General features: G+C 38.6%; 2 protein-coding genes and 3 long non-coding RNA genes across 12 annotated transcripts in view; 2 read left to right on the forward strand and 3 right to left on the reverse strand.

Moving 5' to 3' along the window:
- Nucleotides 1–8,350: 8,350 nt before the first annotated feature.
- LOC146364199 (uncharacterized) lies at nt 8,351–16,038 on the forward strand. Of its 2 annotated transcripts, XR_014799068.1 has the most exons (7): nt 8,351–9,557; nt 10,536–10,740; nt 11,773–11,996; nt 13,071–13,182; nt 13,909–14,066; nt 14,492–14,549; nt 15,498–16,038. It is a non-coding gene; the product is annotated as an uncharacterized LOC146364199 (long non-coding RNA). The 2 variants fall into 2 exon arrangements; XR_014799067.1 differs by having other exon boundaries at nt 13,071–14,066.
- Nucleotides 16,039–17,712: 1,674 nt separating this feature from the next.
- LOC146364200 (uncharacterized) lies at nt 17,713–22,784 on the reverse strand. 3 transcript variants are annotated; one of them, XR_014799082.1, is made up of 5 exons: nt 20,350–22,784; nt 19,703–19,859; nt 19,342–19,450; nt 19,115–19,236; nt 17,713–18,972 (listed from the first exon to the last, which is right to left on the reverse strand). It is a non-coding gene; the product is annotated as an uncharacterized LOC146364200 (long non-coding RNA). The 3 variants fall into 3 exon arrangements; XR_014799081.1 differs by having other exon boundaries at nt 19,115–19,450; nt 19,703–19,854; XR_014799080.1 differs by having other exon boundaries at nt 19,115–19,450.
- A 1,393-nt stretch (nt 22,785–24,177) lies between these two features.
- LOC146364201 (uncharacterized) lies at nt 24,178–28,337 on the reverse strand. Its single transcript, XR_014799094.1, has 4 exons — nt 27,035–28,337; nt 26,151–26,308; nt 25,668–25,725; nt 24,178–24,719 (listed from the first exon to the last, which is right to left on the reverse strand). It is a non-coding gene; the product is annotated as an uncharacterized LOC146364201 (long non-coding RNA).
- Nucleotides 28,338–51,465: 23,128 nt separating this feature from the next.
- On the forward strand, nt 51,466–57,152 carry LOC146364202 (uncharacterized). Its single transcript, XM_084917252.1, has 2 exons — nt 51,466–52,460; nt 52,581–57,152. Exon 2 carries the CDS (start codon nt 55,029–55,031, stop codon nt 57,150–57,152), a length of 2,124 nt encoding a protein of 707 aa, XP_084773378.1. The 5' UTR covers nt 51,466–52,460; nt 52,581–55,028.
- A 2,380-nt stretch (nt 57,153–59,532) lies between these two features.
- LOC146364203 (kinesin-like protein KIF1B) overlaps nt 59,533–72,089 on the reverse strand; it is a 15,101-nt gene continuing 2,544 nt past the window's right edge. The window contains exons 3-14 of one of the 5 annotated variants that reach the window (XM_084917254.1): nt 69,996–70,077; nt 68,771–68,990; nt 68,171–68,267; nt 67,988–68,065; nt 66,760–66,805; nt 66,604–66,670; nt 66,372–66,456; nt 63,794–63,908; nt 63,563–63,695; nt 63,401–63,462; nt 62,837–63,306; nt 59,533–62,657 (exon numbers count right to left, since the gene is read on the reverse strand). In XM_084917254.1, coding sequence (XP_084773380.1) covers nt 63,814–63,908; nt 66,372–66,456; nt 66,604–66,670; nt 66,760–66,805; nt 67,988–68,012 — 318 coding nt within the window. In that variant the 5' untranslated portion in view covers nt 68,013–68,065; nt 68,171–68,267; nt 68,771–68,990; nt 69,996–70,077 and the 3' untranslated portion in view covers nt 59,533–62,657; nt 62,837–63,306; nt 63,401–63,462; nt 63,563–63,695; nt 63,794–63,813. Of the gene's footprint in view, nt 62,658–62,836; nt 63,307–63,400; nt 63,463–63,562; nt 63,696–63,793; nt 63,909–66,371; nt 66,457–66,603; nt 66,671–66,759; nt 66,806–66,863; nt 68,066–68,170; nt 68,268–68,770; nt 68,991–69,995; nt 70,078–72,089 lie in introns of those variants that run through there. The other 4 variants (XR_014798912.1, XM_084917253.1, XR_014798910.1 and 1 more) reach the window with 4 other exon arrangements.

Consider the following 72,089-nt stretch of genomic DNA (forward strand, 5'->3'; position numbering starts at 1 on the left):
ATAATATCACAATGTTGATCTTTTTTTCCAATATTCCTTCTCTTTTACAACATAAACTGTGATCAAAGCTACTTATGTTCACAGCATGTAATAATACTGACAGTCCAGGGCATTGTGGTCTGTTGAGCTAGGGTTAGGGTTAGCAATTCAGACATATGTAATCAATATTAAATGTCTCTGACGTGGGCCACTGTCCGCAGTGTTGGGAAATCCATACCAGGCTGGAACGAGTCAAGGTAGGTGAGCATCCACGAGAAGACACAGCAGATGCATCCTACTAATACTGACAGGACCAGGAGACTCCAGAAACCGAGCATCTTCTCTTCAGTGCCATCCTCTCCTGTCACCCTCTCTGCCCGCAGCTCTTTGAGTATGGGGTAGATAAGGGCGCAGAGAAAGCCTTATTACTAATTTGTATTATAATTCAATTTTCATGAAATATTCATATTCAGTATTGGTCCTTTTATATTATAACCACGTATCCACCCAGGCTCATGGTGGGGCAGGGCTCTGTCCTGGGATGCTTGAGTACAAGGTAATGTACACCCTGACCAGGTATCCAGTCTGTCAGAATTGTTTTCAATATTTGGTTCAAAAACATGAGTGACAACAAAAATCCAACTAGGATTCTTGCATATGATGAATGAAGTCTGTCTTTGACTGTATTGTCCAGCTGATCCATCAAACCCCCAGCAGGTGAACCTTATTCATGACATAACACGGCAACAATGTAAAAAATTAAACAGCAACAGTCTAAATGTAAAGTGCATTCTAAACTCCTCTTCAATAAATTATATGCAAAGAGTCATTCAGGACTGTAAAACGTGAACTACAGAACCCAGAGTATTCATCATTAAATCTCTGGTTGCTTCATTTTTCTATCTATCCTATATCAGATACTTTAAAGGTTAGGTTAGGTAAAGTTGCATTCTCATGGTGAGGCAAAGTGCTTTATGTGTGTGTGTGTGCGTGCGTGTCATGAACGGCTATAAAAGGCCTATTGTGAAGAGAAAATTGTTAGAAGGCAAAGATACTCAAACTCAGATATCTATTTACATGTACATATACATGGGCGATCCCCCATCACGGTCCGATCTGCTCTGCACCAACTGTGTGCAGAACAGATGTGACCCAGAGGAAAACCGCCCAGGGCTCTTAGCACATCCTTTATTTATACTTCAAGCAAGTTTCCAAGGAAGTAGGAGTGGCATGTTCAGAATACAAAAACATTTCCATAAAAGGAGAGACCTTTAGCTTGTCTGTTGAAACAGGAGATAGCTTGGTATGTATAGAAATTTAAACATTCCCATATAAGGAGAGAGAGAGAGAGAGAGAGAGACCATTAACTCAGGAGGTAGTATCGTATGTCACCGCATTCCTCTACACATCTGGTTCCACTTTCCTTTCCTGTGGTGGTTCCAACTCACAAGCTCTCCTATCTTAAATGAAGCTACAACTAAACAATAATCACAAAATTAAAAATCTTTCATCATTCCCTCCTGTTTGTAGCTGAAATTAAACAGATACATCAATGTGTTTCAGACACAGACCCTACATTGTGAGTGCTTTCGGTCTGGTCGTCATAAAATGTGTATCATTCAAATATAATCATTCATCACATTAGTTTCATACTCATCGTCTTCTCCTTCCTCCTCGTCTGGCACAGTGACATATGCAACAAGAGATTGGGATATCATTCTTGATACCATTCCTCTTACACAGGGGATAATGCATGTAGTAAAGATACAAAACATGATAAGTATTAGGCCAATAAACATCAAAACCTTAAACATCAATGTTCTCCATGAGCCGCTCATAAACCAATCCCACCAATTACTTTGTAAATTTGCCCAATCGGTTACCTGTGCCTGTTGAACGTTTCTAAGTAATTGTAGAGCATTTGTCATATTATCAGAATGCACATTGTCTGGAATATATGTACAACAAGTTATATTAAACAAAACACACAGTCCGCCCTTTTCTGCCAAGATCATGTCCAGGGCAACTCGGTGTTGCATAACAGTTATTCTCATGGCATCAATTTCCTGATTTTGTTCTTTGTTGATGCTGGTCAATGCATTTAAAAACAGCCCAAAACGATAGTCCAATAGTCAGGAAGTCGCTGTGGTTTAGGACAATTCCTAAATATTGATAACCTAGACTGGCAAAGCTTGCTGCGCATGTCACTTGAGTCATGTTCATAAGTCTGCCATATAATGTAGCATGCTGTGTTGTAGCAGGCATGTGTGAGCATATATAACAATCTTTGCCTTCTGTGCGATTATATATTTTCTATACCAGGCGTTGTTCATCCAGGGATGGATGTAGTCCTGTGTCACTTCAGTCAGGTGTGAGTTGTCATATATCCATGCCCTTCTATGCAAGTTGGCTTCTTGATCCTTTAAGTGCATCAGGGTCCATGCTGTAAGCAGCAGGGCCAAGGTGGTAAACAGAATAATCTTCATGATGACCAGACACACCGATTTACTCTGGTGAGTAGACTACAGGCGAGAAGTAGAAGGCGGGATATACCCAATCAGCCCTCCCTTCACCTGTAGATCACCAAAGAGTCGGGGTGGTGGTGTCTTTAGGTTGTGCTATCACTCACTTCCACTTTTTGCAATGGCTCTGGTGGATCCAAGAGGGCCTCTCAGCGTAAAGTTGTCTTTCTAACAGATTTATCTATTAGTTCACTTGCATCAATTCATGCATCTTTTCACTGAGGTCTGATTCAAACTATCTTACTTCTGATTCTTTCCAAAAATAATTTCACATGTAACAATTTATATATGTGTGTTTTCTATTTTTGTTTACCTCTTTGTTGTGATCTGGTGGACATCTCTAAACACCATCATGAGTTCAGGCTTCAATTTCAACCCAATTATACTCCTCTGGGCTTCACCTTCCCACTGGCCCCTGTACCCTTCTCAAAGTGTCCTTTGTTGTCTTAAATCTCCAGCAAACACAATCTGTTTCTTCTCTGTTTCTTCCTTTTAGATTAAGTCCCAGCCAGGCAAAATATCACATTCAGTGCCTTTAAACAGTTATGTCACACTGTTCTTACCAGCCTGCTGTTAATTCTTCAAGTCCACGATGTTCCGTTGGTCTTCATCAGGAGATTGACTGTCCTTTGAGCTTCTTCTCAAGATCGGGACAAGTGGGAGGTCAAGCTGTAAAATTTTAAGCCAAACTTTGGCTTGTTTTCTCCCAATTATGTTGATCTATGGTTTTGCTGCTATGCTCGAAATCCTAGGTTGAGAAAAGTCCACCTTTATTTATTTGTGACCTATATTGACACACTAAACCATACCATTAATATCATTTTCATTTCTTTTCTTAAAGCCTCCATTTGCTTCATCTGGCTAGAGTCTGTCTCTTCTGTTTTTCTCTCTGGGTGCTCACTCCCTCTATGGGCATGCAAAGGTCCTGTCACACACACACTTCCTGTTACTCTCTTTTGTGTTTCTACAGGCTAATCAAACTCATTTTGTATTTACAATCTACAAACCCTCTGTAATTCTACTAACTTTTAATCTAAAATGTAGCATCATTCACACAATAATTTCATATTCCTCTCACACACACTGCCTTTTAAATAAACTAAACTCTTTGCATTTTTATCTATTTCAGGCATTTTCTGAGTCTCTGTTTTATGGTGCCGTTAGTTCTCTCTACTAACCCTGCACTCCATAGATGATAAGCACAGTGATTTCTTATGCTGAATCCTAGTGCTTCAGAGACCTTACTGATCACATCATTGACAAAATGTGTCCCATTGTCTGATCTTATCAGAGAAGGGATACCATATGTTGGAATAAAATGATTACATAAACATTTTGCAATGGAGATTGCCTCTGCTTTTTACTGGATATATCTCTGGTCAGTTTGAAAACACATCTATGATCACTAAGGTATATTTTGATCCTTGACATTCATTCAATTCAATAAAATCCATGTGGATGGTGTGGAGAACTGGCCTCTCTTAGGTCTTAAGTTTCCTTGTGAGTTGTGTTTTTGACAGAATAGGCATGTTCTTACAAATTTTTCGCTGAAGTTTCAAAATTTATAGTGTAAAAGTGTGTATTGTTTATCTATACTATATTTCCCTCCTGTTGACACATGTATTACTTCATGTGTCACTACAGCCGCTGTCCTGTGTAACGACTCTGGTAATATTGGTTTTCCATCACAGACCATTAAGTCATCTTTCAGTTGTGCTCCACATTTCAGCCACTTGTTCTGTTCAGTGGTTGTTGCAGCTTTTTGTTCGGTTTTTAGTACGTCAAGTGGTATTTGTGGGCAGTAGTCGGATACTAGTAGCTCTGCCGATTGTTGTGCAGCCTGTTTTGCTGCTTGATCTGCAAAATTATTTCCTTTTGTGACAATAAAATTGTCTTTTTGATTTGCTGCACATTTGCAAAGTGCCAATTGTTTTGGCAAGCTGATCACTTCCAATAAGATTTTTAATAAGCTGCCGTGTTGCACGGGGTTATCCGTAGAGGTGACCATACCTCTATTATGCCAAATTTTTGCAAAGTGGTGCACTGCTGAAAAAACAAACTGGCTGTCAGTGTATATATTTATATCTTGGCCTGCGTGCAATTCATATGCACATATGACTACATACGTGCAGCTGACTCTTTTACTGCCTCTGCTGCGGCTACACAGGCTTGCACATGCAGGCAGGCCTGACGCTACAGAGTCTAATTTACACGAGTCTAAATTTCACCAGGAATGTTAACAGGTGTTATTTTTCTCCAAATGCCTGTGTTATCACAGCTTTCATATAACCTGCTCCTCTATCTACACGTAAGTAGAAAGGCTTATCATAGTCAGGCAGTGCTAAAACTGTATCTGTCTGTAATGCCTATTTTTAAATAACTGAATGCTTCTTCTTTCTTCTCTATAGATGCAACATTATATTTTCACTTAATGCATTTTTAGATCATTTCTAGTTTTTCAAAGAATTCACCCATCTCACACATCTTACATATTTCAAACTTTGAAGTTAGGGTTTTTTATATATATATTTTTTTTAAACTTTGAATTGCCCACAATTCTAAAACTAGGCATTTATAAATCATATGCCTAATCACTATGTGTCACTGTGATCCACAAGTATGGTCACAAATTCGTTTCCAAATCAACAAAATAAAATAATCAAACAAAACAGAAAACATACATGAGTCAGGACACAAAAAGAAAAATGCTGCTACTGAAACAGAGCAGAAGTGTGAGGGAAAAACTGAGCTCACAGACAGCTGCATGTATTGGCTTTTATGCAGCTTCTGCTCTAAAAACAAACAAATAAAAATAAAAGAAAATGTGTAACATGCTCATCAACTTAGCGGTGTCCACATATTTAATTCAGCTTCTCAATCCTGTAGCTTTAGCTGTTGTCTACAGGGTTTGGCTTATTAGTTGTTATTATAGGTGTGCTCTATATCTCAGTAATGTTTTATCCAGGATAAATGACAGGTTTTCAAGCAGGTCAAGTGCCTCTATGCACTTAATTAGTTTAGATAGTTTCTTTATTTTCTTCATCTCATATGTCATTATACTGAGTTTGAGCAAACCTTAAGCTTGATGCAGATTACTTCATAACAATCATCCACCTCACATCATAACTGACTAGGTTGCTTCTTATTATTAATATTATGTCATTATTAATATTATCATCTTTTTCTTTCTATATAATAACAATAGTATATTACAATATTTTATTAGTGTATACCACTATACTACTACTGAGCCAATTTAATAGTTAGGATCATCTTACTCAGCAAACAGATAATTTAGAATTCATCCAATCTGTACAAATTTGCTTTTTCTCTGAACAGGTTTGTGCCTACTTTTTAGACTGGTCTTCTGTTTGTCTCATCTCCGATCCAACCTTCAGTCACATTCATTCTCTCTTTTGCGTGACGAACCAAGCAATTTATTATTATATATTTTATATTTTATTTTGTATCCATCAAGGGCTTCGGGTGATCTGCAGTTTCACCTTTTCCCAAGCTGGAGACATTTACCTTTTCACACACTTTCCTTGGCTGAACAATGACACAGCCCTAATGTACCTTATGCATCTCTCTATTTTATTTAAAAGGTTTTCGTGTGAATTATTTCCTTTTATTCATTTTATACATTCTGGGCATGGTCGTCATGCCAACTATGTTTCATTGTTAATATCAGTTTACAGGTTGTTATCCTTGCTATTATTAGTTTCAATACGTTAAAAATAAGTTCTAATGTAATTTTGTCTTTGTTTATTTTATTTTTGTACTTCTTATATTTATATCTGTTCGGTGGGGTCTGTTTCAGACCTTTTTAAACTACTTTAAACTATTTTGATCTCTGGTTTTCACTTAATAAGGGTTTTATCAGTCACTGCACTGTAGTGTGACCTGATGCTGATTTTACTATTAAAGTATCTTCTGAGAATTGTACTTCCCGTGGTTTTCTGTTCAAAACGGTTTTACATACTCCTGTATCACATAACATCTGCAGTGGTTTGCCATTAACATATACTGTCAGCGTAAGTTTGCCTTTTACTTCAGACACTAATTGATAGACATTAAATACTTCTGCGTCACTTTTGTCATTTTCATTTGGCTTTTTCTCATTTAGTCATTCTTTTGAATATTGCCGTTTGTCTGTTTTATGTCTGCAATCTCTGGCGAAATGCCCTTCCTTGCCACAATTCCAGCACGTATTATCTCTTTCTTCACTTCTTTCGCGTAAGTCTGTCTGCCCTACGTATCTCTGGCCCTTTCCTCTAAATCCTCCTCTTCCTCTGCCTCTATTTCCTCTCCTCTGTCCCTGTCTGTTACCTCTCGCTTCCACACTTGGAAATATTCTAATTCTTATGTGCGTTTTCCTTCTTTCTTTAAATCTTTTCTTTCTCCTACTTCTTTAAGTTGTAATAGTGCAGATGGATTTCTCCATCCTTGCACACTAATTTGTCCGGCGCCTGGACATTTTTTTTCTAACCACTGTTCGTCAACAGTAAACTTAGTGGGCTGATTACCCATTAAACAGAAACTGCAGAGCCTTCTCTGGTATTAGACGAATAAGAGTGGTTATTAACACGCCCTTCTACTCCAGCTATTCTGGAGCGGTGTCAATTTTATGAGATGAAACTCAACCGTTCTCTTTTGTCACCAGTACTTCAGCTACTGACAGGAAATAAAATAACAATAACAATGAGAGTGATTCAGCAGCGTATTGTGCTGTTTAAATCAATTCACTCTCAACCAGTGTTGGTCAAGTTACTTGAAAAAAGTAATCAGTAACTAATTACTGATTACTTCCCCAAAAAAGTAATCCCGTTACTTTACTGATTACTTATTTTCAAAAGTAATTAATTACTTAGTTACTTAGTTACTTAGTTACTTTTTAAAAACACGATTTACAACCTGAATAGGTGATAAAGCGATAGATCTGTCAACCCAATTCTACTTTTTCTGCATAATCCATCATACAAAATGTAATCAAATGGAAAAGTCTCTTTTTTTTAAACTTGTTTTATCAGTTTAATCTTTTAACTTTATGCATCAAGCAAAAATTAAATTATATGCACCATTCTCTGACTTGAAGAAATTAGTTTAACATTTAAACCTATTTTCTGCACATTCCAGCACATAAAATAAAATATTTTTTGTGTTTACACTCAGTCTTTCAAATAGATGCAAGTAAAACACAGCAGAAAGTAAATAAAATCAAAGACTAGCGGTCCTGTTGCTCTATTTTCACCTGTAAAGCAGGAGTTGGGTAGGCGGAGGTTTACCCTGGTGCAGGTGTGGCGCAGCGGTCAGTGGAAGAATCCGCGAGTTTCTCTGTGAATTTCCCATTACGATGTTGCCCACTCGAAGCTTGTTTAGGGGTTTTTTTCGGTGTAAAAAGAAGTTTTCTTCCCACGCACAACGGACACTAATGTTTTTGTCACTTTTTATGGAATCAAATTCAAAGTAAGGTCAGTACTTCCACGCTTTAAACGCTGCACGCTCATACTCTCTCCTGCACTTGATATATGATCCATTGTTGATCTGCAGACAGCTGTTGTCACGAACGTCGCACTTGCTTACGTCACTGTCATGAGACATTCTTGCAAAAAAAATCACGGTTTTAGTAACGCAGTAAGGCAGCGTTCCTACGGGAAAGTAACGGTAATCTAATTACCGTTTTTGCAATAGTAATCCCTTACTTTACTCGTTACTTGAAAAAAGTAATCAGATTACAGTAACGCATTACAAGTAACGCGTTACTGCCCATCTCTGCTCCAGATTACGAGTCATCTGCTTTAGGCTACGTGTTTGAGAATTATACCACCAGTCAGGTACTTCTGAAGATAATCGACCTCTGTTGGAGTAGCGTTCAGATAGCTGCTCTGCTCTGTGTTGGTACAGGGCATTGAAGATGATAACAGTGGGTGGATTATATTCTTAAACTTAGTTACAGCGCTTTCAGAAAGACATCTACTTTGATAAAGTCTACTCTCCACCGCTGTGTAATCAATTATTGTAAATGTAAATGTTATCAGGAAATGATCAGACAGGAGAGGGTTTTCAGGAAACACTGTTAAATGTTCAGTTTCTATGCCATATGTTAAAACAAGATCTAGAGTGTGATAAAAGTGGTGGGTGGGTTCTTTTACATTTTGAGAGAAACCAATTGAGTCTAATAACAGATTAAATGCCATGTTGAGGCTGTCATTTTTAGCATCTACATGGATGTTAAAATCACCCACAATAATTATTTTATCTGAGCTCAGAACTAAATTAGATATAAAGTCTGAGAAATCAGACAGAAACTCTGTATAAGGCCCAGGTGGACGATAGATGATAACAAGTAAGACTGGTTTCTGAGTTTCACAGCTGGGGTGGACAATGTTAAGCATCAGGCTTTCAAATGAATTAAAAGTCTGTCTTGGTCTTTCATTAATTAATAGGCTGGTGTGACAAATTGCTGCCACACCGCCCCCTCGGCCTGTGCTTCGAGATTTCTGGTAGTTAGAATGACTCGGGGGTGTTGATTCATTTAAACTAACATAATCATCCTGCTGCAACCAGGTTTCTGTAAGGCAGAGTAAATCAATTTGTTGATCAATTATTAAGTCATGTACTAACAGAGACTTGGATGAGAGAGACCTAATATTTAATAATCCACATTTCACTGTTTTACTCTTTGGTTCAGATGTGGATACTGTATTGTTCTTTCTTTGTAATTGTTTATGTTTAAGTTGTTTGTTGCTGGTTTTTAGTTTGTTTTTTGTCTTTTTGGAAGCTGACACAGTCTCTATGGTGATGGGTTTTTTGGGGGGGTAGCAGGAGGAGAGAAGCTGCAGAGAGGCGTGTAAGACTGCAACTCTGCTTCCTGGTCCCAACTCTGGATAGTCATATTTTGGGGGGTTTAATAAATTTGTCCATATTTCTAGAAATGAGAGCTGCTCCATCCAAAGTGGGATGGATGCCGTCTCTCCTAACAAGACCAGGTTTCCTCCAGAAGGTTTGCCAATTATCTATGGAGCCCACATCGTTTCTGGGACACCACTTCCTCGTGTAAGTGTACATGTTTCTTATAAATATAGTCTATAACTTAATTATTTTCTGTAGCCCACATAATTAAACATTTCAGTTACATAAAACATGAATTTTGATTTAATGTACTGTATAAGTCTGTATAATAAATTAATATATAGCCCAATAAGTATGAAATCCAGAAAGCTACAAAACATGGGGTGGGTCATTTGCAAACACAAGTCTAACCTAAGTTTCACTCTTTTTGTGTTAGAAAAAATCAAATTGTTACATGCTTAAATTGAAATGTGAGAAATCTGCACTGTCATGAATAAAAATTTAAACCTAATTTTTCATGATTTGTTGGGTTAACCCTCTGAGGTCCAAAATATAACTGGCCATTTTTGACTACTTTTAATTTTGCATTTGTATTTCACCTTCAGGTTTTTTCGCCTTGCTTGGTATCATTGTGTTCAGCTCAACCTCACGTCTGAATGTATAGTTTTTTTTTCTTTGACTGAGTGACAGAGTGAACATCACGAATGTCACTCCCACTGAGGTTCATCGCTGACAGAGGAAAAGAGTCACAAAGGTGACAGAGCTGTCAGCAGCCTTTCCAGAGCCAGCGTTACATCTAACAGTGACAAGGACTGCAGTGTAAAGACAATTGTTTCATTTTGTAAGAAATCAGGTTGTTTGTGAAACTGTTCCTTTAAAATAGCTTACGGCACTTTCTGTGCAGCAAACTCTGTCATACAGTATAGTGTGCAGATAAACAGGCACGATACACGTTGTGTGTTTGAGATGCTCACATTGGTGAGTGTCCGTCTGATAAGTGAGAAGTTTGCAAAACAATGAGACTCATCAGAATCCAAATACTTTATTAACCCCTAAGTAAAAGACAGAGGGGGAAAGTAATAAAGTTAAAACATGGAGAAAGAAGCAGGAGCAACTGAAACGGGCTGCGTGCACACACAAGAATAAGCGTTAACCCTCATCTGTTTTGTCTGTCTGTGTTAGGAATCTCATTTGTAACCCAGGGACATTGGTGAGCACCTTGTTAACATCAAGAAGAACGGCCGTCATGTTCCCAGCAGCCCAATTGCTGTTATGATCAAGCAGTCAGGGATTGGTGATGTGAGCCGTGTGCGTGTGAGTGGACCGGGGCTGACCGAGGCCAGGACTTTTCAGGCTGCAGAGTTCATCATTGACACTCGTGATGCAGGTATATGCTCAGTGAAAGCATAGATACTGTGATATTTTTCTTTTTAAACATTCAAATAGAATATTTGTCAGTCTCATCTTGTTATATTAGGCTTCATCTGCTTGAGCCTTTCCACTGAAGGACCCAGTTAAGTGGGCATTAACACTGAGGACCAGGAGGATGGCTGGTGACACGATGTGTTGCTTTTTGAGGTCTTTTAGCCTGTTTCACTTTGTCAGACAGGTTCTATTTAACTGATTTCTTGATTCACAAGTCTGCAATTAATCAGGCCTGAGTGTGTCTAGTAACACTGAACTGAGGTTTCCAAAATTGGTTAATCACAGTTAACTCGTGATTTAACAAGGGGGGCAATTTGTTTTTACACAGGACCAGGGAGGTTTGGATAATCTTTCTCCCTAATCTATGAAATCATCATTTAAAAACTGCATTTTGTATTAACTTGGGGGGAAACACCTTTTCACATCACTGTAGACGTGATTACAGAATACCTTTTACATCCTGGATTACAATAGGATATCCATCAACGGCAGATACTGGTCTCCATGACACACAGATACTGGAGTGGTCTGACCTGACCACACTCGCACTGCTTACCCACAAAGTGTCTAGAGAAACAGAAAAAAGCCAGAAAACAAACAAAAAACACAAAGCCAAAGAATGTCATCTGCACACTAGCTTGGACAATAACCGTAGACACAGTGCACCCAGTAATTTTTGAACTTCCAACCAAGTATCAAGAGCAGTACTGTCATTGTACCGGCACTGGCTTCTGTCTCATTGTTCAGACAGCCCATCATTATGCAGAGAAAGGAATCTGTGTCTCTGGACCAAAATGACTGTACGTGTAGTGCTGTAGAAACAATACTGCCCAAAAACCTTGATGTTTCTATATGTGGAAACCTTCAAGTATGCATATCCTCCTGTAAGGGTAAAGTAATGGGACATTTGCACTTTTTGCATGTAAGCCTGTCGGTCTTAACTGGAAGTTGCACTTGAGCTGTCTTGGCATCTTTCCCTTGTTTGACTCACCAGTTTTGCCCTGAGCTGAACCGCTGCCTCCTTCTCTGTTGTGGTACTCAGCGGTGACCAAGATGCTGTAACGTGCATCTGGCTGCAGTGACTCCAGCATCACCTGCTTCTCTCCACCAGGGACCAGCAACTGCAGACAACAAACAACACTATCATCCCAACACAGTCAGAACTCATTTAAATTTTTGGAACTTATGGAATACATGTGGATACAGCAGTGTGTACAGGTAAGACCATTTAAACGGACAGCATTTATAGAATGACTATTAAAAGTCAGCGAGTGTCAGTAATGTTAATGTGGTTATGTTAGTAATACACCGAGTGCTAATATAACAGCTTTAAGATGCATTTGTAGATATTATTACGTGTTTTACCGTCTTTATGGTGCTAGCTTAAAGTTACGGTGTAAACGTTAGCTTATATTGTAGTAAAGCTGTTACTGTTTAAACGATGTTAGCACAGAAATATTAGCTTCTGTCATGACTGATGAAGTTACTAGTTAATAAAGTTTTCAGTAAAGTGTTTAATCGCAGCCACAGATTGACAGCAAATATCTCGATTAGCTTCAGTGCATCTATAATAAATATGTGCAAGTTTCAGTGCTTCGTTTAAACTGTATGATACTTATACTGACCCAGGGTCAGTGTAAAATACAATCCTAGCTGTGTGAACAAAGCCTGGCTCCTTTAATCCTGCATGACAAACCTCAGAATGCAGGTTATTATTACTCTTTCCTGCTGGCACACCTGTCACACCTGAGAGTCAGCTAGAAACTTACAGTGACGTGGACATCATGCAAAGACTGCCAGACTCTGTAATACTGCAAATGATCAGTGACTCATGTTAACACTAAACTTTAAACAGTACCTCTGTGTCTCTGTGTGCTGAACATCTAGGATTGAGTCAGGCTGCATTGACTGTGGGACTTTAATGTGTTAAAAGCAGGTTGAAGACGGCTCAGAAACATTTGAAGATTAAAATTTAGCATTATGGCTGCTGGTGGTTTGTAAAGCCTCTACTCAGCTGTATTTTTGTTACTAATTTATGTTTGTTGTTGTTTAACACAGATTTCAGAAGAGCAAATATGCTTAATAGTTTAACTAGATTTCATTTGTCAGTGTGGGTCTGCTGAGTCACCTGAAGAACTCATTTCATTCATTCTCCACATGATGTTCATTTACAGAAATGTTTCACAGGAACTGATTTCTCCCAAAGGGTGAACTAGTGTGTTTCCATAGATTACCTCTGTATGAATGTACTTCTTAAATGAAGGCAAGTGTTTGTTATTTTTTGTTCCTCAGGTACAGTACGTGATATCAAGGGCAGGCGGTCAACACTGGGGGTAGACAAGAAGCAGACGTACTTCCAAGAGGGAGCTGCAGTGAGGACACAGCCAGGTCACTGAGGTCAGAGGTCAGAATCTGAAACAGCTCAGGTTTGGATTTTAGGTGTTATAAAAAATCAAAATGTATTTATAAAGAAACCTTTAAATAATAGTCATAATTATGATTATTATAAGAAATATCAAACATTTAAGTGGATTTTCTGTTACACATATTGTGTTAGCCCTGCAATAAACTGGCAGCCTGTCTTTGTCCTGTATCAGCTGGGATAGGCTTCATCCTCCCGCAACCCTGAATTGGATACATTGTATTCCAATTATGTAATCTGATCATTTACAAACTCAAGGTATCTAATCAAAATGTAAGTAATAATTATAAAATGGGAAAGCAGAAATAAGTGTGACATGAATGTAAATGTGTGAGCTGACATAGAGGACAGCTAAATGTAGTCTGAAAAACCTTTGTTGTCAAGTTTGCAGGTATATCAGCACGAGACATTCTTACATAGAAGAGACTGTTAAAGTCTCTAACTCAGTGAAGCATTATTGGTCCCGTCTGTTTGGATAAATATAGTAAGTTGATGTATGTCCATTTATTGACACATTTTCTTAAGTGCTTATCCAGTTCAGGATCACAGTGGAGCTGCAGCTGGATATGTTCACTAAATAAACCTTACAAAAGTTAACAATAAACCTGCATCCATGTACGTTGTTGTCCACAGGATGAGAAAATCAAACTGGAAGACTGTGGAACATGTTAATAAATGTTTGTGTGTTTATGCCTGTGTCTTTCACAGGAGGCGCTGGAAGGTTTCCCTAATAGTTCCTGGTGAATCAAAGCAGAACCATAAAGGTTGCTGGATTGCATGATGGCCTTACCCCTGAGCAGTCATCCTGTTAAAGGAGGAACCACTTAGAAGCTGTTTTCAAAGTAGCTGAGCAGATTTCATCTCAAGTAAGCAATTAACTGTTTGTTCGTTTGTTCTGCCACTTAAAGAGCATTTAAGGACATCTTTTGAGTGTCCAGTTGAATTAATTCTACTGGCTCTCATGGTCATTTGTTATTATAGACATATTTTTCATGTTCATCCAGCTATTTAGTAAATTCTATCTATTTAGTAATATCCGTCAGCTATAAAATGTAATATAAATATAAAAATATGTAAATATCTCCTGTCCTTTATGTTTTAATGATGGAAGTCTGTTATCGTGTTACATTAGCATTCCTCACATATCAATGAGATGCTGTACAGTACAATCCTACTGACACAGCAGAGGGATAACGACGGCTATTCAACATCGTTACACGACACATTCGAGCTGCATGACGCAGACAAAGTGACTAAATCATCTTTTTGTGGTTTATTGTCTTCAAACCAGCAGACAAAGCCGATTGCAGAAGATGTCAGAGAAGAACTTCAGGCCGTGTACTGAAAAGGTATTTTTTCTTGCTATCAAAAGACATTTGGAGTGGCAGCTTCTACAACTGGTTGTGCTAAAGTAAAGCTTGCAGTCTAAGAAATCACAGTGTTGATATTCAGCACAAAGAGAAAAGCTCACTTGTTTGAATTTATTTACAATCATAGCTTTATAAATTCTGACTGTAAACAGCTTTTACAGCTTTGATATTGTTTGACACTCGATATCAGGTGATAGGGTTTAATTTAAAGGTTTCTGTGTCCCAATGAGCCATTTACACTGATCAGTGTCAGTTTAACTGTAACACATTCATTATTTAGATTCAACAAAGAAATAACTGAATGTAAAAAATGGCAGCCCTCAGGCCAGGTTTAGAGAGATATATGCATGCATTATGAAATTTATGTATCCCAGATAATTGTTATTCATCTAGTCATGGCAGACCTACCTCTTCCTCCCAAGTTAACTGCAACCCAAAAGAACTAGTGGGGCTATTTACACACTCACAACCAGTGTGGGGTAAAAAGAGCCACCAAAAAGCTGTCAGCAACAGATGTGCTAGAAGAGTTAGAAACTCTACTTATGGAGAAACTTTCTAAGTCTAACAGGGGACAGGTACTCCTGCCCAAATAACATGATATAACCCCACGTACAGCCCAGCCATAAAATGAACCAAGTCATTTAGTTAAAGACAGCATGGGACCAAATGCATGTAACCAGCCTGCATCAACCTGACATTTCTTCCTCCTGAATTAAATGAATGAATGGATGAAAGTTAAATGACTACAAACCTAAAGCCACTAGTTCCCACACTGGAGCTCCCTGACACTGTGTGTTAACCGTATTTAGCTTGTATCAACAGTTGTAACAGGCTAAGCCACCTGAGACACTGCATTGAATGATTGTTCCTGTCTTAATGATTTCAGCTGACTGGTTTCAGCTCAGATGTTCTGCTTTTTCCTTTCAGTAGATCAAAGCAGCTCGTGCTCCTTCTGCTTCCATTTTAGAAGAAGAAGAAGAAGGCGAAGGCTTCAGCGAAGTGGCGTTCATGGTCTCAGTGAACAGTCACGGTCACACACTGCATGTGGTTTTAAAAGCAACATGTCTGTTCACCACAACAATGGAGATGTGTAATATTAGTGCAGCTACGGTTTGTTTTTGAACATCAGTTCTGTTTTCTACTTTGATCACTTAGACCAAAAAAGTGTTGTTTTCAGATTCTTTCTTTTACATCTATAAACCACCTGTTCATTTTTTTTATTACAATTAGTTTCACATAAATGTTAGTTTTTCCTTTATGATCTTTTAATGCTTACACTACACTGTACATGTCTACATTAGAGACATTTCTGTTACCTGTTTCTGTTGACTCAGAGTTGTGAAATGTTCTTTTATTTGATACACAATATGAAGTTCATAATTTTCTTACAAATAAAACTCTAATGACAAACATGAACAGCTGTGCTTATTTCTGAGACATAAGTTTTTGAATGTGTTGATATTTAGACAGTGTGCATCTGTATGCTGAAACTGTAATGGTGAACCTGAGGTGATGGTCAACAGAAGGCAAATATATATCAATATAAAACAATATTGAAGTAATGTCTTTACCCCCTGCAGCGTGTGGACGCTGTGCACGCAATCACCTTATTCACTGTAGTAAACATGCACCGCTAGCTCACGTGACTGACTGTCTCCATGGTTACATCGTATATTATTAGCTATGTAAACAGCTTCCAAAGATACCGCCATAGCTCTCTGCAGCTGTAACACTTAAACACTTTGCAAATCATTTCATGTTTTTGATAGTTATGAAGACAGAATATGTTTTTAAGGTCATGCTAGGCGGTTGCTATGGTGGTTGCTGTGGACTTGGGTGGACCGCGTCCGATTCCTGTTATTAGCTGTCCGCCGTAGGAAGGCTGCGTTCCATTTACAAGTAGTGACAGTCTGCCGCAACTCGAACTCAAACCCCGCTTTGTTCTTTAATTATAGGCCTTTTATAGCCGTTCATGACACGCACACACACACATAAAGCACTTTGCCTCACCATGAGAATGCAACTTTACCTAACCTAACCTTTAAAGTATCTGATATAGGATAGATAGAAAAATGAAGCAACCAGAGATTTAATGATGAATACTCTGGGTTCTGTAGTTCACGTTTTACAGTCCTGAATGACTCTTTGCATATAATTTATTGAAGAGGAGTTTAGAATGCACTTTACATTTAGACTGTTGCTGTTTAATTTTTTACATTGTTGCCGTGTTATGTCATGAATAAGGTTCACCTGCTGGGGGTTTGATGGATCAGCTGGACAATACAGTCAAAGACAGACTTCATTCATCATATGCAAGAATCCTAGTTGGATTTTTGTTGTCACTCATGTTTTTGAATCAAATATTGAAAACAATTCTGACAGACTGGATACCTGGTCAGGGTGTACATTACCTTGTACTCAAGCATCCCAGGACAGAGCCCTGCCCTACCATGAGCCTGGGTGGATACGTGGTTATAATATAAAAGGACCAATACTGAATATGAATATTTCATGAAAATTGAATTATAATACAAATTAGTAATAAGGGTTTCTCTGCGCCCTTATCTACCCCATACTCAAAGAGCTGCGGGCAGAGAGGGTGACAGGAGAGGATGGCACTGAAGAGAAGATGCTCGGTTTCTGGAGTCTCCTGGTCCTGTCAGTATTAGTAGGATGCATCTGCTGTGTCTTCTCGTGGATGCTCACCTACCTTGACTCGTTCCAGCCTGGTATGGATTTCCCAACACTGCGGACAGTGGCCCACGTCAGAGACGTTTAATATTGATTACATATGTCTGAATTGCTAACCCTAACCCTAGCTCAACAGACCACAATGCCCTGGACTGTCAGTATTATTACATGCTGTGAACATAAGTAGCTTTGATCACAGTTTATGTTGTAAAAGAGAAGGAATATTGGAAAAAAAGATCAACATTGTGATATTATTTCTTCCAAACTGACCAGAAACATGCTTGTCAGACTCTCACAGCAAAGGATCAGACTCACTGTGCATGACAGCTCAGGCCAATGATGTCTGTTAGATTGTCAGTTGTTTAGTGTGCGTCTGTACAGTTAGGGTCACCATCTCTATTTCAGAATAATTAATATGCGGAAAACACTAAAAGTTGATTGTCTTCCAGTATTCTAGCATAATTAAAAAACTTTGACTTTGTAAGTACATATTATTAGTCCTAATGCCAGTATGATTCTTCATAACTCCTGCTTTGAAATACTGAACTTTATTTGACTTTATTTGAAAATTTACCTGATGAAAGATAATTTACAGTGGCAGTCTGTCAGGATAATTCTGACTATAAGATCACTGTATTAATCTGAATCCTTCTGAAATGTGCTGTGGATGAATGCTGATGCAACTCACTGTGTGAAAACTGTTAATAAAATGAATCTGTGACACATGCAACACATTCACAGAGGAAGAGGACACAAAGGGAGGACACGCAGAGGCTGTGTTGAAGTCAGAAATCCAAATCTTTAGTCAAAAACAGGCGGCGGTAACAAACAGGAAGACAAGCAGTCCATCAAACAGTCTACAGGGTCAAACATACAGAGAATTCAAACAGCCGTAAAAAATAACTGGCCTGGCCTGCATTTGTATAGCGCTTTTCTAGTCCATAGGACCCCAAAGCGCTTTACACTACATTCAGTCATTCACCCAGTCACACACACATTCACACACTGGCGATAGCAAGCTACATTGTAGCCACAGCTGCCCTGGGGCGCACTGACAGAGGCGAGGCTGCCGGACACAGGCGCCACCGGGCCCTCTGACCACCACCAGTAGGCAAACATGGGGTTAGTATCTTGCCCAAGGATATTTGGCATGCATCCAGGAGGCAGCCTGGGATCAAACCACCGACCTTCTGATTAGTGGCTGACCTGCTCTGCCACCTGAGCTACAGCCAACTGGACACTGAAAAACTTAAAGCAATGTGTGACGCAATAAAAGGAAGCAGCGCAGTATATTCACTGAATTATCATCAATTACGAAAGAGAAAAACGACGATTTCTAAGGATTATTTTCTTAAATGCAGTTAGAGTGTGGCTGGTAAAGATGGAAACATACAGAATGTAAACTGTGTGAGTTTGGTGAACTTTGTTAGTAACAAATGAGGTAAAAAACAACAACCCCAAAACAGACAAAACACAGAAAGAGGCTCTCAGTATTCATTAATAATTAGAAAGAAAAATTGTGGTCGTGGATTTTTACAGTCTTAGTTCCGCTCGCTGTCATCATTATAATCATCATGATCAATGGCGAGGTCCTTAGGTGGGTGGGGCTGTCTCTGGTGATGTCACCATGAAGGAACAGCATCTGGCACGTGTTGCTGAAACATCCCAGTACACTGGTGTAGTTTCCTCTCCAGCTGTTGGACATTTGACACTTGAACATTAAGGGGAAGAAGAAGAAACAGTGTTAGGTCAGGTGACCACATGGTTTCTAAAGTAACTGACAGGAAGTAACCAGGCCGTTAGAAATGGATGGCATGTGTTTAGAGTTACTGGAGTTGGGTAACTCTACTTACCAAAAGCAGAAGCACACAGATGACAGATCAGATGCTGAATGTTGCAGGAACATGCTCATGTGTGGTGGTCATTCAGTGCTGCTCCGGCAGGTTAGACAGTCCAAGACTGATATCCTGCCCATCTGAGAGTTTGAAAACACACATGCAAAGATTTATTTTGTATTACAGTCAAAGTTGGATGTTCATTTTTGTCCTTTAAAAATGTTTGTGTATTTGAAAGCACTAACATTTAAGGATGACTTGGATTGTCTCCTTTAAAGGGGAGACAAGTGTATCCACTGATCTACGTCACTTAAACTGGATGATGACTCCTCTCTCCCTCACTCAGAAACACTCCTAATATAACCAAGCAAATAAATAATATTGAAGATTTACTTACATCATTACAAAAACATCAAAAACATCTCCCTTTGATTCTATTTCTCCATTCCTGCTGAACATCAGGCAACAAATATCTCAATAAATCACAGTAAAATGTAAAGCACATATTTTCTCTGCTTTGTCTAACCTCTGCAGAGCCTCTGTCAAGAAAAACATATCTGTAAGCATAAAACAAATATACATTTCATAACACGTCACTGGACAAACCTCGGTCAGTTGATTTCCTCTGTGCAGTGCAGACGAACATCAGTCAGCAAGTCAAGGTGGTGAGATGGACTGGTGTCCTTTGTGACTCTGCTGGTTCTTCTGAGGAAACACCACCGTCTCTCCACACCGTCACCATCTGTGAGCACAAACTGCTGCTCTGCCAGCATGTAGGAAATCAGATATCACACACACAGGGGTGAAGAAACATTAGAGCTCAACTTTGGATACTTTAGATCTAAACAGATCAAAGTAGCTCTTAGTTTCAACAATCAGTGAGCAGACAAACAATGATACCATACTGATTCTGTATGAATACAATATGGTATTTTCAATACAGGTGTCAAATTAGTTTATTAAAACTAATACAGATATATGTATATATATTTTTTGATAAATTAGTTTGCTAAATTATAAGAATATATTTTTATTTTTTTTTCATTTAACAATTGCAACTGAAAGAAATTAAATATTGAACAAAAATATATTGTCACATTCTGAGCATGCTCAGCACGCTGACAGACTTGAAGTTGCTACAGATTTTAAGAAGTGATAATTATAGGGAAAAAACTTCTCTTTTTCATCCGTTTAATCAAACATTTGATGCCTCAGCTGTCTCAGTCCTATAGCGTTCTGCAACTACAACTAACCTGAAGCTTGGATTTGGCTGCAGGTGCCCCTGTACATCCTTCTCAGCAGCACACATGTGGGTACCATTTAATCCCACTTCTTCCTGAGCTTTGCTTCATCACAAGACCAAAGGTGGCATCCCGTGTCACAGTCTTATCATCATCCAGAAGAAACATTTGAAGAAACATCATGGAGAAGAAACATTTACACGCCTCCTGGTTTTGTTTTCTGATCCTGCAAAAAGACTGAGGACAACGAAGCCCAGAGAACACGAGATACACAACATCCAACATTCAGACTCAACAGCCTCCATAAATGAAGAGCACCAGGTTGGTTCAGTTATAGTAGATATAAGCATACTTCACATTACTGGGTATGAATAATAATGAGGGGGCAAACTTTGAAGATGCAGAGCATGATGTCCCATCATCAGACTGCAAACAAACATCCACCAGGCTTCTTTGTTGCCAAAATTGATGATTCTCCTATCAGGGATCAGTAGCGTGTATTAACCTGTGGTATAAGCAGCAGTCACTGAAATATTACTGTTTCAGATAAGAAATCTAGGACATAAAAGCCAGGGTGGGAGGGATCTCTGCAAACTGACTTACCTCTGCAAGTGTGAAGCTCAACAAAAATCTGACTCTCCAGTCACAGACAAACAAAAAACTCCAGCTGGGAGATAGAAAACGCTGTCTGGGTCTTGCTGGATGTTGCTGGTCAGAGTCCACACATTAGCAGAGTGCTTCTTGGTCCCACTGACCCATGTGGACAGCGACTGTGGAGAACTGTTCTGGAAAACAGAGAAGAGAATTAAAATAACAAAAAGCCAAACAGGATTTCCACAAAGACTCTCTTGGAATCAGCAATCAAAAAATCACTGGTTCATATTTCAATTAAATATGAACAGGTTCCTTAAATGTACGCAGTTCAGATCTGATTTAATTTAATTTCCTTCACACAGCACATTTGTCCAGGCTGACAGGTAAACATAGAATTAATCTCAGGTAACATGACTCATAGTAGAGATTCAGTAAGAAAGATTGCTAGCTCTAATATTATTACCACACAATCCAAGGACACACCAACAGCTCAGATTTGTAGAACTATTTAAACAAATGTCTTCTGAATATTCAATTCAGGTTCACAGTGGGAGGGTGGGGGGTGTCGTGGAATTTTTTAAATAAAGTCTGCAACACAGAAAGAGCTGTGATCAAGCTATTTATTACTGCGCCAACACACATCAAACATCACAGTTCAGTCATGTCAGCGCTGCCACAGAAGTTGTGCTCCTACTCCTTTATGCATTCCAAGGAAGAGGGAGGAAGTTACAAACTGATCCTACCACACTTCACGTGTCTCGCTATGAAACCTAACGGATCAATGGTTATGCTGTTTTGTGCCCTTGGCCTTATCAGCACCTGTAAAGGGAGTTGTTTTCTCAAACTGCTGACGCTGAAGTAAGTTCATCTAGTTTTAGAAACTTTCACTGAACAGTCTATAACAGTGTCACAACTAAGCATATGCATAAGCACTTAAATACTTTAAATGAGAATAACAGAAAATTTCTTTTACAGAGGCTAGAGCCTGTCCCAGTAGTCATAGGTAGAGCACACCTGGACAGGTCACCAGTCTGTCAGAGGACAAACACAGAGACAGACATCAGAGTAACAAATCTATTTAAAATTAATGTAAGTTTGCTGCAGCTGTATGTATGAACATGTGTTTCTGTGCTCACAGTCCACCTCTCAGGAACCTGCAGTTCATTTTTAGTCTACTTTAAACAGACCTCACAAAAGGCTGATGTGGCTGGATCAGTAGTCTGATTTAAGTACGATACCTTTGGCCAGGGATTAATCTGGTACATCGCTTCACTGCAGTCTTACGTATTTTCCCCACACCTGAATGAAAAAAATACTGATATATACAAATAACAGCTTCAGCTGATGCAGCCTGACTCAATCCTAAATGTTCAGCACACACAGAGAGACACAGAGATACCGTTTAAAGTTTAGTGTTAACATGAGTCACTGATCATTTGCAGTATTACAGAGTCTGGCAGTCTTTGCATGATGTCCACGTCACTGTAAGTTTCTAGCTGACTCTCAGGTGTGACAGGTGTGCCAGCAGGAAAGAGTAATAATAACCTGCATTCTGAGGTTTGTCATGCAGGATTAAAGGAGCCAGGCTTTGTTCACACAGCTAGGATTGTATTTTACACTGACCCTGGATCAGTATAAGTATCATACAGTTTAAACGAAGCACTGAAACTTGCACATATTTATTATAGATGCACTGAAGCTAATCGAGATATTTGCTGTCAATCTGTGGCTGCGATTAAACACTTTACTGAAAACTTTATTAACTAGTAACTTCATCAGTCATGACAGAAGCTAATATTTCTGTGCTAACATCGTTTAAACAGTAACAGCTTTACTACAATATAAGCTAACGTTTACACTGTAACTTTAAGCTAGCACCATAAAGATGGTAAAACACGTAATAATATCTACAAATGCATCTTAAAGCTGTTATATTAGCACTCGGTGTATTACTAACATAACCACATTAACATTACTGACACTCGCTGACTTTTAATAGTCATTCTATAAATACAATGTGATTTCGGAAATGCAGATGCATCCTACTAATACTGACAGGACCAGGAGACTCCAGAAACCGAGCATCTTCTCTTCAGTGCCATCCTCTCCTGTCACCCTCTCTGCCCGCAGCTCTTTGAGTATGGGGTAGATAAGGGCGCAGAGAAAGCCTTATTACTAATTTGTATTATAATTCAATTTTCATGAAATATTCATATTCAGTATTGGTCCTTTTATATTATAACCACGTATCCACCCAGGCTCATGGTAGGGCAGGGCTCTGTCCTGGGATGCTTGAGTACAAGGTAATGTACACCCTGACCAGGTATCCAGTCTGTCAGAATTGTTTTCAATATTTGGTTCAAAAACATGAGTGACAACAAAAATCCAACTAGGATTCTTGCATATGATGAATGAAGTCTGTCTTTGACTGTATTGTCCAGCTGATCCATCAAACCCCCAGCAGGTGAACCTTATTCATGACATAACACGGCAACAATGTAAAAAATTAGACAGCAACAGTCTAAATGTAAAGTGCATTCTAAACTCCTCTTCAATAAATTATATGCAAAGAGTCATTCAGGACTGTAAAACGTGAACTACAGAACCCAGAGTATTCATCATTAAATCTCTGGTTGCTTCATTTTTCTATCTATCCTATATCAGATACTTTAAAGGTTAGGTTAGGTAAAGTTGCATTCTCATGGTGAGGCAAAGTGCTTTATGTGTGTGTGTGCGTGTCATGAACGGCTATAAAAGGCCTATAATTAAAGAACAAAGCGGGGTTTGAGTTCGAGTTGCGGCAGACTGTCACTACTTGTAAATGGAACGCAGCCTTCCTACGGCGGACAGCTAATAACAGGAATCGGACGCGGTCCACCCAAGTCCACAGCAACCACCATAGCAACCGCCTAGCATGACCTTAAAAACATATTCTGTCTTCATAACTATCAAAAACATGAAATGGTTTGCAAAGTGTTTAAGTGTTACAGCTGCAGAGAGCTATGGCGGTATCTTTGGAAGCTGTTTACATAGCTAATAATATACGATGTAACCATGGAGACAGTCAGTCACGTGAGCTAGCGGTGCATGTTTACTACAGTGAATAAGGTGATTGCGTGCACAGCGTCCACACGCTGCAGGGGGTAAAGACATTACTTCAATATTGTTTTATATTGATATATATTTGCCTTCTGTTGACCATCACCTCAGGTTCACCATTACAGTTTCAGCATACAGATGCACACTGTCTAAATATCAACACATTCAAAAACTTATGTCTCAGAAATAAGCACAGCTGTTCATGTTTGTCATTAGAGTTTTATTTGTAAGAAAATTATGAACTTCATATTGTGTATCAAATAAAAGAACATTTCACAACTCTGAGTCAACAGAAACAGGTAACAGAAATGTCTCTAATGTAGACATGTACAGTGTAGTGTAAGCATTAAAAGATCATAAAGGAAAAACTAACATTTATGTGAAACTAATTGTAATAAAAAAAAATGAACAGGTGGTTTATAGATGTAAAAGAAAGAATCTGAAAACAACACTTTTTTGGTCTAAGTGATCAAAGTAGAAAACAGAACTGATGTTCAAAAACAAACCGTAGCTGCACTAATATTACACATCTCCATTGTTGTGGTGAACAGACATGTTGCTTTTAAAACCACATGCAGTGTGTGACCGTGACTGTTCACTGAGACCATGAACGCCACTTCGCTGAAGCCTTCGCCTTCTTCTTCTTCTTCTAAAATGGAAGCAGAAGGAGCACGAGCTGCTTTGATCTACTGAAAGGAAAAAGCAGAACATCTGAGCTGAAACCAGTCAGCTGAAATCATTAAGACAGGAACAATCATTCAATGCAGTGTCTCAGGTGGCTTAGCCTGTTACAACTGTTGATACAAGCTAAATACGGTTAACACACAGTGTCAGGGAGCTCCAGTGTGGGAACTAGTGGCTTTAGGTTTGTAGTCATTTAACTTTCATCCATTCATTCATTTAATTCAGGAGGAAGAAATGTCAGGTTGATGCAGGCTGGTTACATGCATTTGGTCCCATGCTGTCTTTAACTAAATGACTTGGTTCATTTTATGGCTGGGCTGTACGTGGGGTTATATCATGTTATTTGGGCAGGAGTACCTGTCCCCTGTTAGACTTAGAAAGTTTCTCCATAAGTAGAGTTTCTAACTCTTCTAGCACATCTGTTGCTGACAGCTTTTTGGTGGCTCTTTTTACCCCACACTGGTTGTGAGTGTGTAAATAGCCCCACTAGTTCTTTTGGGTTGCAGTTAACTTGGGAGGAAGAGGTAGGTCTGCCATGACTAGATGAATAACAATTATCTGGGATACATAAATTTCATAATGCATGCATATATCTCTCTAAACCTGGCCTGAGGGCTGCCATTTTTTACATTCAGTTATTTCTTTGTTGAATCTAAATAATGAATGTGTTACAGTTAAACTGACACTGATCAGTGTAAATGGCTCATTGGGACACAGAAACCTTTAAATTAAACCCTATCACCTGATATCGAGTGTCAAACAATATCAAAGCTGTAAAAGCTGTTTACAGTCAGAATTTATAAAGCTATGATTGTAAATAAATTCAAACAAGTGAGCTTTTCTCTTTGTGCTGAATATCAACACTGTGATTTCTTAGACTGCAAGCTTTACTTTAGCACAACCAGTTGTAGAAGCTGCCACTCCAAATGTCTTTTGATAGCAAGAAAAAATACCTTTTCAGTACACGGCCTGAAGTTCTTCTCTGACATCTTCTGCAATCGGCTTTGTCTGCTGGTTTGAAGACAATAAACCACAAAAAGATGATTTAGTCACTTTGTCTGCGTCATGCAGCTCGAATGTGTCGTGTAACGATGTTGAATAGCCGTCGTTATCCCTCTGCTGTGTCAGTAGGATTGTACTGTACAGCATCTCATTGATATGTGAGGAATGCTAATGTAACACGATAACAGACTTCCATCATTAAAACATAAAGGACAGGAGATATTTACATATTTTTATATTTATATTACATTTTATAGCTGACGGATATTACTAAATAGATAGAATTTACTAAATAGCTGGATGAACATGAAAAATATGTCTATAATAACAAATGACCATGAGAGCCAGTAGAATTAATTCAACTGGACACTCAAAAGATGTCCTTAAATGCTCTTTAAGTGGCAGAACAAACGAACAAACAGTTAATTGCTTACTTGAGATGAAATCTGCTCAGCTACTTTGAAAACAGCTTCTAAGTGGTTCCTCCTTTAACAGGATGACTGCTCAGGGGTAAGGCCATCATGCAATCCAGCAACCTTTATGGTTCTGCTTTGATTCACCAGGAACTATTAGGGAAACCTTCCAGCGCCTCCTGTGAAAGACACAGGCATAAACACACAAACATTTATTAACATGTTCCACAGTCTTCCAGTTTGATTTCCTCATCCTGTGGACAACAACGTACATGGATGCAGGTTTATTGTTAACTTTTGTAAGGTTTATTTAGTGAACATATCCAGCTGCAGCTCCACTGTGATCCTGAACTGGATAAGCACTTAAGAAAATGTGTCAATAAATGGACATACATCAACTTACTATATTTATCCAAACAGACGGGACCAATAATGCTTCACTGAGTTAGAGACTTTAACAGTCTCTTCTATGTAAGAATGTCTCGTGCTGATATACCTGCAAACTTGACAACAAAGGTTTTTCAGACTACATTTAGCTGTCCTCTATGTCAGCTCACACAATCACATTCATGTCACACTTATTTCTGCTTTCCCATTTTATAATTATTACTTACATTTTGATTAGATACCTTGAGTTTGTAAATGATCAGATTACATAATTGGAATACAATGTATCCAATTCAGGGTTGCGGGAGGATGAAGCCTATCCCAGCTGATACAGGACAAAGACAGGCTGCCAGTTTATTGCAGGGCTAACACAATATGTGTAACAGAAAATCCACTTAAATGTTTGATATTTCTTATAATAATCATAATTATGACTATTATTTAAAGGTTTCTTTATAAATACATTTTGATTTTTTATAACACCTAAAATCCAAACCTGAGCTGTTTCAGATTCTGACCTCTGACCTCAGTGACCTGGCTGTGTCCTCACTGCAGCTCCCTCTTGGAAGTACGTCTGCTTCTTGTCTACCCCCAGTGTTGACCGCCTGCCCTTGATATCACGTACTGTACCTGAGGAACAAAAAAGGACAAACACTTGCCTTCATTTAAGAAGTACATTCATACAGAGGTAATCTATGGAAACACACTAGTTCACCCTTTGGGAGAAATCAGTTCCTGTGAAACATTTCTGTAAATGAACATCATGTGGAGAATGAATGAAATGAGTTCTTCAGGTGACTCAGCAGACCCACACTGACAAATGAAATCTAGTTAAACTATTAAGCATATTTGCTCTTCTGAAATCTGTGTTAAACAACAACAAACATAAATTAGTAACAAAAATACAGCTGAGTAGAGGCTTTACAAACCACCAGCAGCCATAATGCTAAATTTTAATCTTCAAATGTTTCTGAGCCGTCTTCAACCTGCTTTTAACACATTAAAGTCCCACAGTCAATGCAGCCTGACTCAATCCTAGATGTTCAGCACACAGAGACACAGAGGTACTGTTTAAAGTTTAGTGTTAACATGAGTCACTGATCATTTGCAGTATTACAGAGTCTGGCAGTCTTTGCATGATGTCCACGTCACTGTAAGTTTCTAGCTGACTCTCAGGTGTGACAGGTGTGCCAGCAGGAAAGAGTAATAATAACCTGCATTCTGAGGTTTGTCATGCAGGATTAAAGGAGCCAGGCTTTGTTCACACAGCTAGGATTGTATTTTACACTGACCCTGGATCAGTATAAGTATCATACAGTTTAAACGAAGCACTGAAACTTGCACATATTTATTATAGATGCACTGAAGCTAATCGAGATATTTGCTGTCAATCTGTGGCTGCGATTAAACACTTTACTGAAAACTTTATTAACTAGTAACTTCATCAGTCATGACAGAAGCTAATATTTCTGTGCTAACATCGTTTAAACAGTAACAGCTTTACTACAATATAAGCTAACGTTTACACCGTAACTTTAAGCTAGCACCATAAAGACGGTAAAACACGTAATAATATCTACAAATGCATCTTAAAGCTGTTATATTAGCACTCGGTGTATTACTAACATAACCACATTAACATTACTGACACTCGCTGACTTTTAATAGTCATTCTATAAATACAATGTGATTTCGGAAATATATAAATATACGGACAACAGGCTCTTCCGCGGCAATCTCTTGTCGTCAATAAGCAACGTTAAGGGAGCTCTATAGTATTCAATGAGAGGACCCTGCACGTCAATAAGTGAAGCAGAGGGAGCCTGACCATACGTCACACGTTTGACGAGTTGGGAGTGAGAACGTGTTGGTTGGTAAAATGTTTAGGATGAGATGGAGATATAACACTCATGCACCCTGAAAATGATGAAGGTCTAAATATGTATCAAAGGGACTCACTGAACATCAGTGGATTTCTATGGGGCAAACGTACTTAAAGCAGCCACTGTGACCATTGCTGCAGAGCAAAATGAAGAATACTGATGGGGACTATGAGGGTTTGTAGTTAAATTCCTGCTCTTACCGGATCAGTGAGTGTCTGTTTCAAGACTATTAACATACTTCTACATCACTATGGAACACCAGCATTTCTGCAGAGGACAGAACCACCTGCTTTAAACTACCATGATGCTCTGTGCTATGTTGTCATGGCAATATGAATTCAAATAAATACATAAGTCGAAAAATGCACATTTGAAGGAGGACAAGAAGACAGGCAACTGGAAGAGCTTTTGAAACAGGAAAACTTTTTTGGATTTCTCTTAATTTACCTGGAAATTTTGCTAATACAAGTCAAGGAGGAAACAAGGAGGCAGGTTGGATTATATTTGAGGACAGGACGCATGAAGGAGAAGCATGAGGAGAGAGAAAACAGCAGAGCGACGGTGAAAAGCTAATCATGGATCAAGTCGAAGAAGCAAGCATCAAAACTGTGAGTAAACATAACACACAAAAAGTTAAAAATGACTGTGCTGATTAAGGAAACATTACATTTGGTTAGTTTGGGGTCTCGAGCTTCAGGTTTGTGGGTTCAGTTGCTCTCAAAATTGAGGAAAGACAAAAAATGTTTCTTTTGAAAGGTTGTTGGAGGATTCTTACTGTAAGAAATATCTGGGTGTGCATCTGCTTTTATTTAAAAAAAAAAAAAAAAAAAGTTGAATTTTATTTAGTCACATTGAAAAGGGAAAATTGGAGGATCAGGACAATAACGTGGCCAAATTTACTGTTTCCTTAATCAGAACAATAATTTTGATCTGAACTAGAAATGTGTAAATGGGTTATTTTCTTTCTTCTCTACTGATCACTGTGTTACATGTTTAGTTACTTGTCAGTCTACATGATTAATGGTACTTTTAAAAAATGCAGTTTATTCATAATTTTGTAGAAAAAGGCTCTGCACCTGTGAAAAACAAATCCAAACCCCCAAAATCACTGTAGATCAGAGTAGCTAAGCTCTGGTTAACTGCAATTATATTACAGGAGATTAAAAATATTAAGATGATTGAAAGAAACAAAGATTGCTTTAAGGTCTGAAGATTTGACTTTCTTATTGAAAGAGACGAAAACTAATCCATGTGTGACACTGAGGAAATAACTGAACGCTAAAAAGATGTGGAGGTCCAAATGTTTTATAAAAATGGGCAAACTTGATTTAATGACATTAGAAAGAAAAAATGGGATGTTTAAAAAGGTAATAAATAAAAACGATTTTTATATTACTTGAAAAAATGATGTTGGTTAGTGCAGCTGTATTTGGAAAAGCTACTGGGTCACTAGTAAGATGAGATTTAATGTGATAAACTGAGGATAGGTAATATAATCTGCACACTCGCTATTATTGTTGTAATCCACACACCACCATTATTGTTGCATCCATACACCAGCTAATGTTTTATCAAACATTAATCATAATTGGTGATCAATGCAAGTTTTAAGCAATTATATTTATTTGGATTCAAAACCAATTTACAAAATATAAAAAAGAATCTTGTTTTTTTTAAGATAAAAAGACGTTTCTAACTGACTTCAGTTAGCTGAGCTGTAGAGGAGATTGATGAGCACGCAATAAAGTGAACTTGTTAGGGAGAGTTTGCAATCAACTCAAATTTTGATGATAGACACAGATAAAAATGAGCGTTTTTTTAGACACTGATGTGTGGACCGATCACATGGTTATAAACCAGGTGAAAATTGACTTCAAACTTTTGAGCTGTGGTGTAGATTGATTACAATGATAGCGTATAGTTATCTATTACAGAAGAATATATAGAAGTATGAGGACAGAGAGACACTGTTAAAAGGTTATGAGCTGTCTTGATGCAGAGAAAGTGGAGTTTGTCATCCTGGAGCTGTTGCCAAGATTGAACGATGCTCTGGCTCTGTGGTCAAGTTCAGACATAGGCTTTAAGCAACCATGAGCCACTGATAAGCGTGATAGATTAATAAGCATGTATAAAGTGGACTTGTTAAACAGCTCTGATAGGAGAAAGTCAATGAGCACGCAATAAAGTGGACTTGTTAGGGACAGTTTACCATCAGCCTTGATAAAGTTTAACTTCATTTGTATTGAAAGACAGACTTTAAAGAAGATTCTTATTTGAAACTGGTGATAAAATCCAGGTCAGATACAGTTACATACAAGCATACAGTACACACTACTGCTCAAAGGTCAGAGGTCAGTTAGAAAAGACCCTGATTTTAATAGAAAATTGGCTTTAATGTAACATCACATGAAGTTTATCAGTAATGTTTCACAGCTTTAATCAAATCCTTCATCATCCATAAGTTGTGATGGAAAAATGTCTGCAAGCGTGCAGGAGCCCATTTTTAGAGACAATCATTCCTGTGTTATAATGCTCATTGAAGTTTATCAGGTCAGACGACCAACAGATGATAAGAAATATAATCTTACTAATTATTAGTTGAAAAGTACTTTGCTAAGCAAAATTCAATGAGGTTAGGCTGGAGATTGAGACGTTAACATAAAAGGGTCAGTTGGTGATGCATGAAAAAAAAAAATTTCTTCTGAAAATCTATTGGAGAATTCTGATTGTAAGAAATGAAAAATATTCAAATAGTTAAACTGTTAAAAAAAGTGAAGGTTTTGTGCAGCTGGGTGTTGCAGCCCCTTTAGAGGAAAATGGAAACTTGGTTTCATGAGGTTAAAAACAAACACTGGGATGATCCAGACACATTTATTGTTTCTTTAATCACCACAATAGTTTCAGTTTGTGCTAAAATCTCTTAAAAAGCTGTTTTGAGTGATAAGTTTGGCTTTAATGTGTTAAGCTTGCATTAGATAAGACAATGTACCACTGAACACAGGAGGGATTATTGCTGAAAATGGGTCTCTGAACACCTCTGTAGATATTCTATTAAAAATCATTCATGATTTGTGATCAGTGTTAATATTAAGCATTTATATGATTATTTTGATAAATTGCTGTGATTCAATCTGAAACCAAATTTGATTCTATTCTGAAAACAAGACATTTCTAATTCACCTCAGACTTTTGAGCTGTAGTCTACATTGTAATGATAGTGTATGGTTATTGATTAGAGCAGATGATATGAGGCTATCAGGAGAGACTGTTAAAAAGTTATGAGCTGTCTTGATGCAGAGAAAGTGGAGTTTGTCATCCTGGAGCTGTTGCCAAGATTGAACGATGCTCTGGCTCTGTGGTCAAGTTCAGACATAGGCTTTAAGCAACCATGAGCCACTGATAAGCGTGATAGATTAATAAGCATGTATAAAGTGGACTTGTTAAACAGCTCTGATAGGAGAAAGTCAATGAGCACGCAATAAAGTGGACTTGTTAGGGACAGTTTACCATCAGCCTTGATAAAGTTTAACTTCATTTGTATTGAAAGACAGACTTTAAAGAAGATTCTTATTTGAAACTGGTGATAAAATCCAGGTCAGATACAGTTACATACAAGCATACAGTACACACTACTGCTCAAAGGTCAGAGGTCAGTTAGAAAAGACCCTGATTTTAATAAAAAATTGGCTTTAATGTAACATCACATGAAGTTTATCAGTAATGTTTCACAGCTTTAATCAAATCCTTCATCATCCATAAGTTGTGATGGAAAAATGTCTGCAAGCGTGCAGGAGCCCATTTTTAGAGACAATCATTCCTGTGTTTTAATGCTCATTGAAGTTTATCAGGTCAGACGACCAACAGATGATAAGAAATATAATCTTACTAATTATTAGAGTTGAAAAGTACTTTGCTAAGCAAAATTCAATGAGGTTAGGCTGGAGATTGAGACGTTAACATAAAAGGGTCAGTTGGTGATGCATGAAAAAAAAGAATTTCTTCTAAAAATCTATTGGAGAATTCTGATTGTAAGAAATGAAAAATATTAAAACAGTGAAACTGTTAAAAAAAAGTGAAGGTTTTGTGCAGCTGGGTGTTGCAGCCCCTTTAGAGGAAAATGGAAACTTGGTTTCATGAGGTTAAAAACAAACACTGGGATGATCCAGACACATTTATTGTTTCTTTAATCACCACAATAGTTTCAGTTTGTGCTAAAATCTCTTAAAAAGCTGTTTTGAGTGATAAGTTTGGCTTTAATGTGTTAAGCTTGCATTAGATAAGACAATGTACCACTGAACACAGGAGGGATTATTGCTGAAAATGGGTCTCTGAACACCTCTGTAGATATTCTATTAAAAATCATTCATGATTTGTGATCAGTGTTAATATTAAGCATTTATATGATTATTTTGATAAATTGCTGTGATTCAATCTGAAACCAAATTTGAGTCTATTCTGAAAACAAGACATTTCTAATTCACCTCAGACTTTTGAGCTGTAGTCTACATTGTAATGATAGTGTATGGTTATTGATTAGAGCAGATGATATGAGGCTATCAGGAGAGACTGTTAAAAAGTTATGAGCTGTCTTGATGCAGAGAAAGTGGAGTTTGTCATCCTGGAGCTGTTGCCAAGATTGAACGATGCTCTGGCTCTGTGGTCAAGTTCAGACATAGGCTTTAAGCAACCATGAGCCACTGATAAGCGTGATAGATTAATAAGCATGTATAAAGTGGACTTGTTAAACAGCTCTGATAGGAGAAAGTCAATGAGCACGCAATAAAGTGGACTTGTTAGGGACAGTTTACCATCAGCCTTGATAAAGTTTAACTTCATTTGTATTGAAAGACAGACTTTAAAGAAGATTCTTATTTGAAACTGGTGATAAAATCCAGGTCAGATACAGTTACATACAAGCATACAGTACACACTACTGCTCAAAGGTCAGAGGTCAGTTAGAAAAGACCCTGATTTTAATAAAAAATTGGCTTTAATGTAACATCACATGAAGTTTATCAGTAATGTTTCACAGCTTTAATCAAATCCTTCATCATCCATAAGTTGTGATGGAAAAATGTCTGCAAGCGTGCAGGAGCCCATTTTTAGAGACAATCATTCCTGTGTTATAATGCTCATTGAAGTTTATCAGGTCAGACGACCAACAGATGATAAGAAATATAATCTTACTAATTATTAGAGTTGAAAAGTACTTTGCTAAGAAAAATTCAATGAGGTTAGGCTGGAGATTGAGACGTTAACATAAAAGGGTCAGTTGGTGATGCATGAAAAAAAAAAATTTCTTCTGAAAATCTATTGGAGAATTCTGATTGTAAGAAATGAAAAATATTAAAACAGTGAAACTGTTAAAAAAAAGTGAAGGTTTTGTGCAGCTGGGTGTTGCAGCCCCTTTAGAGGAAAATGGAAACTTGGTTTCATGAGGTTAAAAACAAACACTGGGATGATCCAGACACATTTATTGTTTCTTTAATCACCACAATAGTTTCAGTTTGTGCTAAAATCTCTTAAAAAGCTGTTTTGAGTGATAAGTTTGGCTTTAATGTGTTAAGCTTGCATTAGATAAGACAATGTACCACTGAACACAGGAGGGATTATTGCTGAAAATGGGTCTCTGAACACCTCTGTAGATATTCTATTAAAAATCATTCATGATTTGTGATCAGTGTTAATATTAAGCATTTATATGATTATTTTTGATAAATTGCTGTGATTCAATCTGAAACCAAATTTGAGTCTATTCTGAAAACAAGACATTTCTAATTCACCTCAGACTTTTGAGCTGTAGTCTACATTGTAATGATAGTGTATGGTTATTGATTAGAGCAGATGATATGAGGCTATCAGGAGAGACTGTTAAAAAGTTATGAGCTGTCTTGATGCAGAGAAAGTGGAGTTTGTCATCCTGGAGCTGTTGCCAAGATTGAACGATGCTCTGGCTCTGTGGTCAAGTTCAGACATAGGCTTTAAGCAACCATGAGCCACTGATAAGCGTGATAGATTAATAAGCATGTATAAAGTGGACTTGTTAAACAGCTCTGATAGGAGAAAGTCAATGAGCACGCAATAAAGTGGACTTGTTAGGGACAGTTTACCATCAGCCTTGATAAAGTTTAACTTCATTTGTATTGAAAGACAGACTTTAAAGAAGATTCTTATTTGAAACTGGTGATAAAATCCAGGTCAGATACAGTTACATACAAGCATACAGTACACACTACTGCTCAAAGGTCAGAGGTCAGTTAGAAAAGACCCTGATTTTAATAGAAAATTGGCTTTAATGCAACATCACATGAAGTTTATCAGTAATGTTTCACAGCTTTAATCAAATCCTTCATCATCCATAAGTTGTGATGGAAAAATGTCTGCAAGCGTGCAGGAGCCCATTTTTAGAGACAATCATTCCTGTGTTATAATGCTCATTGAAGTTTATCAGGTCAGACGACCAACAGATGATAAGAAATATAATCTTACTAATTATTAGAGTTGAAAAGTACTTTGCTAAGAAAAATTCAATGAGGTTAGGCTGGAGATTGAGACGTTAACATAAAAGGGTCAGTTGGTGATGCATGAAAAAAAAAAATTTCTTCTGAAAATCTATTGGAGAATTCTGATTGTAAGAAATGAAAAATATTCAAATAGTTAAACTGTTAAAAACAGTGAAGGTTTTGTGCAGCTGGGTGTTGCAGCCCCTTTAGAGGAAAATGGAAACTTGGTTTCATGAGGTTAAAAACAAACACTGGGATGATCCAGACACATTTATTGTTTCTTTAATCACCACAATAGTTTCAGTTTGTGCTAAAATCTCTTAAAAAGCTGTTTTGAGTGATAAGTTTGGCTTTAATGTGTTAAGCTTGCATTAGATAAGACAATGTACCACTGAACACAGGAGGGATTATTGCTGAAAATGGGTCTCTGAACACCTCTGTAGATATTCTATTAAAAATCATTCATGATTTGTGATCAGTGTTAATATTAAGCATTTATATGATTATTTTGATAAATTGCTGTGATTCAATCTGAAACCAAATTTGAGTCTATTCTGAAAACAAGACATTTCTAATTCACCTCAGACTTTTGAGCTGTAGTCTACATTGTAATGATAGTGTATGGTTATTGATTAGAGCAGATGATATGAGACTATCAGGAGAGACTGTTAAAAGGTTATGAGCTGTCTTGATGCAGAGAAAGTGGAGTTTGTCATCCTGGAGCTGTTGCCAAGATTGAACGATGCTCTGGCTCTGTGGTCAAGTTCAGACATAGGCTTTAAGCAACCATGAGCCACTGATAAGCGTGATAGATTAATAAGCATGTATAAAGTGGACTTGTTAAACAGCTCTGATAGGAGAAAGTCAATGAGCACGCAATAAAGTGGACTTGTTAGGGACAGTTTACCATCAGCCTTGATAAAGTTTAACTTCATTTGTATTGAAAGACAGACTTTAAAGAAGATTCTTATTTGAAACTGGTGATAAAATCCAGGTCAGATACAGTTACATACAAGCATACAGTACACACTACTGCTCAAAGGTCAGAGGTCAGTTAGAAAAGACCCTGATTTTAATAGAAAATTGGCTTTAATGTAACATCACATGAAGTTTATCAGTAATGTTTCACAGCTTTAATCAAATCCTTCATCATCCATAAGTTGTGATGGAAAAATGTCTGCAAGCGTGCAGGAGCCCATTTTAGAGACAATCATTCCTGTGTTATAATGCTCATTGAAGTTTATCAGGTCAGACGACCAACAGATGATAAGAAATATAATCTTACTAATTATTAGTTGAAAAGTACTCTGCTAAGCAAAATTCAATGAGGTTAGGCTGGAGATTGAGACGTTAACATAAAAGGGTCAGTTGGTGATGCATGAAAGAAAAAAGAATTTCTTCTAAAAATCTATTGGAGAATTCTGATTGTAAGAAATGAAAAATATTAAAACAGTGAAACTGTTAAAAAAAAGTGAAGGTTTTGTGCAGCTGGGTGTTGCAGCCCCTTTAGAGGAAAATGGAAACTTGGTTTCATGAGGTTAAAAACAAACACTGGGATGATCCAGACACATTTATTGTTTCTTTAATCACCACAATAGTTTCAGTTTGTGCTAAAATCTCTTAAAAAGCTGTTTTGAGTGATAAGTTTGGCTTTAATGTGTTAAGCTTGCATTAGATAAGACAATGTACCACTGAACACAGGAGGGATTATTGCTGAAAATGGGTCTCTGAACACCTCTGTAGATATTCTATTAAAAATCATTCATGATTTGTGATCAGTGTTAATATTAAGCATTTATATGATTATTTTGATAAATTGCTGTGATTCAATCTGAAACCAAATTTGAGTCTATTCTGAAAACAAGACATTTCTAATTCACCTCAGACTTTTGAGCTGTAGTCTACATTGTAATGATAGTGTATGGTTATTGATTAGAGCAGATGATATGAGGCTATCAGGAGAGACTGTTAAAAAGTTATGAGCTGTCTTGATGCAGAGAAAGTGGAGTTTGTCATCCTGGAGCTGTTGCCAAGATTGAACGATGCTCTGGCTCTGTGGTCAAGTTCAGACATAGGCTTTAAGCAACCATGAGCCACTGATAAGCGTGATAGATTAATAAGCATGTATAAAGTGGACTTGTTAAACAGCTCTGATAGGAGAAAGTCAATGAGCACGCAATAAAGTGGACTTGTTAGGGACAGTTTACCATCAGCCTTGATAAAGTTTAACTTCATTTGTATTGAAAGACAGACTTTAAAGAAGATTCTTATTTGAAACTGGTGATAAAATCCAGGTCAGATACAGTTACATACAAGCATACAGTACACACTACTGCTCAAAGGTCAGAGGTCAGTTAGAAAAGACCCTGATTTTAATAGAAAATTGGCTTTAATGTAACATCACATGAAGTTTATCAGTAATGTTTCACAGCTTTAATCAAATCCTTCATCATCCATAAGTTGTGATGGAAAAATGTCTGCAAGCGTGCAGGAGCCCAATTTTAGAGACAATCATTCCTGTGTTATAATGCTCATTGAAGTTTATCAGGTCAGACGACCAACAGATGATAAGAAATATAATCTTACTAATTATTAGAGTTGAAAAGTACTTTGCTAAGCAAAATTCAATGAGGTTAGGCTGGAGATTGAGACGTTAACATAAAAGGGTCAGTTGGTGATGCATGAAAAAAAAGAATTTCTTCTAAAAATCTATTGGAGAATTCTGATTGTAAGAAATGAAAAATATTAAAACAGTGAAACTGTTAAAAAAAAGTGAAGGTTTTGTGCAGCTGGGTGTTGCAGCCCCTTTAGAGGAAAATGGAAACTTGGTTTCATGAGGTTAAAAACAAACACTGGGATGATCCAGACACATTTATTGTTTCTTTAATCACCACAATAGTTTCAGTTTGTGCTAAAATCTCTTAAAAAGCTGTTTTGAGTGATAAGTTTGACTTTAATGTGTTAAGCTTGCATTAGATAAGACAATGTACCACTGAACACAGGAGGGATTATTGCTGAAAATGGGTCTCTGAACACCTCTGTAGATATTCTATTAAAAATCATTCATGATTTGTGATCAGTGTTAATATTAAGCATTTATATGATTATTTTTGATAAATTGCTGTGATTCAATCTGAAACCAAATTTGAGTCTATTCTGAAAACAAGACATTTCTAATTCACCTCAGACTTTTGAGCTGTAGTCTACATTGTAATGATAGTGTATGGTTATTGATTAGAGCAGATGATATGAGGCTATCAGGAGAGACTGTTAAAAAGTTATGAGCTGTCTTGATGCAGAGAAAGTGGAGTTTGTCATCCTGGAGCTGTTGCCAAGATTGAACGATGCTCTGGCTCTGTGGTCAAGTTCAGACATAGGCTTTAAGCAACCATGAGCCACTGATAAGCGTGATAGATTAATAAGCATGTATAAAGTGGACTTGTTAAACAGCTCTGATAGGAGAAAGTCAATGAGCACGCAATAAAGTGGACTTGTTAGGGACAGTTTACCATCAGCCTTGATAAAGTTTAACTTCATTTGTATTGAAAGACAGACTTTAAAGAAGATTCTTATTTGAAACTGGTGATAAAATCCAGGTCAGATACAGTTACATACAAGCATACAGTACACACTACTGCTCAAAGGTCAGAGGTCAGTTAGAAAAGACCCTGATTTTAATAGAAAATTGGCTTTAATGTAACATCACATGAAGTTTATCAGTAATGTTTCACAGCTTTAATCAAATCCTTCATCATCCATAAGTTGTGATGGAAAAATGTCTGCAAGCGTGCAGGAGCCCAATTTTAGAGACAATCATTCCTGTGTTATAATGCTCATTGAAGTTTATCAGGTCAGACGACCAACAGATGATAAGAAATATAATCTTACTAATTATTAGTTGAAAAGTACTTTGCTAAGCAAAATTCAATGAGGTTAGGCTGGAGATTGAGACGTTAACATAAAAGGGTCAGTTGGTGATGCATGAAAGAAAATAAATTTCTTCTAAAAATCTATTGGAGAATTCTGATTGTAAGAAATGAAAAATATTAAAACAGTGAAACTGTTAAAAAAAAGTGAAGGTTTTGTGCAGCTGGGTGTTGCAGCCCCTTTAGAGGAAAATGGAAACTTGGTTTCATGAGGTTAAAAACAAACACTGGGATGATCCAGACACATTTATTGTTTCTTTAATCACCACAATAGTTTCAGTTTGTGCTAAAATCTCTTAAAAAGCTGTTTTGAGTGATAAGTTTGGCTTTAATGTGTTAAGCTTGCATTAGATAAGACAATGTACCACTGAACACAGGAGGGATTATTGCTGAAAATGGGTCTCTGAACACCTCTGTAGATATTCTATTAAAAATCATTCATGATTTGTGATCAGTGTTAATATTAAGCATTTATATGATTATTTTGATAAATTGCTGTGATTCAATCTGAAACCAAATTTGAGTCTATTCTGAAAACAAGACATTTCTAATTCACCTCAGACTTTTGAGCTGTAGTCTACATTGTAATGATAGTGTATGGTTATTGATTAGAGCAGATGATATGAGACTATCAGGAGAGACTGTTAAAAAGTTATGAGCTGTCTTGATGCAGAGAAAGTGGAGTTTGTCATCCTGGAGCTGTTGCCAAGATTGAACGATGCTCTGGCTCTGTGGTCAAGTTCAGACATAGGCTTTAAGCAACCATGAGCCACTGATAAGCGTGATAGATTAATAAGCATGTATAAAGTGGACTTGTTAAACAGCTCTGATAGGAGAAAGTCAATGAGCACGCAATAAAGTGGACTTGTTAGGGACAGTTTACCATCAGCCTTGATAAAGTTTAACTTCATTTGTATTGAAAGACAGACTTTAAAGAAGATTCTTATTTGAAACTGGTGATAAAATCCAGGTCAGATACAGTTACATACAAGCATACAGTACACACTACTGCTCAAAGGTCAGAGGTCACTTAGAAAAGACCCTGATTTTAATAGAAAATTGGCTTTAATGTAACATCACATGAAGTTTATCAGTAATGTTTCACAGCTTTAATCAAATCCTTCATCATCCATAAGTTGTGATGGAAAAATGTCTGCAAGCGTGCAGGAGCCCAATTTTAGAGACAATCATTCCTGTGTAATAATGCTCATTGAAGTTTATCAGGTCAGACGACCAACAGATGATAAGAAATATAATCTTACTAATTATTAGAGTTGAAAAGTACTTTGCTAAGCAAAATTCAATGAGGTTAGGCTGGAGATTGAGACGTTAACATAAAAGGGTCAGTTGGTGATGCATGAAAAAAAAGAATTTCTTCTAAAAATCTATTGGAGAATTCTGATTGTAAGAAATGAAAAATATTAAAACAGTGAAACTGTTAAAAAAAAGTGAAGGTTTTGTGCAGCTGGGTGTTGCAGCCCCTTTAGAGGAAAATGGAAACTTGGTTTCATGAGGTTAAAAACAAACACTGGGATGATCCAGACACATTTATTGTTTCTTTAATCACCACAATAGTTTCAGTTTGTGCTAAAATCTCTTAAAAAGCTGTTTTGAGTGATAAGTTTGACTTTAATGTGTTAAGCTTGCATTAGATAAGACAATGTACCACTGAACACAGGAGGGATTATTGCTGAAAATGGGTCTCTGAACACCTCTGTAGATATTCTATTAAAAATCATTCATGATTTGTGATCAGTGTTAATATTAAGCATTTATATGATTATTTTTGATAAATTGCTGTGATTCAATCTGAAACCAAATTTGAGTCTATTCTGAAAACAAGACATTTCTAATTCACCTCAGACTTTTGAGCTGTAGTCTACATTGTAATGATAGTGTATGGTTATTGATTAGAGCAGATGATATGAGGCTATCAGGAGAGACTGTTAAAAAGTTATGAGCTGTCTTGATGCAGAGAAAGTGGAGTTTGTCATCCTGGAGCTGTTGCCAAGATTGAACGATGCTCTGGCTCTGTGGTCAAGTTCAGACATAGGCTTTAAGCAACCATGAGCCACTGATAAGCGTGATAGATTAATAAGCATGTATAAAGTGGACTTGTTAAACAGCTCTGATAGGAGAAAGTCAATGAGCACGCAATAAAGTGGACTTGTTAGGGACAGTTTACCATCAGCCTTGATAAAGTTTAACTTCATTTGTATTGAAAGACAGACTTTAAAGAAGATTCTTATTTGAAAGTGGTGATAAAATCCAGGTCAGATACAGTTACATACAAGCATACAGTACACACTACTGCTCAAAGGTCAGAGGTCAGTTAGAAAAGACCCTGATTTTAATAGAAAATTGGCTTTAATGTAACATCACATGAAGTTTATCAGTAATGTTTCACAGCTTTAATCAAATCCTTCATCATCCATAAGTTGTGATGGAAAAATGTCTGCAAGCGTGCAGGAGCCCATTTTTAGAGACAATCATTCCTGTGTTATAATGCTCATTGAAGTTTATCAGGTCAGACGACCAACAGATGATAAGAAATATAATCTTACTAATTATTAGAGTTGAAAAGTACTTTGCTAAGCAAAATTCAATGAGGTTAGGCTGGAGATTGAGACGTTAACATAAAAGGGTCAGTTGGTGATGCATGAAAAAAAAGAATTTCTTCTAAAAATCTATTGGAGAATTCTGATTGTAAGAAATGAAAAATATTAAAACAGTGAAACTGTTAAAAAAAAGTGAAGGTTTTGTGCAGCTGGGTGTTGCAGCCCCTTTAGAGGAAAATGGAAACTTGGTTTCATGAGGTTAAAAACAAACACTGGGATGATCCAGACACATTTATTGTTTCTTTAATCACCACAATAGTTTCAGTTTGTGCTAAAATCTCTTAAAAAGCTGTTTTGAGTGATAAGTTTGACTTTAATGTGTTAAGCTTGCATTAGATAAGACAATGTACCACTGAACACAGGAGGGATTATTGCTGAAAATGGGTCTCTGAACACCTCTGTAGATATTCTATTAAAAATCATTCATGATTTGTGATCAGTGTTAATATTAAGCATTTATATGATTATTTTTGATAAATTGCTGTGATTCAATCTGAAACCAAATTTGAGTCTATTCTGAAAACAAGACATTTCTAATTCACCTCAGACTTTTGAGCTGTAGTCTACATTGTAATGATAGTGTATGGTTATTGATTAGAGCAGATGATATGAGGCTATCAGGAGAGACTGTTAAAAAGTTATGAGCTGTCTTGATGCAGAGAAAGTGGAGTTTGTCATCCTGGAGCTGTTGCCAAGATTGAACGATGCTCTGGCTCTGTGGTCAAGTTCAGACATAGGCTTTAAGCAACCATGAGCCACTGATAAGCGTGATAGATTAATAAGCATGTATAAAGTGGACTTGTTAAACAGCTCTGATAGGAGAAAGTCAATGAGCACGCAATAAAGTGGACTTGTTAGGGACAGTTTACCATCAGCCTTGATAAAGTTTAACTTCATTTGTATTGAAAGACAGACTTTAAAGAAGATTCTTATTTGAAACTGGTGATAAAATCCAGGTCAGATACAGTTACATACAAGCATACAGTACACACTACTGCTCAAAGGTCAGAGGTCAGTTAGAAAAGACCCTGATTTTAATAGAAAATTGGCTTTAATGTAACATCACATGAAGTTTATCAGTAATGTTTCACAGCTTTAATCAAATCCTTCATCATCCATAAGTTGTGATGGAAAAATGTCTGCAAGCGTGCAGGAGCCCAATTTTAGAGACAATCATTCCTGTGTTATAATGCTCATTGAAGTTTATCAGGTCAGACGACCAACAGATGATAAGAAATATAATCTTACTAATTATTAGTTGAAAAGTACTTTGCTAAGCAAAATTCAATGAGGTTAGGCTGGAGATTGAGACGTTAACATAAAAGGGTCAGTTGGTGATGCATGAAAGAAAATAAATTTCTTCTAAAAATCTATTGGAGAATTCTGATTGTAAGAAATGAAAAATATTAAAACAGTGAAACTGTTAAAAAAAAGTGAAGGTTTTGTGCAGCTGGGTGTTGCAGCCCCTTTAGAGGAAAATGGAAACTTGGTTTCATGAGGTTAAAAACAAACACTGGGATGATCCAGACACATTTATTGTTTCTTTAATCACCACAATAGTTTCAGTTTGTGCTAAAATCTCTTAAAAAGCTGTTTTGAGTGATAAGTTTGGCTTTAATGTGTTAAGCTTGCATTAGATAAGACAATGTACCACTGAACACAGGAGGGATTATTGCTGAAAATGGGTCTCTGAACACCTCTGTAGATATTCTATTAAAAATCATTCATGATTTGTGATCAGTGTTAATATTAAGCATTTATATGATTATTTTGATAAATTGCTGTGATTCAATCTGAAACCAAATTTGAGTCTATTCTGAAAACAAGACATTTCTAATTCACCTCAGACTTTTGAGCTGTAGTCTACATTGTAATGATAGTGTATGGTTATTGATTAGAGCAGATGATATGAGGCTATCAGGAGAGACTGTTAAAAAGTTATGAGCTGTCTTGATGCAGAGAAAGTGGAGTTTGTCATCCTGGAGCTGTTGCCAAGATTGAACGATGCTCTGGCTCTGTGGTCAAGTTCAGACATAGGCTTTAAGCAACCATGAGCCACTGATAAGCGTGATAGATTAATAAGCATGTATAAAGTGGACTTGTTAAACAGCTCTGATAGGAGAAAGTCAATGAGCACGCAATAAAGTGGACTTGTTAGGGACAGTTTACCATCAGCCTTGATAAAGTTTAACTTCATTTGTATTGAAAGACAGACTTTAAAGAAGATTCTTATTTGAAACTGGTGATAAAATCCAGGTCAGATACAGTTACATACAAGCATACAGTACACACTACTGCTCAAAGGTCAGAGGTCAGTTAGAAAAGACCCTGATTTTAATAGAAAATTGGCTTTAATGTAACATCACATGAAGTTTATCAGTAATGTTTCACAGCTTTAATCAAATCCTTCATCATCCATAAGTTGTGATGGAAAAATGTCTGCAAGCGTGCAGGAGCCCAATTTTAGAGACAATCATTCCTGTGTTATAATGCTCATTGAAGTTTATCAGGTCAGACGACCAACAGATGATAAGAAATATAATCTTACTAATTATTAGAGTTGAAAAGTACTTTGCTAAGCAAAATTCAATGAGGTTAGGCTGGAGATTGAGACGTTAACATAAAAGGGTCAGTTGGTGATGCATAAAAAAAAAGAATTTCTTCTAAAAATCTATTGGAGAATTCTGATTGTAAGAAATGAAAAATATTAAAACAGTGAAACTGTTAAAAAAAAGTGAAGGTTTTGTGCAGCTGGGTGTTGCAGCCCCTTTAGAGGAAAATGGAAACTTGGTTTCATGAGGTTAAAAACAAACACTGGGATGATCCAGACACATTTATTGTTTCTTTAATCACCACAATAGTTTCAGTTTGTGCTAAAATCTCTTAAAAAGCTGTTTTGAGTGATAAGTTTGGCTTTAATGTGTTAAGCTTGCATTAGATAAGACAATGTACCACTGAACACAGGAGGGATTATTGCTGAAAATGGGTCTCTGAACACCTCTGTAGATATTCTATTAAAAATCATTCATGATTTGTGATCAGTGTTAATATTAAGCATTTATATGATTATTTTGATAAATTGCTGTGATTCAATCTGAAACCAAATTTGAGTCTATTCTGAAAACAAGACATTTCTAATTCACCTCAGACTTTTGAGCTGTAGTCTACATTGTAATGATAGTGTATGGTTATTGATTAGAGCAGATGATATGAGGCTATCAGGAGAGACTGTTAAAAAGTTATGAGCTGTCTTGATGCAGAGAAAGTGGAGTTTGTCATCCTGGAGCTGTTGCCAAGATTGAACGATGCTCTGGCTCTGTGGTCAAGTTCAGACATAGGCTTTAAGCAACCATGAGCCACTGATAAGCGTGATAGATTAATAAGCATGTATAAAGTGGACTTGTTAAACAGCTCTGATAGGAGAAAGTCAATGAGCACGCAATAAAGTGGACTTGTTAGGGACAGTTTACCATCAGCCTTGATAAAGTTTAACTTCATTTGTATTGAAAGACAGACTTTAAAGAAGATTCTTATTTGAAACTGGTGATAAAATCCAGGTCAGATACAGTTACATACAAGCATACAGTACACACTACTGCTCAAAGGTCAGAGGTCACTTAGAAAAGACCCTGATTTTAATAGAAAATTGGCTTTAATGCAACATCACATGAAGTTTATCAGTAATGTTTCACAGCTTTAATCAAATCCTTCATCATCCATAAGTTGTGATGGAAAAATGTCTGCAAGCGTGCAGGAGCCCAATTTTAGAGACAATCATTCCTGTGTTATAATGCTCATTGAAGTTTATCAGGTCAGACGACCAACAGATGATAAGAAATATAATCTTACTAATTATTAGAGTTGAAAAGTACTTTGCTAAGCAAAATTCAATGAGGTTAGGCTGGAGATTGAGACGTTAACATAAAAGGGTCAGTTGGTGATGCATGAAAGAAAATAAATTTCTTCTAAAAATCTATTGGAGAATTCTGATTGTAAGAAATGAAAAATATTAAAACAGTGAAACTGTTAAAAAAAAGTGAAGGTTTTGTGCAGCTGGGTGTTGCAGCCCCTTTAGAGGAAAATGGAAACTTGGTTTCATGAGGTTAAAAACAAACACTGGGATGATCCAGACACATTTATTGTTTCTTTAATCACCACAATAGTTTCAGTTTGTGTTAAAATCTCTTAAAAAGCTGTTTTGAGTGATAAGTTTGACTTTAATGTGTTAAGCTTGCATTAGATAAGACAATGTACCACTGAACACAGGAGGGATTATTGCTGAAAATGGGTCTCTGAACACCTCTGTAGATATTCTATTAAAAATCATTCATGATTTGTGATCAGTGTTAATATTAAGCATTTATATGATTATTTTTGATAAATTGCTGTGATTCAATCTGAAACCAAATTTGAGTCTATTCTGAAAACAAGACATTTCTAATTCACCTCAGACTTTTGAGCTGTAGTCTACATTGTAATGATAGTGTATGGTTATTGATTAGAGCAGATGATATGAGGCTATCAGGAGAGACTGTTAAAAAGTTATGAGCTGTCTTGATGCAGAGAAAGTGGAGTTTGTCATCCTGGAGCTGTTGCCAAGATTGAACGATGCTCTGGCTCTGTGGTCAAGTTCAGACATAGGCTTTAAGCAACCATGAGCCACTGATAAGCGTGATAGATTAATAAGCATGTATAAAGTGGACTTGTTAAACAGCTCTGATAGGAGAAAGTCAATGAGCACGCAATAAAGTGGACTTGTTAGGGACAGTTTACCATCAGCCTTGATAAAGTTTAACTTCATTTGTATTGAAAGACAGACTTTAAAGAAGATTCTTATTTGAAACTGGTGATAAAATCCAGGTCAGATACAGTTACATACAAGCATACAGTACACACTACTGCTCAAAGGTCAGAGGTCAGTTAGAAAAGACCCTGATTTTAATAGAAAATTGGCTTTAATGTAACATCACATGAAGTTTATCAGTAATGTTTCACAGCTTTAATCAAATCCTTCATCATCCATAAGTTGTGATGGAAAAATGTCTGCAAGCGTGCAGGAGCCCATTTTTAGAGACAATCATTCCTGTGTTATAATGCTCATTGAAGTTTATCAGGTCAGACGACCAACAGATGATAAGAAATATAATCTTACTAATTATTAGAGTTGAAAAGTACTTTGCTAAGCAAAATTCAATGAGGTTAGGCTGGAGATTGAGATGTTAACATAAAAGGGTCAGTTGGTGATGCATGAAAAAAAAGAATTTCTTCTAAAAATCTATTGGAGAATTCTGATTGTAAGAAATGAAAAATATTAAAACAGTGAAACTGTTAAAAAAAAGTGAAGGTTTTGTGCAGCTGGGTGTTGCAGCCCCTTTAGAGGAAAATGGAAACTTGGTTTCATGAGGTTAAAAACAAACACTGGGATGATCCAGACACATTTATTGTTTCTTTAATCACCACAATAGTTTCAGTTTGTGCTAAAATCTCTTAAAAAGCTGTTTTGAGTGATAAGTTTGGCTTTAATGTGTTAAGCTTGCATTAGATAAGACAATGTACCACTGAACACAGGAGGGATTATTGCTGAAAATGGGTCTCTGAACACCTCTGTAGATATTCTATTAAAAATCATTCATGATTTGTGATCAGTGTTAATATTAAGCATTTATATGATTATTTTTGATAAATTGCTGTGATTCAATCTGAAACCAAATTTGAGTCTATTCTGAAAACAAGACATTTCTAATTCACCTCAGACTTTTGAGCTGTAGTCTACATTGTAATGATAGTGTATGGTTATTGATTAGAGCAGATGATATGAGGCTATCAGGAGAGACTGTTAAAAAGTTATGAGCTGTCTTGATGCAGAGAAAGTGGAGTTTGTCATCCTGGAGCTGTTGCCAAGATTGAACGATGCTCTGGCTCTGTGGTCAAGTTCAGACATAGGCTTTAAGCAACCATGAGCCACTGATAAGCGTGATAGATTAATAAGCATGTATAAAGTGGACTTGTTAAACAGCTCTGATAGGAGAAAGTCAATGAGCACGCAATAAAGTGGACTTGTTAGGGACAGTTTACCATCAGCCTTGATAAAGTTTAACTTCATTTGTATTGAAAGACAGACTTTAAAGAAGATTCTTATTTGAAACTGGTGATAAAATCCAGGTCAGATACAGTTACATACAAGCATACAGTACACACTACTGCTCAAAGGTCAGAGGTCACTTAGAAAAGACCCTGATTTTAATAGAAAATTGGCTTTAATGCAACATCACATGAAGTTTATCAGTAATGTTTCACAGCTTTAATCAAATCCTTCATCATCCATAAGTTGTGATGGAAAAATGTCTGCAAGCGTGCAGGAGCCCATTTTTAGAGACAATCATTCCTGTGTTATAATGCTCATTGAAGTTTATCAGGTCAGACGACCAACAGATGATAAGAAATATAATCTTACTAATTATTAGAGTTGAAAAGTACTTTGCTAAGCAAAATTCAATGAGGTTAGGCTGGAGATTGAGACGTTAACATAAAAGGGTCAGTTGGTGATGCATGAAAAAAAAGAATTTCTTCTAAAAATCTATTGGAGAATTCTGATTGTAAGAAATGAAAAATATTAAAACAGTGAAACTGTTAAAAAAAAGTGAAGGTTTTGTGCAGCTGGGTGTTGCAGCCCCTTTAGAGGAAAATGGAAACTTGGTTTCATGAGGTTAAAAACAAACACTGGGATGATCCAGACACATTTATTGTTTCTTTAATCACCACAATAGTTTCAGTTTGTGCTAAAATCTCTTAAAAAGCTGTTTTGAGTGATAAGTTTGACTTTAATGTGTTAAGCTTGCATTAGATAAGACAATGTACCACTGAACACAGGAGGGATTATTGCTGAAAATGGGTCTCTGAACACCTCTGTAGATATTCTATTAAAAATCATTCATGATTTGTGATCAGTGTTAATATTAAGCATTTATATGATTATTTTTGATAAATTGCTGTGATTCAATCTGAAACCAAATTTGAGTCTATTCTGAAAACAAGACATTTCTAATTCACCTCAGACTTTTGAGCTGTAGTCTACATTGTAATGATAGTGTATGGTTATTGATTAGAGCAGATGATATGAGGCTATCAGGAGAGACTGTTAAAAAGTTATGAGCTGTCTTGATGCAGAGAAAGTGGAGTTTGCCATCCTGGAGCTGTTGCCAAGATTGAACGATGCTCTGGCTCTGTGGTCAAGTTCAGACATAGGCTTTAAGCAACCATGAGCCACTGATAAGCGTGATAGATTAATAAGCATGTATAAAGTGGACTTATTAAACAGCTCTGATAGGAGAAAGTCAATGAGCACGCAATAAAGTGGACTTGTTAGGGACAGTTTACCATCAGCCTTGATAAAGTTTAACTTCATTTGTATTGAAAGACAGACTTTAAAGAAGATTCTTATTTGAAACTGGTGATAAAATCCAGGTCAGATACAGTTACATACAAGCATACAGTACACACTACTGCTCAAAGGTCAGAGGTCACTTAGAAAAGACCCTGATTTTAATAGAAAATTGGCTTTAATGCAACATCACATGAAGTTTATCAGTAATGTTTCACAGCTTTAATCAAATCCTTCATCATCCATAAGTTGTGATGGAAAAATGTCTGCAAGCGTGCAGGAGCCCATTTTTAGAGACAATCATTCCTGTGTTATAATGCTCATTGAAGTTTATCAGGTCAGACGACCAACAGATGATAAGAAATATAATCTTACTAATTATTAGAGTTGAAAAGTACTTTGCTAAGCAAAATTCAATGAGGTTAGGCTGGAGATTGAGACGTTAACATAAAAGGGTCAGTTGGTGATGCATGAAAAAAAAGAATTTCTTCTAAAAATCTATTGGAGAATTCTGATTGTAAGAAATGAAAAATATTAAAACAGTGAAACTGTTAAAAAAAAGTGAAGGTTTTGTGCAGCTGGGTGTTGCAGCCCCTTTAGAGGAAAATGGAAACTTGGTTTCATGAGGTTAAAAACAAACACTGGGATGATCCAGACACATTTATTGTTTCTTTAATCACCACAATAGTTTCAGTTTGTGCTAAAATCTCTTAAAAAGCTGTTTTGAGTGATAAGTTTGGCTTTAATGTGTTAAGCTTGCATTAGATAAGACAATGTACCACTGAACACAGGAGGGATTATTGCTGAAAATGGGTCTCTGAACACCTCTGTAGATATTCTATTAAAAATCATTCATGATTTGTGATCAGTGTTAATATTAAGCATTTATATGATTATTTTTGATAAATTGCTGTGATTCAATCTGAAACCAAATTTGAGTCTATTCTGAAAACAAGACATTTCTAATTCACCTCAGACTTTTGAGCTGTAGTCTACATTGTAATGATAGTGTATGGTTATTGATTAGAGCAGATGATATGAGGCTATCAGGAGAGACTGTTAAAAAGTTATGAGCTGTCTTGATGCAGAGAAAGTGGAGTTTGTCATCCTGGAGCTGTTGCCAAGATTGAACGATGCTCTGGCTCTGTGGTCAAGTTCAGACATAGGCTTTAAGCAACCATGAGCCACTGATAAGCGTGATAGATTAATAAGCATGTATAAAGTGGACTTGTTAAACAGCTCTGATAGGAGAAAGTCAATGAGCACGCAATAAAGTGGACTTGTTAGGGACAGTTTACCATCAGCCTTGATAAAGTTTAACTTCATTTGTATTGAAAGACAGACTTTAAAGAAGATTCTTATTTGAAACTGGTGATAAAATCCAGGTCAGATACAGTTACATACAAGCATACAGTACACACTACTGCTCAAAGGTCAGAGGTCACTTAGAAAAGACCCTGATTTTAATAGAAAATTGGCTTTAATGCAACATCACATGAAGTTTATCAGTAATGTTTCACAGCTTTAATCAAATCCTTCATCATCCATAAGTTGTGATGGAAAAATGTCTGCAAGCGTGCAGGAGCCCATTTTTAGAGACAATCATTCCTGTGTTATAATGCTCATTGAAGTTTATCAGGTCAGACGACCAACAGATGATAAGAAATATAATCTTACTAATTATTAGAGTTGAAAAGTACTTTGCTAAGCAAAATTCAATGAGGTTAGGCTGGAGATTGAGACGTTAACATAAAAGGGTCAGTTGGTGATGCATGAAAAAAAAGAATTTCTTCTAAAAATCTATTGGAGAATTCTGATTGTAAGAAATGAAAAATATTAAAACAGTGAAACTGTTAAAAAAAAGTGAAGGTTTTGTGCAGCTGGGTGTTGCAGCCCCTTTAGAGGAAAATGGAAACTTGGTTTCATGAGGTTAAAAACAAACACTGGGATGATCCAGACACATTTATTGTTTCTTTAATCACCACAATAGTTTCAGTTTGTGCTAAAATCTCTTAAAAAGCTGTTTTGAGTGATAAGTTTGGCTTTAATGTGTTAAGCTTGCATTAGATAAGACAATGTACCACTGAACACAGGAGGGATTATTGCTGAAAATGGGTCTCTGAACACCTCTGTAGATATTCTATTAAAAATCATTCATGATTTGTGATCAGTGTTAATATTAAGCATTTATATGATTCTTTTTGATAAATTGCTGTGATTCAATCTGAAACCAAATTTGAGTCTATTCTGAAAACAAGACATTTCTAATTCACCTCAGACTTTTGAGCTGTAGTCTACATTGTAATGATAGTGTATGGTTATTGATTAGAGCAGATGATATGAGGCTATCAGGAGAAACTGTTAAAAAGTTATGAGCTGTCTTGATGCAGAGAAAGTGGAGTTTGTCATCCTGGAGCTGTTGCCAAGATTGAACGATGCTCTGGCTCTGTGGTCAAGTTCAGACATAGGCTTTAAGCAACCATGAGCCACTGATAAGCGTGATAGATTAATAAGCATGTATAAAGTGGACTTGTTAAACAGCTCTGATAGGAGAAAGTCAATGAGCACGCAATAAAGTGGACTTGTTAGGGACAGTTTACCATCAGCCTTGATAAAGTTTAACTTCATTTGTATTGAAAGACAGACTTTAAAGAAGATTCTTATTTGAAACTGGTGATAAAATCCAGGTCAGATACAGTTACATACAAGCATACAGTACACACTACTGCTCAAAGGTCAGAGGTCACTTAGAAAAGACCCTGATTTTAATAGAAAATTGGCTTTAATGTAACATCACATGAAGTTTATCAGTAATGTTTCACAGCTTTAATCAAATCCTTCATCATCCATAAGTTGTGATGGAAAAATGTCTGCAAGCGTGCAGGAGCCCATTTTTAGAGACAATCATTCCTGTGTTATAATGCTCATTGAAGTTTATCAGGTCAGACGACCAACAGATGATAAGAAATATAATCTCACTAATTATTAGAGTTGAAAAGTACTTTGCTAAGCAAAATTCAATGAGGTTAGGCTGGAGATTGAGACGTTAACATAAAAGGGTCAGTTGGTGATGCATGAAAGAAAATAAATTTCTTCTAAAAATCTATTGGAGAATTCTGATTGTAAGAAATGAAAAATATTCAAAGAGTGAAACTGTTTCACACAGTAGAAATTTGTATTCATCGTTTATATTGTTTTTTTTTTCTGATTTTAGTGTTTATTTGTGAGTGTAGTTTTTATTTGCATGATTTTATTCTGTTTGTATCACATTGTTTCAGTGTGTTATTTTACATTGTTTTAATCCACTGTGGATTGGCTGGCAATGGGACAAATTAGCTGATAGTGATCACATGTTGAGGCATGGGTGTGTCCAGAGGTGTCCTTTCAGCTGTTTAAAGGTCGTATTAAAAGGAAGCAAGCTGAGCACTGGGAGGAGAGAGGCCCTAGATTGGAAGAGGAACGCATGAAGGCCAGGTGGAAAAGAGGGAGCCGCTGCGTGATCGTGGGGGGTGCGACGCCTCGTCTGGAGACCGGTCAGCGTGATGTGGTGACCCAGTCCCGACAGCAGGAACGGCGACAGTAGGAGACAACGTGTGTGATTGACATCAGGGCAGATGTATACTGCCTGCATTTGTGAGTAGTGTCTCACTGTTGTTCACTGGGTGCAGCCGTGTTGGGAGAGGGTCGCCATGGCTATAAGCCAGGGCAGCTTCCGGGATGATGGTTCTGGCTCCTATTTGTTTTTACTTACAGGTGATGACGTGAGGGGAGCCGCGGTGGTATCGAGCGACGGACTCCAGTGCAGAATGCGAACTGGGTTGGGATGTGATGGACCCAGTTGACGGACGAGACTGGGACAGGAGGCTCCTCGTCTGCCTGACACGAGGCTGGCGTGGACCCCGCTCAGCAAGAGGAATTTCTGTCCAGCTCAAGAACACACAAGGAATATTTGTCCTGGGTTGTGGGACTGGGTGGGATTTCTGTGCATGAAGAGAATTGTATTTTGACCAGTTTTAGAATAATCTTATCCAGTCTCAGTGGGAATTTTAGCATATCGAGAATATTTCATTGTATATTTTATTTCTTAGTATCTGGTTTGTTCTATTCCTGCTGTCCACCTCGTGGAATAAACATGAATGAAACAATACTTTCCTGTCAAAAACAATATTTTAGTCAGGGCTAGCGGAAAGTTTCATATATATCATGAACATCTTTCCTCTTTGTCTTCCTATAGTTTAGTTTCATTTTCTTACCCCAACCGGTGGAGGCAGATGGCCGCCCCTCCCTGATTCTGGTTCTGCCGAAAATGGAGTTTTCTTGCTCATAGGGGGTCATTTGATCGTTTGGGCTTCCTCTGTATTATTGCACAACCTTTATCTTACCATATATTTCAAGTTTATATGTTGTGAATTGGCTTGATTTAAATCAAATTGAACTCATTCAATTAGAACCAAATATAACTTGTAATCGAATCTATTCAAATGTAAAGTCATCTCACTCAATTTGTACAACTAGCACTGAAACATACACTGACATCCTCTGTTTCCCAATTAGCAGATCAGAGGTTGCTGTTTTATTCATGACTCAATACTTGAATGGTTTTAATAAACATTTAAAAAGTACATTGCTTCATTGTATGATTAATTCTTTGTCTGTGTCAGTCCTTAATACACACACGTATACAATAATTCTAGTTGCCACAGTCTCCGGAGATCCTATGCTCCCTTTTCTCATACTTTTCTTCACTGTTTACCTCATTTTGCGGAATAAAATGTATATTTTTGTAAACAATGACTTGTTTTGGGCCATTAAAAAAAACTGTCTCCATATGAGGACGTACTTGAAGAGAAAAAGTCACCACTTTGCATTTTACAAATCAAGTAAACAAACACGGGGCTGTTTATCATATAACTAACTTTTAGGTCTGTGGGATGGAAGGACAGGAGCTTTAAATGTTGTGCCTCCATAATTATTCTAGAGTCTTTACAGTGTTCAGCGCCTGCTGTGATTTAGTGCTACATACATAAACTTGAAATGAATGAATCCACCTGTTCACAGGAGATCACAGGAAGATGACACCAAACATCAGAAGATCTTATTGTGCGCCACAGGGTGGTTTCTTGGGGCTAAAAGCACATAATAAACTACAGCAGAAGCTCACATAAAGCAGGAAATAAGCAGGCACCACTTGATCTGCTAATGCACGTTTCCCACTTTTATTGTTGCCTCATTCACTAACAGTTCAATGGTGCAAGATTACCATACACAGAATTAGGATATCTGCATGACACATCTATGCTGTACAGCTAATGGATTATAATTATTACAAATACAGTAAACATATTTACATTTTAGTTCAAGCTCCATACAACATAGATATTTACAAAGCATGAAAATGAAACCGGTCTGACAAATAATAAACAGCGTTAATGACGTTTTATTTTTATTTTCTTTTGGTGAACAAATCTGAAAGGGGGCGGGGTTAACTGATATTAATTGTCAGAGGGGGAAGGTGGAAAATATCATGGCTAGTTTTGTTTGAAAGGCATTGTGATGGCCAAACCCGTGGCCACACTCTAAAGTCGTTGCTGGACAAAAGATGGTAGCCAGGGTTTGAAACCATTAAATGCAAAGGAAGATAATTGGACCACACCACCACTTCCTGCTGAAGGGGGAATGTGTGTTTTCTTTACTTTAAAAACAAAGTATTTGTATTTAATTAAATATTTGAGTTTAGGGTTTAATGGGGTTTTTGATTTTCTTCTTTGGTGTTTAGTTTATTAACAAACTAGATTGTACTGCATTGTTTGTGATTTATGATTGTGTTTTGTTTGTTACCCCTCATGTGTCACAATGGTCTGATCAGCCATTATATATACCTTTGTATGTCATTTCATGTTTTAGGTCAGTTATGTTTGTTTGTAGCAGTCATTTGGTTTGTTAAGTTTGCAGTCTTTGCCTGAGTTCAGTTTTGTTTCTTTGACCTCTTTTATGAGCTCAACATTCATTACTCTTGTAAATATAATTTTGGGGGTTAAATAAATGGAAACTATATTTTTCTAATAATTCCTGGGACTCCTCCTGTTTTTCAACTCGGTCCATCACATGTGGTGTCAGAAGTGGGATCCTTCAGTTGAGGAGACAGGATTTTTTTTTTGCATTTTTCTGCCCTTTTTTGTCCCCTGACAAACTTTTTGAGCCATGCAGAATGCTGTGCGCCCAAAGAGAGGAAATAAAATGGAGGCCAAAGAGGCCTTGCAGCAGCCAGAGAGGGAGATGGAAGAAGGAATTTCAGTTGTGGCTGGAGACACTGAAGGAGAGGATACCAGGGAGCCAACTCTGCTTGATATTGCTGGGATTCTTCAGGCTTTCATGGGACAGCAGGAAGTTCGAGATAAAAAGCAGAGAGAGGATGCTATACTGCAAGAACAGCGTTTTAAGAGTTTGCAACACCAGTTTCGGCTTTTGCAAATGGAAGTGCAGGCCAGAACCACCCCACTTCCAGAGCCCACATCAACTGATCCAGAGCCTGTTGAAACTCCAGCTGATTATCAGACACAAGCAACATCTCAGCATGAGGGTTCTGGCTCAGCCTCCATATTAACAGGTCAGTCTGTGCATATTCATCATCCTAAACTAGAGAAACTAGCTGTTGAAGATGATGTTGAACATTTTCTGACCACTTTTGAGAGAATTGCAGCTGCTTGTCGCTGGCCAGAGTCAGACTGGATTTTTCACCTCATTCCTCTTCTTACTGGTAAGGCTCGAAGTGCCTATGTTAATATGGATGTGGACGATTCACTGCAATATGATAAGGTAAAAGCTGCCATTTTGCAAAAATATGATATAAACCCAGAAACATACAGGCAAAGATTTCGCTGTCTTGAAGTTTTTGATGAGAGTCCCAAGGAACTGTATGCAAGACTGAAAGAACTTTATGAAAAATGGATTCAGCCAAAAAACAGAACTGTAAAAGAAGTTGGTGAAATTATTATCTTGGAGCAGTTTTTAAGAATGCTGTGTCCTGAGCTTCAGGTCTGGATTAAGGAGCATAATCCAAAGTCTGCTGCAGAGGCTGCCACCCTGGCTGATGTGTTTGTAGCTGCCCGAAGTAAGAGTCAGCCATGGAGCAACAGTGCATGGAAGGCTGCCAGAGATTCACGTCGGTCGCAACCCCCTCAGCATCCTCAGAGGTCAGCGACGGGTGTGGGTAAGCCCTTTACAAGGGAAAAGCAGCCTCTGAATACCTTGAAGCCAGGTAAAAGGCCACCAGTGTGCTACCTTTGTGGACAGGAAGGTCACACTAAGCCCATGTGTCCTAATAATCAAAGCAAATTATCTCAGATGTGTTTTGTGCCTCACCAGAATGTGGATATTACATCTGAGAGAAAGCAGTCAAATAAAATCACCACAGTTAAGATTAATGGACAAGAAATTAATGCTTTAATAGATACTGGCAGCACACAGACTCTGGTACACAGGAAATATGTGTCAAACGATTACACATGCTCCTCTGAAACCATATCAGTTTGCTGTATACATGGTGATGAAAGACCATACCCTACTGCTGATCTGTTTATTGAAGTGCAGGGGACACCCTATCTGTTAAAGGTTGGTGTAGCTGATAATCTGCCCTATCCTGTAGTTCTTGGGGAGGATCTGCCAGTCATCTATGATCTGTTGAGGGAAGTACATGAGTGTAATGTTGCTATAACAAGGGCTCAAACTAAAAATCAGGATGAGCATTATGCAACCCTCAGTGCTTTACCCTTCTTTGAGGCTGAACTAGAGACAGAACCCGGGAAGTCTCGGAAGCCACGCAGTCAAAGAAGAAGTGAAAAATTTCAACACACTGTTGGAAATACATCAGTTCAGGCTGCTCCAGATATGCCTTTAGGTTTTTCAGTACCTACAAACATTAGACAAATGCAGCAGGCTGATCCAACTTTGTCTGCCATGTTGCTGAGGGCTAAGGAAAAGGACTCTGTTGAATCTGACACAAATAAAGAGCTGTACATTCTGCAAGATGGCATTTTATACCACCAGCACGGCCAGGTTAAACAGTTAGTGGTCCCTAAAGTAGCCCGTGAAACAGTGCTTACTTTGGGGCACTCTATTCCCTGGGCTGGCCACCTGGGGAAGCATAAGACCACCGCTCGCATCAAGCGATATTTTTTCTGGCCTGGTTTTTGCGCTCAGATGTTGCTATGTTTTGCAGGAGTTGTCCTCAATGTCAGAAGACTTCAATTAGGGTCCCCACCAAAGCACCACTCCAACCTCTCCCAATCATTGGTATACCATTTCAGCGTCTTGGCATGGACGTAGTTGGTCCTGTAGAAACAAGTAAATCTGGAAATCGCTTTATGCTAGTCATTACAGACTATGCTACGAGGTATCCTGAAGTCTTTCCACTAAAAACTGTTAAAGCAAAAACTGTAGCTTCCTCATTGATTCAACTGTTCTCAAGGGTTGGATTCCCACAGGAGATTTTAACTGACCAGGGCACTAATTTTATGTCCACACTGTTGAAAGAGGTCTATAAGCTGTTAGGCATCAGGAGTGTGCGGACAACCCCTTATCACCCACAGACAGATGGACTGACGGAGCGCTTCAACCAAACTCTCAAACAAATGCTCCGAAAGTTTGTCAATGATACAGGGTCTGATTGGGACCAGTGGCTGCCATACCTCCTTTTTGCCTACAGGGAAGTTCCTCAAGCCTCCACTTGCTTCTCCCCGTTTGAGCTTCTTTATGGCAATGAGGTGAGAGGCCCATTGACCCTGCTAAAGGACTCATGGGAGGGAGAGCAAGTTAAAGAGGAATCGGTCAATGTTATTTCATATGTCATTCATATGAGAGAAAAGCTTCAGCAGATGAGTGAACTGGCTCAGAGCCATATGGCAGCTGCTCAGAGGCAACAAAAGACTTTGTTTGATAAAAAAGCTCGCCACAGGAGTTTTGTCCCTGGCCAGAAGGTTTTGGTAATGTTGCCAACTTCTGACAGCAAGTTGCTGGCAAAGTGGCAGGGACCCTTTGAAGTACAGAAGAAACTTGGACCTACTACCTACAAAGTTTCCACACCAGGTCTCCAGCGAGGGAGTAGAGTGCTCCATGTTAACCTTCTTAAGGAATGGATTCCACGCACTGAGAATAAAACGGAGGGTTTGCTTATTCACAGCGTGGATGAGGAGGAAGAAGTTAATGACTACTTGCCTTCAGTAACAGTCTCTGTCCTGGACCTGAGCCATCTCACCAGTGAGCAACAGTCTCAGGTAACACCTCTGATTAATTCAGACATATTTCAAAAGTACCCAGGTCGCACGAGTCTGGTGGAGCATGACATTGTTTTAAAACCTGATGCAGCTGTGAAGCGTATGAGTTACAGGATACCGGAACGCTTCCTGGTGGAGTTAAAGGAGGAGGTGGACCTCATGCTGTCTCTTGGAATCATCCAACCTTCAACAAGTGAGTGGTGCAACCCTGTTGTGTTGGCTCCGAAAAAGGATAGCACGATACGTTTCTGCATCGACTTCAGGTACCTCAATTCCATATCAAAATTTGACTCTTACCCGATGCCACGCATTGACGATCTCATTGAGCGTTTGGGGAAGGCAAAATATCTAACGACCATTGATCTCTCCAAGGGATACTGGCAAGTACCTCTCACTAAACAGTCTCAAGAGTTGACAGCATTCTGTACTCTGTGGGGATTGTTCGAGTTCACAGTCTTGCCATTTGGTCTGCATGGGGCCCCAGCAACATTTCAAAGACTAATGGATAAGATACTCTGTGGGCTCTCAGCATTCACCTGTGCGTACCTTGATGATGTTGTTGTTTTCAGTGGAACTTGGGAAGAGCATGTGGATCACCTAAGGATCGTGCTGGATCGGCTGTGTTCCGCAGGCCTTACCATCAATCCAGCAAAGTGTGCTCTTGCTAGGACTGAAGTCCAGTACCTCGGGTTTACTGTTGGAGGTGGGACAATTAAACCACAGGTTGACAAAATTAATGCAATTGCATCATGTCCTCTTCCACAAACCAGGAAACAGCTGCGATCCTTCCTCGGCATGGCTGCGTTCTACAACAGATTCATTCCCAACTTCTCAGCTAGAGCAGCCCCACTGACGGACAGGATTGGCTCAAGATGTCCCAATAAGATTCGGTGGACAGCTGAAGCCGTTGCAGCTTTCAAAGACCTTCGCCAGTCCCTGAGTAAGAACCCTGTTCTGCACTCACCAGATTTCACAAAAGACTTTACATTGCAGACTGATGCTTCTGAAAGGGGTTTGGGAGCAGTGCTTCTGCAGGGACCACCAGAGGATCGACATCCTGTCGCTTACATCAGCCGTAAGCTGCTACCAAGGGAGAGCCGCTACGCAACGGTTGAGAAGGAAGCCTTGGCCATTAAATGGGCACTTGACTCTTTCAAATATTATTTGCTGGGAAGAGAATTCATCCTTCAAACTGACCACAAAGCCCTGCAGTGGCTGGAAAGAATGAAAGACACTAATGGGAGAATCACCAGGTGGTATCTGGCTATGCAGCCATACCGGTTTAAGGTTCACTATATCCCTGGTAAAGACAACACCACTGCTGATTACCTCTCTCGCTGCCTGATGGAAGATCCAGAAGTGGGGGGGTGTGTGATGGCCAAACCCGTGGCCACACTCTAAAGTCGTTGCTGGACAAAAGATGGTAGCCAGGGTTTGAAACCATTAAATGCAAAGGAAGATAATTGGACCACACCACCACTTCCTGCTGAAGCGGGAATGTGTGTTTTCTTTACTTTAAAAACAAAGTATTTGTATTTAATTAAATATTTGAGTTTAGGGTTTAATGGGGTTTTTGATTTTCTTCTTTGGTGTTTAGTTTATTAACAAACTAGATTGTACTGCATTGTTTGTGATTTATGATTGTGTTTTGTTTGTTACCCCTCATGTGTCACAATGGTCTGATCAGCCATTATATATACCTTTGTATGTCATTTCATGTTTTAGGTCAGTTATGTTTGTTTGTAGCAGTCATTTGGTTTGTTAAGTTTGCAGTCTTTGCCTGAGTTCAGTTTTGTTTCTTTGACCTCTTTTATGAGCTCAACATTCATTACTCTTGTAAATATAATTTTGGGGGTTAAATAAATGGAAACTATATTTTTCTAATAATTCCTGGGACTCCTCCTGTTTTTCAACTCGGTCCATCACAGGCATCAACAGAAAAATAAACACACAGAAAAAAGTGATGAGGTGAAGAAAGACACAATAAGTCTGCTGTCGTTTTAGATGTCACCAGCTACTTTGTATAGTCCTATATCTCTGATATTAGAAAAAATTAAAATGAGTTAAAATACACCTTTATTTTGATAGAGCTCAGATGGATGCCTCGCATGACTAATGAGTAGATCTCCTCCAAAAAAATAACAGACTTCTAATTCACTCAAACCGCTTTCTAATAAAGAGGAAGCACTAATGTAACTCACCTCCTCAGTCGAGCTGCAGGGGTTACATGTTAGGTCTGCTTTTCCTTTCCCCCCTCTCTTACATTCAAAGCCTCTCTTAGTTCACACTAGAACAGGCCGCCACACCATCATTTGGTTTAATATGAGTGGAACAACTAAACCGCACAGACTTTATTTGATCAGTTAGTTGAACCTTTTATTAATATGTGCAAAGAGCTGCAAACTAATATTTAAAGATTGCAAACAATAAATACACAATCCAAAATAAAAACACCTCTGCAAATGCAGTGGAAACGTTTGCTCTGGCAGCGCTTCGCATCAACATGTATATGAGGTACATTGCACTTTTCAGACTTGATCTGTGCATAGGTGCATCTTTGATGTGCAGCTCAGAGATCCACAATCCAGCACGTTTCTGTTTCTCTGACCGTCAGGCTGGCTGACCCGAGGTCACGTCAGAGCTTTATTTTTTATCTATATGTAACAGACAGTTGGTACCTCTCCTTCCATCCATTTCATACGACACAGCAGGCAGACTGCTGGTTGGTTGACCAGAGTTTTTCAATACCTTTCTGCATTAACACATCTCGAGAGGCGTAGGTGCCAAAAAGTGAATCCGAAGCCGAATGTAGCAGCTGCAGCACGGCACACAGAGCAAATATTTTCATGGGGTAGTATCAGAAATAAGACCTTTGAATATGTAGTCCCTTTAACTTCTTTCCTTCTATTAAACCATTCATTCATTCTTTTTCCTTAAGTCCTTCTAACCTTTTCACTGTGTTTTCTTTGCGTCTTTACAAGAAGAGTGTAAAGTTAATAGCAGTAAATGTCAAGGCTTTCTGATTCTCAGTGAGATAGAGCGAGCTAGAGGAGCAGAGAGGAATGTGTTAAATGAGGGTTAACTACCACACTGATCCCAGAACAGACTGCATGTACAAATCAAGTTCTCTCCTTAGTTTGTTTTCATCCTCCTAGTCCTCGTCCTCATCTCCTTGTAACCCTGTTTTTTTTCCTTGGGATGAAAAAGCAAAAAGGGGCCCAAATCTACTCCTGCAGGAACAATCGGTCATTGTTTGTTTTTTAAACTGCTGAGATATGAAGCGATCCGCGCTTGTTTGTCTCTAGTTAGTCTGCAGTTTTTATGTTAACACAAATGCATGAGTATTTTACTGACTCACTAACTGACACTGGCACTTTCGGGGGTTTAGAGGCGGCGTATGTACACAGATTGAGGAGGATCTAAGTATGACGTGGATGACAGTGGAAATCGGGCGTGGCCCTCCTGTCAAAGTTCATTCCCACTTTGAGTTTTTGTTTCAGAGACGGTTCAGCCTGATGCAAATTCACTGCGAGAAGAAAAATACCCTATAAATCTATTAGCAGCTATAGTTTAGGTAGCAGAGCGTAAACTAACACGTCACTTGGAGATGTAAGCTGTCTCATTTGGTTCATTTTTGTTTTTTGTTTGAAACTGAGCAAACCTGGTCTTCTCCTGAGGACTGCTGCAGGTATCATGCGAGCATGTTAATTTAATAAAAAACCAACAACAAAAAAACCCAAAATAGAATGAAACTCATTTCAGGAGACAAATAAAACTGATAGAGACATTTTTTTTGTACAGATGATTGGCAAACGGAAAGTTTCTAAAGAGTCGTGCACACACAAGTAGACTACTACAACATGCTACTTAGTTAGGGGAGTTTGGGAATGACAACCAAGCGGAACAAAATTAGACCCAAACATTGTCATCGAAACAAAAACACAAAAAGCTGAGGGGAGGGAATAGAGAGGAGGAAAGCTAAGCTGGCAGCGGGGTTGCTGGAGGGAAGCGGGGAGGCAAAAGTTCTGTGGAACTTAAACGTTTGAGTTGCATGAAAAGAGACTTAAGCCACAAGTCTACTTACAAGAGAAAACCGTCAAGAATCACAATGATTAATAAGTTTTAACACTTGGTATTTTCTGTATTTTCAAAGGCTTTTCAGAAAGGATGGAAGCGGTGGTTTTCCCGCGTACCGCTCCGCCCGATCAGTTCTTCGTCAGGCTGCCACGCCGCCTCGCCAGCTTAGATCTGCTGGGAGAGTTTTACGTCTATCCTGCCTCCGACGTTTTTCTCACCTTGGTGGCCAGCTCCTTCTCACGATCCACCAGCTCTCCATGTCAGCGGAATCGTAGCCGCTGCTCTCGCTCGGCGTGATGGCGCTTTCAAAGGTGGTGCTTGAGATCTGCAAGGAGATGGAGGTGGACGTGGACAGAGTACCCGAGCTCACACTGGGGGACAGAGACTCGCTCAGGGACTTGGAGGTGGGAGCTGTTCCCACGGGAGCCGCCTCTCCCAGCTTCTCTCTCAGCGCCAGAAGGTGACGGGTCTTTTCATCCACCTGGACGAAGGATGGGGGCGAATGTGAGGTGGGGAGAAAAGGGGAGGGTTAGTCATGTAAAGTCTGTACTCTAAAAAAAACTTTTTAGAATAGCACTTTGGTCTTTGAGTTGAAAAGTCTTTTTCCCTCTACGATATTAAACAGAGATTCATTTCTTTATAAATCTTTTAAGGCCCCACCTCCTGCAGCTGCTCCATCTTCTCTAGCTCCCACTGGTGCTCTAGGACAGCGGTCCCCAACCTTTTTTGCGCCACGGACCGGTTTATGCCCGACAATATTTTCACGGACCGGCCTTTAAGGTGTTGCGGATAAATACAACAAAATAAAACCAGTACCGGTACCGAAAAAAAAGAAGATTTATTCATAACACACGTGAAAAGACCCAGGAAAACCGAGTTAACGATAAAAACGATAACAAAATAACGCTGAAAACCGATAAAAACCCTGAAAACCATACATTTTTCACCCGAGCCTCAACTCTCGCGGCCCGGTACCAAACGACTCACGGACCGGTACCGGTCCGAGGCCCGGGGGTTGGGGACCGCTGCTCTAGGATGAGGCTATCTCCTCTGGGCCTCCAGCCAGCGAGGCTCTCCTCGCACGTAAGCCACTGATGTGTCCAAGACCTTCCTCCTCCTCCTCTGCATCCCTGCTCCGGACATGAGCCCTCATTAGGATGAAGCTCTCCACAGAATTATGATAAAACAGCTGCTGTTCTTTAAACATGTTTCATGGCCGCTCACCTGGGCTTTCAGTGTCAGACATCTTACACAAGCTCAGCTCGTAGATCCCAGTCACTCGGTTGCTATAATGAAGCAGAAGTTATGAACAAGGAAACTTTGTAACAGGGCAGATATCTTTGATTGTGAAACAGAGATGGCCACAGTGCAGCAGCCCAGATTTACCAGTCTGGAGTTTTGGAGTATCCAGTCCCAAAGAGGTTCTTGAGAGAACAGGTGGGGACAACTTGGCGTCTCGGGAGTAAAAGACCATGCAGATGTCTTTGGTGATAATGGCAGGCTGGATGCAATGGTCCAGCTGCAGAGAGGAGATAAAGGGTGTGTGTTAGACACGATGACATCAAGACACTTAAAAACACGTACAAACAGGTACAACACGGCGGAGCAGCGGCTGACCTCCAGATACGCAGATAAGGTCATGTAGATCTTCTCTCCATAGGGAGTGACGTGGTTGAGCAGGAGGGAGTTGTGCAGGGATCTGTCCCACACTGCCTCAAAGCGATAGAAAGTGCTGAAAAAGACAGAAAGAGGAAAAGTTAGCTTGACAGCATTATTTTTTATGAAGTCCTACTTGGTGCTAACATTACAGGGTCTCTGTTTACAGCAGTGTGTCATGCTGTTAAAAAAAAGTGAGTGACGTGAGCACAGTTCTGACATATCAGGAAGTGAACACAGTGACTGAAGCGGTGTTCACATTCATCCTTGAATCATGACAAAACGTGAGGAATCGCACTGAGGTGAGACCTTGACAACAGATAAATCAGGAGCCACAGAGTGTCAAGTGTCAGCCGACACCAATCGGGACAATGATAAGAAATTCATTTACAGACACGTGAAAAAGCAGTTTAAGGATCTGGATCTAGATTATTACACCACATCATCATTATACCTGTGATGCAGCAGCTGATGGAACCAACTTTAGCAGCACAAACTTGAGGTAATCATTTTTTATTAGTGTTTCACAGCAGTGTGGATGGATTTCTGGCCCATTTGTCTTTACAATGGTTCTTCGGTTCATTGAAGTTTGCAGATATTTATTCATTCACAGCTTTCTTAACATTCAATCATGTTGAAGTCTCAACTTTGAGCCACTGCAGCACCACTCTGTTGTTGCTTTGCTGCTGCGCTCTGGAGTCAGACCCAACGATGATCTCATTTGACTCTAGAGTACTTCATGGCTCACTCAGTGACCTGGACACTTTGCAGGTTGTTTAGCAGCAAAAAAAGCCCAAATAATCATCACCCGAGCAAAACCGTTGGTATGAGGTGTTTGTGCTGATATGCCGTGTTTGGTTTTTACCAATGTTGAAGCTGTGCATTAGGGCTTAGGTTTTCAACTTTGCAAACCTAACCCATGCTGCCATGTTGTATTTAGAGGGAAAATGGTTTCTCCTGGAAGCCTTTCCAAACAGGCCATATTTGCTGAGTCTTTTTCTAATTGCACTGCCATGAACTCCAACATTTAGCATGCTAACTGTGGCCTGTAGAGCCTCAGATGTGTGGGGTGAATTTTCTGGGACGTCCACTCCTGGTAAGATTGGAAACAGTCTTTGATTTTTTGAACTTGCAAATAATCTTTCTTGCTGTAAAATGATGGACTTCAAAGCCTTCCCACATTCATGGGTATCAACAACTGCTTCTCTCCTCCTCAGTATGTTACCACTTACCTGAATACGCCACACCAGCAAACTGACAGTAGTGGTTACACTTACTGATGATCTATTGCATTTGATTAGCACCTGGCTGATACTGACCCTCTTAACTAATTATGGAAATAGTCTTGGATGTACTTAGTTTTTTAAACATCTGAATTTCGGCTCAGTGTTTGTTAAATAAATAATGACCTGGTATAATGTGTTATGTGTTGTTCATCTGAGGTTGCATTTACCTCATATTAAGACCTACTAAGGACCTGATTTTTTTTAATTATGTCCTGATACATAAAACCTGAGAGCTCACATAACTGCATATGCTCAGAATATACAGCACACATGGATACAAATTAGTGCCTTGCAGCAGCAATCTTAAGACCATCACTATGAGCTCTATACAAGGTTACACTGTTCCTGTTATTAACAGCAGGGGGCACTATCAGCCACAGACTGAGAGCCAGATATGCTCTGCTGGTGCCTCATTGTTACTGAGGTAAGACTCTATAGCAGGGGTAGGCAACGCCAGGCCTCGAGTGCCGGTGTCCTGCAGGTTTTAGATCTCACCTTGGGTCAACACACCTAAATCAAATGATTAGTTCATTACCAGCCCCCTGGAGAACTTCAAGACATGTTGAGGAGGTAATTTAGCCATTTGAATCAGCTGTGTTGGATCAAGGACACATCTAAAACCTGCAGGACACCGGCACTCGAGGCCTGGAGTTGCCTACCCCTGCTCTATAGTGAGAAACAGCTGAGGGGGAAAACATTGATCTGGAAACGTCTGAGTGTTACAGAGGATATACATAGCACTGTGGTTCAGTGTCACACAATCACAAACAAATACAGAAAAGTACTACAAAGGGTGTTGCCTCCAAAGATCGCTTTTACTGGTTTGGAGCTTAGGAGGCTTAATATCGACAGGCATGAATGAAGACAGATCAGAACAGCTGTTTGATCACAGCATCCAGTACCAACACAATCATCCACACTCAAGAGCCCTGTTGGCTTCAGAGTCAGCAGCTGAATGTCTAAAATATGAAATGTAATTTTTTTGGTCCATCAGCTACAGCATGAACTGCTTAAAGTGAGAAGCAGCCTAAAGCCCGACAGATTCATCTTTCCAGACTGAAAATATCTCAGAGTGAACCGAGTGGTGCGTTTTCAGTGTGATCTCACAAAGTCAAATCCCTTTAATGATGTTCTGTCCTGTCTTCTTCTATCAAAAGCACACAAACACTATAAAACATTGTTTCTGAGCTTTGGGGTTTTTGTTTACTACAGAGAGGTATAGTACGACTAGACCCTAAAGGTAGGCTGCTCACCTACAAACAGCTCACGAACATCTTTCCAATGGAGCTCGCTGCCCTTCTCGTGGATGAGGGTCACTGTGATCCTCCGCTGGATCCCCTGCAGCAAACATAACAGGAGCTCAGGATCACAGTGGGCACAGCTAGAGCAACATTACGCTTTAAAAGAAGAGATTCAACTGTATACAAAGGAAGCAGTTACCACTGTGTGAGTAATAAGAAAACAACATGTGCACCAATCCTGTACCTGGTGCAGCAGGTAGGTACCATGGCAGGGCAGGCCTCCACTGTGATCCACGATGGCTGGGATGTACCTGTGCATGGAGGGAGGAGGTGACACAACATCCGTTCGAGGAGACAATATAATTTTTATGTTTTCTTTAAATCTTGCTGACACACTGACCCAGGTTGGATTTGGTGATGGTGTTCATTCAACTTGGTGGCTGGAACTTGCGCGCGCGCACACACACACACACACACACACACACACACACACACACACACACACACACACACACACACACACACACACACACACACAAGCTCAATGTTAACAAGTGGGAATTTGTCTGAATTTAAGAGAAGGTGAATAAAAGTGAGGAGTATTTACTACATGCTTTGGGTGACTAAATGGAGGATGGATAGGTGACATGAAAACACTACTGACCCTTTATACTGAGCCAATAGCTCACACACTTCTATTAAATCTGTCTAAAGAGCCAGTAATCACAGAGGATAGATACTGGAAGCAAACTGAAATGTTAGGAGGAACTAAATCACACATTACAACACCAGTGGCAGCACCCTGCTGTCTCACACATCAGGATCACGGTCCTGTTGAAACGGGCTAATCGCTAAAGCTCACAGTTGCATTCGTCTATACTCAATATGATCGAAAAAACAATTTCAAACAAACAATTAAGAAAGGAACAAGTAAAAGATCTACTATAGCCAAAAGAAGACCATTTACAGACTATAGCGCTGTGAAAAAGTATTTGCCTCCTTTCTGATTTTGTATCTTATTGCATATTTGTCACACTTACACCTTTCAGATCAATACATTTATAACATTAGACAAGAATGTCTAATATGAAACGGCAGTTTTCAAGGGCAAAAAGCTATCCAAACATACTTGGTCCTATATGAAAAAGTAATTGCAGTGAAAACCCGATACCTTGTGTGTCACCTCTGACACCAAGAACTGCAGCAAGCGTTTGGTGCTAGAGGTCACATTTTGAGTTTGTGAAGATATTTAAGGTAGACACACGTAATTAGCGGCAGCTGTGTTGTTGATCGGGGGGAAGCAAACAGTTTGTGACCACTGAGCTGCTGTTAAATCCTGGAAATAAAGAATCTGAAGGACAAGATGAGTAAGGCTGGAGTTATTGGACTCTATCAAGTTTAATAACTTCATGCATACCAGTGACATCGCGTCACCGTCGCCAACGAACACCCCAGTGGCTTCAAGCCTAGGCTTAGCCTCTACAGGAGAGGTTTCAGCCATGAAAAGTGTGTCCATCACAAGCCCACCACCATGATCTCAGGCCTTGAAGCAACAATCATGAAAACTAATCTTAACTGAGAGTGTTGGATGTCCTCATTGTTGCAGAGCACATGGACAGCATACTCACCTGGTTCTGTGGGCCAGCAGCACATGTCACACCATCCATCACCCTTGTCATCACATTCAATCTTGATCTGAGAGAAACCTGAAGACAGAAACGTTCAATGATAAAAACACACAGTAGAATAAAATTGTAAGACGTCATCAGTTGATGCAGTTTAAGGACACTTGTTCTTCTGTGCAGTCTCACCTGGAGCTCACGTTTCTAGTTCATGCCATCATGACCAAAGATTCTTCAGTTAATAGTTTAAAGATGTCCATGAATGCACTGCTAACTGCTCTTCACCCTTATAAAAATCAACATGCATTTAGAATAAGAAACACTTTTACAAAACCAAAAGCTTCACTGTACTTAGTGATTTATATGTCTAAAAAACAGGTTCAGTTTGTAACTGAGAGAGCGGCTCGGTGGTGCTGAATTATATTTCCAATAGAAACACAATTTCATATGTTGTAGTAACAACACACTGCCACAAGATGGCAGCCTAGGCCTACTTTACCATGCTGTTCCAGTAAAAAAGAAAAAGTGACAGAGCCCTGAAAGAGTGACAGTGACACTTTTTATGAACTCATCTGTAATGTGTCACCTTTTCTGTAGAATGAAGAAGTGCTTCCCTTCTTTTAAAGTAAATACAGGCTTACAAAGATCCTCTTAACATGTTTCTGAAATAATCCTAAACACAATCATTAAACCAAAAATGCAAGAAACAATTTATTTAATCACTCTTCTTAACTTAATTCCTTAACTTAGTAAAAAAAGAAATAAACAAGAACTTTTCTGCTGTCTCACCTCTGTCAGTTTTCATGCTTTTGCAAGAACAGGTGGAGGTGCAGGTGGAACTTTGACTTCACTGTGGTTTGTATGTGCAGGCAGGAGTGTGACATCTCAGAACAGCAGAGGATTGTCGAGCACGGTGACTCCTGCTGCGACGCCCCCGTCTGACTGTCCTGAGCTCTTGGTCCTCAGCAGACGGCCCACACACTCATTCATCACCATGTCTTTACCCTGCCTGTAAGAAAAGCAAGAAAAGGCTAACATTAGAAACAGCCACCAACCAATCCCTTTTACTCCACCACCCCAAAACCAGTGAGAAACACTAGCTAGTATTAACTTGGAATCAAAGTCCACTAATCCCCAGGCTCCCAGCATAACATACAGTCCAACACAAACTCCACAAACTGTCTTGCTTCAGCTGACTTTCCTTCACCTTCTCTCCAGACAATCTGTTGTGCTCTTTTCAGCACAAAGCCACACTCCTGCTCACTGATCCTCACCTCTTTTTAACCTAGTCTCAGCAACTTTGTCCCATAGCTCGCACATCCTTTCCACCTCCATCTTTCTTCCCAGCCAACTGATACATACCTTTTCTCCTTCCTTAAAAGCCAGCCTAAGAAATACGATTTTATAAACGCCCGATAAATGAAACTGTCATTTTCAAAAATCGTATCATCCAAATTCATGCAGCGTGGCTAAATTAAGAATGAATTGCAAACCCGAGCTTCCTTGCTAACATGATTAACAGCTAAATACTATCATAGTGGAGGTGTAAAATTACTGCTAAAATAGCTCATATGAACCCTGATACTGGACTATGTATTTATCAAAACAAATGATCTGATATTACAAACTAATGATTGCTTTTTACAGTATTAGCCCAGAGTGATGTAAGGCAGGGTGGTTAGTCAGCCATAACCTGCTGACAACTTGTATCTGGTAGCTTTTTCACATCCTGATCAATGTTGTTGTCAAGTGTGTCTCACATACACTATTATCTCAGTCACAGTACAGCATGCATGAATCACAGTAGATACACAGTAATGCAAAACAGCAGGCAGTCATGTATGTGTCGTCACTGTTTTGACTGAGGCTAGCTCATACATGGAATGCAAGAAAAATGCTGCATGTGTGTGCAGATCCACACATGCACTGCTTAAACTTCCCAAGTTTAACAAAGGGTGAGCAATAAAAAGAAGTTTTCAACATTTTTAAAGATGCTTCTATCCCCCCGCTGTACCTCCTCCTTCTCGCTGAGACTTCAAGACAAACCGTTCTGCTGCTGACAAGGCCATTGATACTGTTTTGTCCCTCTCTGGACCCTGTAGACGAGCGCAACCACAGAGAAATAAATCAGAGGAATAAAATGCAAATGATATTGCTTACACTGAACAGCAACACCCAGGTGAGGATTATGTACACAGACTGACACAGCGACAGGTCTGTTGTCACTTATATCATCCAATCAGGGCTAGACTTGGTGTTGCTTAGACGTGAAAAAAATAAACTCAATGATAATGTCGTTCCAGTTGCTCATGAATACGAATCATGAATCGCAAGTCTGCAGGTTTCATTTTAGTGTTTTTAACTAAACTCTTTGATGTAATCATTCTGAGTGCAAATCAAAAGTTGGACCTGTTCAGAAGTGTAGTTGTCAGTAGGGCTGGGCCATATCATACTGTTAACGGTAATACCGGTATAATTTTGGGCAACGATAGAAAAATGAAATATCGCGATAGAATCTGGGTAAAACGCGCATGCGCAGTGCCTTTGTTTTCATATGCACACGTCGGAAAAAGCATGGCGGCGAAAGCAAATCGTTGAATGAAACGGATGAACCAGAATTGGTTTGTAAAAATGCTGCAACTTCAGTGGTGTGGAACTGGTTTGGCTTTCGTCCGTCAGATACACAACAAAGCACTATTTTTGGTAGCGCATGCTAGCGGGCCGTCGTTATTACTAGGGATGGGTATCGTTTAGGTTTTATCCGATACCGGTGCCAAACCGGTACTTTTGAAACGGTGCCGGTGCTTAAACCGATGCTTAAAGAATGGAGAACACAAACTTGGTCCAAAAACCTCTCATGTTCAGCTGTTTTTTTGTAAAAAGATAACAATGTTAGCCTTTTCTGCAGCTATGGGGCATATATGGTATCACTCTTGGCTGGAAGCAGTGCTTAAACAATGGAAAAAACTTTGTCCAAAAACCTCTCATGTTTAACTGTTTTCCACTTTTTCTTTGGTCATTTTAGCCTTTTTGGCCAGGGTGAAGGGAGTATCTGCCATCAAACAAGAAGACAGCCGCATGTAGCTATGATGATGTTTGCTAGTTCACCTTACATGCATTAATGTAATAACGTGGTTAGCCTACTCAACGTAAATTATACACGAACAACATTAAGCTACTCACGCAGAGAAGAACGGCTGCTGCTGCCATCATCATCCGTCATCATTTCTGCTACACTGGCAGGGCTAGGGGCCAGGACTCTCCTCTTCGGGATTTTGGGGGATGTTGCTAACTCCAGGACCGATAACAGGCACCACACCCGCAGTAGATGCGCACGGTGTGAGGTCTCGCAGCAAGCTATCAAATACGGCGCATTTTTCGGCTTTTTAAAAAAAACGCTATGCGTCGCCAGGTGTTTCATCGGATTTGAGGTGTTACCTCCTTTGACAGTATCACAGTATCACCTTAAAGCACTTGTTGCAGGCTGCTGAGTTTCCATCTTTTGCTGTGAAGTACAGCCAGACTTTTGACCGCTTCGCCTTGGGCATTTTTAATCTGTAGCTCTGCTCTAAAAGAACGTACGTACCTGGGCCCGCCTACTATCCTCGGAAACGTAAGATGACTGGCTAGAATCTAAAGTGTATCACAGCTCAGGAAAAAAAAGCACCGAAATGTGCGCTGCTTTTCGGTCTGGTTACTACGGTTTATGTCAGAACCGGTGCCATCATGGCACCGGATACCGGTACCCATCCCTAGTTATTACTGTGTTTTTTGGAAAATACGGCACACTTAAAATCAATCCTTAGAATTTTCTGAAAATCGACAGTGCCCCTTATAATCCAATGGGCCTTATGTATAAATTCTGGTTGTGTTTACTGACCTCGAAACGATTGTATGTACATGGCGCTCGAAAATCTGTCAAATGTTTTAGTACGACTTTGCTAAGCTACGAACCCGCACCGCTTGATGGATTGTCGGAGCATTACGGCTATCGTAGGCAGGCGCCTTGCGGAGTGATACGTACTGTGCTTCAACATAATATTACCGTATTGTGTGTGTATAACCTCTTTTTAAGTTTTGTGGATATTATACATGGTTATGCTGAGGA

This window comes from Perissodus microlepis, chromosome 20 (assembly GCF_051167445.1).
Source record: "Perissodus microlepis isolate ML-2025 ecotype Zambia chromosome 20, ASM5116744v1, whole genome shotgun sequence".
Taxonomy (NCBI): Eukaryota; Metazoa; Chordata; class Actinopteri; order Cichliformes; family Cichlidae; genus Perissodus; species Perissodus microlepis.

What these genes read in the sequence shown, in the direction of transcription:
- LOC146364202 (XM_084917252.1), top strand. Translation starts at nt 55,029, where the DNA reads ATGCAGAATGCTGTGCGCCCAAAGAGAGGAAATAAAATGGAGGCCAAA.